Genomic DNA, 71,860 nt, shown 5'->3' with positions numbered 1-71,860 from the left:
GCCGATCAATGATTCCCTCTCATCATTGATGTTTCTGTCTCTCTCTCCCTCTCCCGTCCTCTCTGAAATCAATAAAAATATATCTTAAAAATAAAATAACAAACAAATAAATAAAAAGAAACAGCTGGAAGAAGCTGCCCGTGTGTTGTCCGAGTATAGAAATGAGAAATAAAGCAGGGGCCCTGGGTCCCAGCCGAGTCTTCCTTCTAGTGACTGTTCTGAGCCCAGCAGAAAACTCATGAAGTGACCTACATTCGTTTGGCCGAGCTCCTTCCCCTGCAATTACCGTAGCAAAGCTCAGACACGGAATTCTGATTGATTCTGGAAGATTAAGCAAGAAAATGAAGGCACCATTATATTGTAGCCACAGAGGTAACCTGGCTTTAAATGTGTGCACTGATTCAGAAGGGAAGAGCAGGCTGCCAACATTTCATGCAGGTTACCAAGTTACCTCACATTTCTAATGCTGATGTTGAGCTTTGTCCCACTCAGAAATATATAGCCATGTTTATGATAAAAGACTAGATGGAAGGGGCTTAGTTTTATATTTCTTTCTGTCTTCAAATTGATCACATTTTTCTCCCATGTTCTTTGAGTGTAAGAGGTGGGGCAGGAGGAGAGGGGTTGGGGGAGTAGAAATATTGGACATGTACTGAAGATATTCTCTGTAAAATGTAACAGCTCATTACTGGCACAGGGACATTTGGAAATTTTCTTTCATTAACTCCACAAGCATTTTCAGTGTTTGAGTGTTTGATTGGAAGCTCTGGCCCTGATCACAAGAAACTCACCTGTGGGGACAAGTGGAAACGCATAGTGATCTGCTGTGATGAGAGCCGTGGTGGAATTTGAATAGACGGCCATGTTTGCCATGAATGGTGAGAATCAGAGTTGTCTACACCCACACCGGCCACTCTCACGTGACTTGACCCTTCTGCTGTCCTCACTAACATGACTTTATTATTCTAGGAAATCCTTGCCCAGGAAGATAAATTTGGCAAATAACTAAATGTCTTTGCAAATCCATTTAAATTTGATCTACTTTTCAATAAATGACATCAAGTTGATTGTTTATGAACCAAGTCCCTTCTGATCTTATCTTCAAAACCCTCCCCTCCCTGAGTTTACCAATGGTAACTGGTATCATGATCCTTACCCAACCCTAACCAAGCTTTTGCATTAGAAGGCCCATCTTAAAGGGGACTTCAAAACCTCCTAAGTATCCTGGCTTTGCCCTCCCACCCACCATGACCGTACAAGGACTCTGTCCTCTTAACGTTTCTTTTTACCACAGTAAGCAAGAACCTCAGCTCTGACCTATCAACACGTGCCAGTGTTTGACAATGAGGACAAAGAACAAAAAGAGAAGTGACAACTAGGTCTTGAAAAGTGACTGAGCCCTGGCCGGTGTGGCTCAGTTGGTTGAAGAGTCTTCCCATACACCAAAAGGTTGCAGGTTCAATTCCTGGTCAGGGCACATGCCGGGCGTTGTAAGCTCAATCCCCAATAGGGGGCATGCAGGAGGCAGCCAAATGATGTTTCCTTCTCACATCAATGTTTCTCTCTCCCTCTCCCTTCCTCTCTCTCTAAAATCAATAAAGACATATTTTAAAGGAAAATATATATGTACAGATCTCAGACCATACTGGCCTGGCCTGTGCCTGTACCTTCTGACAAGGGAAGCAATTTGGGGTTTCAGGCTGCATCCTAGGTACCTTGGAAGAAGCTGTGATGTTGATGCACTCACTTTCTTAGGCCACTTTTGCCTATAACAATTCCCCTTCAGTTTCCCACAGACAATCTGCACCTTCCCCAGAAGGCAACTGAGTTACACACATAGAAAGATTTGACCTCTTTAAGCCCTGAGGAGTCCCATGTGGATGGGTGGAAAGAACCAGGAATGTGTAGGCAGACAGACCTGAGCCCAACCTAGCTCTAACCCTGTGACCTCAGATGGCGTCCTCAAACCCTCTTAAATCTACCACATGATTAAAGAGGAGAAATAGTCCTGATGTAACAAGGCTGTAAGTGCCAAAGGAGGGAAAGCGCCTGCCACATCACAGCTGCTCATAAATGTTCATTTTCTCATCTTACCCCAGCTCCTAGCCACAGGCCTGATTCCCATTCACCCCATTATTAATAAGAGCCCTGGCCTTTTAAAGCAAGAAATGAATGATTTAATACCCCCAGCATCTGCCTATGGTAGGAGACCACACACATTCTTTTCACAGCCTTCCCCATTGCGCTCACATGAATAACTGAATACTCTCAGTGGATGCGTGAGGTGTCTTCCAACCACTCTAGAGGTGGAGGTGGCTGCAAAGGTGGAGAGTGGTGGCTAAGTAGTGCCTCCAAGCATACAAAGTGTAAAACCTTCCGCAACTCCGTGTTGCCTATGAAGTTGTTATTATGGCCGGGAGCATGTAAGCCCGACCCCTTGGCAGGAATCCCAAAGGCTTTTTAGCATTCATGACTGCCCAACATTTCCCAGGGTTCTTGTGTGAGCTACAAAGATGTCTCTTAGCTTGCTGTCGAATGAAAAATATATTACTCCCCTGTCTTTCCTGGCTGTCATCGCCACACATGCTCAGCTAATTTAGCCTGGGAAGCACACTTCTCCTTAAACAGGACTTGCGTGCTACCACATTTCTCTACAAACTGCAGAAAATAGGTCTGATTTCAAAGCCGCGTGTTCAAAGAGAAGAGGAAGCTGGGTCTGGGAGAATAGATGGACCTGTCTGCCTTAAAAGCTTTCTTGTTAATTTTAGGTTCAGTCCCTGTCCCCAGGTTTTTGGTGCCGGTGAGAAACAGCTCTTTCCATCATAAGAATGTGAGTACAGTATTTCCCAACAAACCTTGAACCATTGCCCAAACCTCAGATCTCGAGGCTTTCCTAAGGTTATAGTCACCAGAGTAGGTCTTAAAAGTAATGGCCAGATTTTAAAACTGCAATGATCAAAGGATGCTGGGGAAATGTAGGCGATTCACACAGACCAACAGCGCCCTCTGCTGGGCACAGGCCTGCCATAGCACCAAAAATGGTTGTGCAGTAATGGCAATGCGCTTGCCTCCTGCATTTGTTCACACAACTCATACCTGCCCCTCTCAAGCCTTCTTCCCCTCCCTTTCTAGAACCCAACCAGAATTCTTGTGATTCTCAGCTGTTTTCCTCTTATAGCCCCTCAAAGGCCAAAACAGCCAAATGTTTACAGATAACATGGAAACATCACCATTTGTGTATGTTATGAGGGAAAGGTGAAGTCAGGTATACTAAAAGAAACCTTCAAACTTGTAGTGCAGTTCAGCATTAAAACTTAACGCAGTGTGCATACTTCAAAAACTATTTCAGGGAAAGACAAACATACCATCCATACCTATATCCAGATACGGACTGGATGCTACAAATACTGGTAAAGAGTATTAGAGTAATCCATGATTCATAAAAAGAATTGGTTCCCTTCATTTTATTTTTTTAAAAATACTATGTAGATTGGCGTTAATTTTTCTTTATATGTTTGCTGGAATTTTCCAGTAAAATATTCTGGGCCTGGAGATTTCTTTTGGGGGAGTCTTTAAATGATGAACTCAATTTCCCTAACAATTACAAGTCTACTCAAATCATCGATTTCATATTGGGTGAATTGTGGTAATTTGTGTTTTTCTAGGAAATGGTCCATTTCAATGAAGTTGTCACATTTATTTCATTCCGTTATTTCTCTGTTGATATCTGCAGGGTCAGTATTAATATCCCTGTTTTATTTCTGATTTTGAGCATGTCTTTTCTCTTTGTCAGTCTTGTTAGAGGTTTGCCAATTTAAAAAAGTCTTTTCAAAACACCAGCTCTTTGTTTCATTGGTTTTCTCTATTGCTTTTTTCATCTTTATTGTCGAAAAGTATTACATATGTCCCCTTTTTTCTCTCATTGACCTCTTTTAGCCCTTTCCTACCCACATCCTGGCCCCAGGCCTTCACCACTCTATTGTCTGTGTCCATGGGTTATGCATATATGCATACAAGTTCTTTGGTTGATCTCTTCCTACCCACCCACCTTCCCCTCCCTGCCTTCCCTCTGAGGTTCCACAGTCTAGTTTTCTCTATTGTTTTTCTGTTTTCAATTTCCTATGCATCTCCTCTTACCTTTATTATTTCCTTCCTTCCATTTGCTTTGGGTTTATTTTATTCTTTTTCTAGGTTCTTGGGGTGAGAGCTTGTAGTATTGATTTGATACTTTTATTGTTCTGTAATGTATGAAGCTAGTGCCCCTCTCTAATAATAAATTTTCCTCTCAGCAATGCTTTAGCTGCATTCCACAAATCTGATATGTTGTATTTTCATATTCATGCAGTTCAATGTCTGCTTTGATTTCTCTTGAGGCGTTCTCTTTGACCCATAGATTAGTTTCAAGTATGCTGTTGAGTTTCCCAGTGTTTGGAGATTTTCTTGTTATCTTTCTAATTTTTTATTTCTACTTTTATTCCCTTGTAGTCAGAGTACACACTCTGGATGATTTTAATATTTTTTGAAGTTTTTTTACACCTCAAGATATTGTCTATCTTGGAGTGTGTTCCATGGCACTTGTAAAAAAAAGAAAGCTGTGCCTGCTATTGTCATGTTGAGGGTTTTATAAATGTTAGTTAGATCCTGTTGGTTGATGGCGCATATAAGGTTTTCTATATCTTTACTTATTTTCTGTCTTGTTGTCCACCAAATGTTGAAAAGGGGGTTAAAGTCTCAAACTGTAACTGTGGAAATAGCTATTCCCCCTTTTAGTTATAACAGTTTGTGCTTCACGTATTTTGCAGTTCTGTTGTCTGGTACATGCAACAGTGTATTTACTCTTTTGTCTTTATACAATGCCCCTCTCTGTCTCTGAGCATCTTCTGTGCTGTAATGTCTACTGCATCTGATAGGAATATGTCCACTCTTATTTTTCTTCGATTGGTGTTTGCATGATTTTATGTGTTCTTATCCTTTCATTTTTAACCCGCACATAGAATGTGAGTAGACCATAGTTGGATCATGCTTTGAATCCACTCTACCAATCTCTGTTTTTCAATTTCTGTCTTTTCATCTTTTAATGATTTAAAGTGATTGCTGAAATGTTAGTGCTTAGGTCTAAGGTTTTAGTTTTTGTTTTGTGTTTGCTTAGTGTAAGATGCTCAGACAATTTGTTTCCTTCATCACTCGAAAAGTATTATGCCACCTTATTCTGTACTACGTAGTTCCTGATAAATCCACTGTCATTTGAAGCAGCTTTCCCTATAGCCAAAGTGTCGTTTTTCTGTGACTCCTTTCAAGATTTTTCTTCTGTGACTTTAGTTTTCTAATTATGATGTGTCTTGGCATTCACTCAGCTTCTCAAATGGGTATGCTTATGTTTCTTGCCAAGTTTTAGCCATTATTGTGTTGGGTACTTTTTAAAATCCTGCCTTCTTATCTTTTCTTTCTAGAAATCCAATGACATAAAACTTAAGACTTTATTTATAGCCCTACATATCCCTGAATATTCTGTTTTATTTTTTATCTATTTTCTCCCTGGGGTTCAGTTTGGGTGATTTTATCATTCTGTCTTCAAGTTCACTCATTTTACCTTTTTTCATTCATGTTCATAATTGCTCAATGAAGCATGTATAGCAGAGCTGCTTTAAAATCTTTGTCAGATCATTCTAACATGTCCATTATCTATGTGCTGCTTTTTTTTTTTTTAATGAGCTCTTCCTGGTTCTTGGAATAAGTGATTATTTTAAAAATTAAAACCTGGACATATTTGCATTATGTTATAGAAATAGGCCTTAGTTAAACCTTCCATTTTATCTGGTTTTCTCTAATACTGCTCCAGTAAGAAAAGGGGAGTATACCGCCTTGTTACTGCCACGTAGAGGTAGAAGTCCAAGTTCCCCAGTTGGTCTTCATTGATACTTGAGGCAGGGGCCTTCCCATTACCGCTGGGCAGAGGTGGTAGTTCACATTCCTGTGCTATCCATTGATACTACAGTGGTAGCAGCCTCATAGCCCAGGAATGATGACTTTTTAAAGGGCCACCATGACACCACCACAGTGAGAAGAGGGAGGGGTACCACATTCCTGTCAGGTGGGGGTGAAGTCTAGGCTCCCCAAATGCTCTCCATTGATCCCTTGATGGGGATGCCTTATTCCTGGACAGTGGCAGTGCAAGTTTTTGATCACTCTACTTGATCTTCTCTTACATCATCCCAGTAGGGATCACGAGGTGCCGCATTACTTAAACTAATGTATAGTATATACGGTAAAAGGAAATGCATGTAAGAATGGTCACCAAAATATGAATGGTTACTATTTCAGTAGGACCTTTCCTTTTTCTTATTCTTTTATGGACTAGTGGAACCTGTTAAAATAATCATGGATTACTAAACTAACCAGGGTTTAAAAAATATTTTTTTGCACATTACAAAATGCTTACGTCAGAGGCCTACACTGTCAACCTGCCTCAGTGACGATCCTACATCATGTTTTTCCTCATCTATTCCTTGTAAAACAGCACACACAGACACTTGGATCCAGAACGCACTTGTATAACACAAAGGAGTCCAGGAGTAGAGATCATATACAGTTTAGGATTTTGATTAGTGTCATAGTGTAGGTTTAAGTCAACTTAGTATCAGTTTAAAAGAACTTAGTCACCTTACTGCTGAGGCAGACGACAGATCAAGATTAAATACCCCAGCTGAAACATGGAAGACTCAGCTCATAATTTTTTCTGTATGAATCATCAAGGAGAGGAAATTACTCTGTGATTCTAGCCAATTACCAAATATATAGTGAGTGCTACTTCTCTAGGAACTGGCCATTCAGCAGTGGATAAAAGAGGCAAATATTTCTTCCCCCTTGACGATTACAATTCCACTGAAAGAAGACAGACAATAAGCCAAACAAATTAGTCAATTACCTAGCACATTAGAAGGTAGGAAATGCTAAGGAGACAATTTAAAGAAGGCATGAATATAGAGAGAGCCAGAGATGAGCAAGAATTGCGATTTTAAATAGGCTTCAATAAAAAAAAAAAGGAATTTTCATTCAAATCATGAAATGAATTCTGGGAGGGAGCCATGTGAACTTTTACTGAAGAGCATCATAAGCCAAACAAAAGAGGGTACAAAAGCCCCAATGCAGGGACATGCCATCATGTTTTAGGACCGAGGAGGAGACCACCAAAAATTAGTGAGGGGATGGTAGTAGGAGATACATTCTTTGCCCCTGTAAGGTTTTTAGTTTTTCTCTGAGTAATATAAGAGGCCAGTGGAGGGTTTTAAGCTGAGAGGTGGCATTTACAAACAGTTTAACACAGCCTTATGAGGGTCAATCCGGTGGCTGTGTTAGTTGTACACAATAAGTAGAGGTGGAAGATCAAGGGAGGAAACAGAAATACTAGTTTGAAGTCTACAGTAATCTTAGTGGAGGAGGAGGATGGCTTTGACCCAGGTGGTAGTGGTGAAGGGGAATAAAATGGCCCAGATTTTAGATATGGCTTTAAGGTAACTCATTTTTTTTCTCTAATAAATAAAAAGAGTGTGAGAAAAAAATGAAGTAGAGGGGACTGTGAGATTTGAAGTACTAACAAATAGAAAGCTAGTGTTCTTAACTGAGATAAAGAAAACAAAAAAGAGTAGATTCAGAGAGGAGAATAATTGGGAGTTTGTTTTGGAACATGTTATGATTAAACTGTGTCACAGATCTGCAAGTTGAGATGAGTAGCAGCTGGATCAGAGTGGCAAGTTAAATAACAAACCCAGTTAGCTATCTTACTGTGGAATCAATAATATGTAGATGTTATTTAACCACTGGATGGGGTCAATAAGAGAAGAATGCAGATCGAGAGAGGCTATCTTCATTATGAAGGGAGGCTTTAAGGGGAGGAAATGAGGAAAATAAAAAAGGTAATACTAATCATATTTTTTGTAAAGGAAAAAAAAGGTTTAAAGGAAAGGAGGCTGACAAACTGAGAGTGTAGACTATTGGTTCTCAAAAGGGAGCAATTCCTCCCAGGGACATTTGGCAATATCTAGAAATAACTTTGGTGCTCACAGCTGAGGCTGGGAATGGTGGGAGGCTGGGATAGATGAGGACCCAGCACCCTCTTTCTACCAGAGGAGACATGGAGACTATAAGAGGGGCAGAACTCCTTCCTAGCTTGTCCACAGAACTGGCACCATGCATGAGTTTACAAAAGGCAGATTTTAGAATTAGTCCAGGAAGAACTTTCAAATAAGTAGTGCTCTCCAAGAGAAAATAGGCTGTGTTTTTGGTAGAGAGGGCTCTATGAATGGAAGTGTTCAAACAAAAATGGGTAACAAAAACAGATCCAGAGACAGAGAACCATCGATCAGACCATCAAAACTCAGAGGGAAGGTAGGGGAGGGTGGGGGTAAGGGGGAGAGATCAACCAAAGGACTTGTATGCATGCATATAAGCTTAACAAATGGACACAGACATCAGGGGGCTGAGGGCATGAGTGGGGGGTTGGGGGGGCAATAGGGGGATAAGAATACATATGTAATATCTTAATCCATAAAGAAAAAAGTTAAAAGATGGGTGACATATTTTATTATTTTTTAAATATATTTTTATTGATTTTAGAGAAGGAGTGAGAGGGAAAGAGAGATAAAACATCAATGATGAGACAGAATCATTGATCAGCTGCCTCCTGCAAGCCCTACACTGGAAATGAGGCCCGCAACCCAGGCATGTGCCCTGACTAGGAATCGAACTTTGACCTCCTGGTTCATAGGTCGATGCTCAACCACTGAGCCACACCAGCTGGGTGAGAAGTGGGACAGAAGGAGGGAGGGAGAGATGGAAGGAGGAAAGGACAACGGAAGGGAAAAAAGTTCTCTCTCTTTTGAAACAATTTGAGGGAAGTGGCCTCAAATGAAGGTAACAACAAAGAAAAACACGCGGCCAGGAAAGCAGAAACTGTAAAACCAAAGGCAAAGAACCCAATTGGAGAAGAACAGCTGAGTGTTTCAAGAGGAGTCACAGAAGGTACGCCTGGAGAGGCAGGTTGCTAGGCTTGAACGGGGACTATTTTTATCTGTGTTTATCTAAAAAATAAGATATAAGATTTACTGATATTGAACACATGGGAACTGACCCTGGAACTCTGGCTTACAACCGAAGACATTTGGGGTCAATATGGAACAAAAAAATGTTTAAAAAGAACCAAATTCCCTGTCGTTTCTCCTAAAATCTGTCCTAAATCTCTCCTGTCTGCATGCAGCTAGCATCCAAGGGCACTTCCTAGGTGTCTGTGATGTCATTTCCTTTTGTAGCTGTTAGTTCCCTGCAGTGTCTACACTTTATTCAACCCAGGCTTTCTGATAACAGATGTGATTTCCAGCTGTGTCTACATACCAACCGCAGCGGGTTCATTAATAACAATTATTAAGCACTTTGTGTTACAAATTGAGCTTGTAGCAACAGAGAAAACATCCCGTCACTTGTTTTATGGCCTCTTGTCAGAGCTAACTATAAATCCCCATTATCTCAACATTATCAGCCCTACAACATGGGACTAAGCATGAGTCATGAATAAAACTTTCAAACAGCTCCATCATTCTGGAAAGAACAGAGCATAAATGAACCCTTGACAGTGTCATGTTATATGTGAACTTAAATAATAGCTCAGGCCTTCCTGTCAGCTAATTATGCAAATTATTATTTCTAAGACTTCCATTTGTAGTTGCATGGCTGGTTCATTCATTTAGACACGCAATTAGAATTCAATAAGCACCCAGCCCATGCGCTGCCCTCGCGTAACCCAAGAGTTCCTACGAATGATGTATGAAGACCAGTGAGAATGAAGAGAGAAAAGTTTCAACTGAGAGAACGTCTCCTGGGATTATGAGGGGGGTGGGGGGGAAACCACATTTTCTCTGAATACTATATTTTACTGGAGAAATTGTTAAATTGGGGAAGATTAATAGAGGAGGAACCACAAACTGTATTCATTATTGCTTCCTGGGTGGAAGCCCATATGGATTTTCAGTCAATTGTAAATATATTTATTTAGTTATAGCTCTGTGTTGGGTCCAAGCTGTCTTAAATGATGAAGACAGGATAGGAAGATAAACTGAACACGTACATTTAATTTGTAAGAGAAAAATGGCCAATAAGCACATGAAAATTGTCAAAGCTTACAAAGATATGCAAATTTAAACCACTAGACATTATTTTTCGTGTTTTAAACGTTAATTCTAGTATTGGGGAGGAGGCAGTGAAATTGGAAATCTGATCATCTGCTAAAAGGTGTATGAAGGGATCCAAACCTTTGGCAATATCAACCAAGAGTTCTAAAAGTGCCCATTAGTCTTTTTTCAGTTGCGGTATACACTGTGTGTCCAGATTATTATGACCACCTAACGTTTGTAGGCAAATTAGCTATAATTTCGCACTGAAGTTGCTAGAGGGCCTGACCATTATAAATAGGGAAGCAGGTTGTTTAGCACGACAATAGAAGTGATTTTTTCCCTTAAGATATGGGTAAACAACGTGATTTAACACTTTGTACGTGGAATAGACACACACACACACACACACACACACACACACACACACATATATACACACACATACACTGAGTGGCCAGATTATTATGACCACCCCATAAGTACTTCGTTGGGCCACCTTTTGCCTTCAATACTGTGGCGATTCTTCTTGGCATTGACTCCACGAGATGTTGAAAGGTGATGCGAGGAATCTGACACCATGCCTGATGAATAGCACTGTCCAGTTCTGTGAGATTTGATGGTTGTGGAACCAGCTGCCTGATGGCTCTTTTAACTTCGTCCCACAAATGCTCAATTGGATTGAGATCTGGTGATTGTGGGGGCCACCTAAGCATGGAAAAGTCTCCCTCATGTTCTTGAAACCACTCCTGCACAATATGAGCACTGTGGCATGGCGCATTGTCTTGTTGGAAGAAGCCATCTCCACTGGGATATGCCATCAACCTGATAGGATGAACTTGATCAGCAATGATACTTAGGTATGTTGTGCTATTCAGACATTGTTCCACAGGAATTAAAGGGCCCAAATCATGCCAGGAACACATGTCCCAAACCATGACACTGCCCCCACCAACTTGAAGGGTTGTACTCATGCATGAGGGGTGCATGCTTTCATGCTGTTTCCACCAAATTCTCACTCTGCCATCTGCATGATGCAACTGGAAACGTGATTCATTGGACCACATGACTTTTTTCCAATGCTCGACTGTCCAATCCTTGTGTTCCTGTGTGAATTGGAGACGTTTCATCTTGGTAACTGCAGACAGCAGAGGTGTTCGAACAGGCCTTCGGCTTCCATATCCCATACGATGCAGTGTACGGCTAATTTGCCTACAAACGTCAGGTGGTCATAATAATCTGGCCAGTCAGTGTATAAAAAAATAGCTACGGTAACAACCAGAGACCAGAACACCAGGCCCCTAGCCCAGGCTGGCCCCGTCCCCCAGGGAGCTGTTAGGGGCGCCCCTAAGCAACGCGATAGGGTGTGAGTTTGATGGGGGAAAGTCGAGGAAACAGGGGGGGGAGGTCTTAAGGGTCTGCGGGGTTGGCGTGGTCAGCGGGAGTAGGTGTGGAGTGTGCTGGGGAAGGAAGAGGAAAATCCAATTAGAAAACGGCTCAGCACAGTACCTTTCTCATTGCGAACCAGGACAGCGCCAGCCGGGGACTGAAAGGGCGGTTGTCTCATGAGTCCGCTTGGGATCCACATGTTCATGGCAGCGGCTGTGCTCCCGAAACTTCACTGATTCCAAATAGTGAACAGCTATCAACGCCACCCAAAAAAATCCTCTCCAGCCAGAGGCCCTGGACTTGCAACGCGATTGAAGGAAACACCACTTGAGGAGGAGCTAGAAAAACCGGAAGTGTGCGGCCAGAGGATTGTGGGATTGTGGAGGAGCCTGGGCGCCTAGAGGATTGTGGGATTGTGGAGGAGCCTGGGCGCTGACCGCGGAAACGTGAGCCTGTTATTGCGCATGTGCACAGACAGCCCTCTAGTCCTCAGTCTGGCAGTATTGGGACGTGACTTCTGGCGGGAAATTATTTGTTTGTTGCCTTGGTTTGAAGCTGGGACAAGAGCCGGGAGTACGACCAGCTCCACGAGGAGCACACACGCACGTCCCAGGAGCTGCAGATGAAACCGTCAAGATCTTTGAAGAGCAGGGCCAGACTCAAGAGAAGTGCAGCCAGGAGTACCTGGAGCGCTTGGCGTGAGGGCAATGAAAACAAGATGCAGAGGATCCTGCTGAACTCAGAACGGTGCTAGTCTCACATCGCTGAGATCCAGGAGCCGCACGAAGCTGGAACAGGAGCTGCTGACACAGGCCTTGGACAACCGGAGATCGATCAGCGCATGAGCAGCCTGAAGCCAGACCTCATGCAGCTGCGCAAGAATCGAGAGCAGTGCCCGGTATGGCTCAGCCAGAAAGGCGCCCGGCAGGAGAAAATCAACGAGTGGTTGGGAATCAAAAATGAGACTGAAGACCAGTATGCACTGATGGAGGATGCCGATGACCTCCCCCACCATGAGGATCGAACCTGGTATGTGGGCAAGAACAACCGCACTCAGGCTGAGGAAATGCTGAACGGCAAGCGGATGGTACCTTCCTCATCCGTGAGAACAGCCAGCGGGGCTGTGATGCCTGCTCTGTGGTGGTGGACGGCGATACCAAGCCCTGTGTCATCTACCGCAGGGCCACTGGCTTGGGTTTTGCAGAGCCCTACAACCTGTACGGGTCTCTAAAGGAGCTGGTGCTGCATGACCAGCACCCCTCCCTCCTGCAACACAACGATGCACTTACCATCACACTGGCACATCCAGTGCAAGCCCCGGGCCCCCAGCCCACTGATTCATACAGAGCAGGACTCCATCTTTCTGTCTCTCTTCTTTGTGAATCTTTCTCTGTCTCAATCTCTCTCTTGCTTTCTCTGAGTCTCTCTTTTCCTGTCACTCATTCTATCCCCATCTCTGTCCTCTCTGTCTCTCTTAGTCTCTGTACCTCTAAGTCCCTTTTAGAGGAGCATACCTCCTCCACCCCATGCCCCCTTTCCCCATGGGCACTTCCCTCCCCTGGCTCTGGCTGCCCCCACCAGTTCCTACAGTTCCCCCAAGATCCCCCTGCCTGTACCTGCCATGTTTACAAAGGCCCCTGGGGTGCTGGGCCCCAGCCTGGTGCCCTGATTTTTAAGCCATAGACCTGGGGTCAGAGCAGGAAGAAGGCAGGAAGGAACTTTGCTGGGCCACTTCCAAGAACCTCAGCTGTGACATTTGGGTCCAGCAGTTAGGGGGATCAGGCTGGCAGGGGAGAACAGTTAGGGGCAATCAGGCAGGCAAGCAGAGTGGTTAGGAGCCAGTGGTCCCGGATTGTGAGAGGGTGCAGGCCAGGCTCAGGGACACCCCCCGCCACCCCCCCCCCCCCCGTGCATGAATTCCGTGCACCGGGCCTCTAGTTTAACATAAAAGTGTTCACAGAGCACTTTAAATAGGTTATAAATGCTATGAATAGTATAATTTCAAATATGCTATTTTTACACACACATATATCATGCACCTATTCACAAGGCTAAAAGAAATACCCTAAAATATTAATTTAATGATGAACTATGAATATTTTTATCTTAATAATTTTCTATATTTTATAACATTTCTTTCAGTGGAAGAGACAGTCTCTAACAAATCTGGCTCGTAAAGATTTCAAGTCACATTTTTTCCAGACCTTTCCTAACCCGTATTCAGTGGACCTGTCTAACCTTGTCTTTCACGGAGTCCAGCATAACACTGGTCGAATCCTTTTTTTCACAGCTCCCAATTATGCCCTGCTTTCCCACTCAGCCTTTGCGCACATCACCTTTCACAACTATGCCCAAGGAAACGACAGGAGCCGAACAATATTAATAATAATATCTTAATGAATTCAGCCTCTGCCTAGAATCATGTAGAAACAAAAATACCCCAACAGTCCAGAGTAATCAACCCCCAAAAGTCTTTTATTTAATTAATGCCTCACAGCCACACTGCTAAGAGCCCATTGTGCTTCCTCCGTATTGCCCTCACAGCCCAATAACACTAGCTTACTTCATCATGCTCACAGCTGTTCTCACCTGCCTTTAACCTCCCCTCTTTAGCCATGTCCTCTCCCTTTTCTATATCACATGTTTGTCGCTAACCAGTCCCCTATGAAAGAGTGAGCCTCAGTTTTCACATCTGTAAAGAAGGTAGAATAATAAACCCCGCCCTACCAATATCCTAAGATGTGAGGTTTAAATATTTTAAAGCTGTAAGGCCGTGTACATGCTGTGACTGTTGTGCCCCTTTTTCTCATTCATGCAGCAGGTATTATTATTGTGTAATCAGTGCTCTGCCCACACTATTTTACCCACAACTATGAAATTATACTAGACTAGTGGCCCAGTGCATGAGATTCATGGACTAGGGTGGGAGAGTTGGGGGGTGGGGGGGAGGTCCCTCAGCCCGGCCTGTGCCCTCTTGCAGTGCAGGACCCCTTGGGGGATGCCCACCTGCCGGCTTAGGCTTACTCCCCCTGGGGATCAAGCCTAAGCCGGCAGTCAGACATACCTCTTGCAGTCTGGGGCTCTAGCAATCCAGGACCCCTTGCTCCTTACCGCCTGCCTGCAGTGGAGGCAGGAGAGGTTCCCGCCATCACCGCTGCACTTGCCAGCCATGAGCCTGGCTTCTGGCTGAGCGGTGCTCCCCCTGTGGGAAATTATGTACTTCGTCCCACAAGTGCTCACAAATGATGAACACGCGGCCAGGAAAGCAGAAGCCTGTAAAACCAAAGGCAAAGAACCGAAGGGGGAGAGATCAACCAAAGGACTTGTATGCATGCATATAAGCTTAACTAATGGACACAGACATCAGGGGGCTGAGGCCATGATTGGGGGGTTGAGGGGGGCAATAAGGGGATAAGAACACATATGCAATACCTTAATCCATAAAGAAAAAAAGTTAAAAAATGGTTAAAGATGCTCCTACATTGAGCATCTGCCCCTGGTGGTCAGTGCATGTCATAGTGACCGGTCGTTCGCCATTTGGTTGATTTGCATATTACGCTTTTATTATATAGGATTATTCTCTCTGTGTGCCAGTCTGAACCAAGTTCATCATTAATTCTATTTTATTTCCAAAATACATCCCAAACCATTCACAGCTCTTTCTGTCCATCATCAACAACCTAACCTGAATACCCATAATCTCTCCCCTGGACTACTGAAGCGACAGCTGTCTTCCCATCCACTCTGCCCCGTCCACCTCATTACCAATATAAAAAGCCAAATATTTTCTTTAAAAGGTTGATGAAAAGTAATCAACTTCAAGTGTCAGAATGTACAATGGTTTCTTTAACAGACAAGCTAGGTGCAGTACTTTGGGAAACACACAGATAATGAAGCTCCTATGTAATGGTATAAAAGTACAAGAGAAAAACCACACCCCTGAAAGGGATGGTTACTTGCCAGAGAGCTCTGCGTGTCTGTGCAGTTGGCGAGCAGAGAGAAATCCACCGAAAGCTTCTCTGGTATACACGGCTGCATTTTCCTCCTCAGATGTGCGAGGTGCTGGGGATACCTAAGTAATTCATTGACTACATTGAAATTGACAAAGTACTTATTCAACGGTACAAAAATATTTGAACACATTTAAATTGTTTTTTTCCCAGAGATGACTGCACCAGTGAAGTTTGTAAAAACAAATACACACGCTATATGAGCTAAGTATCTTAACAGCTTCTATTATACTTACAGAGAAGTCTTCAATCCTTACCATTAACCTACAAGCCTATGCATGACATGGCCCCTTCCTATCTCTCTAGCCAATCTCTCCATGGCTTTTTATACTTATACTGAATTTTTATTTCTTTACGATGTCAGCTCTTGCCCACATTTGTGTAGTGTCATCCTCTCTGTCTGCCCTACTCTTCAGCTGAATAATTCCCACAGGGGTTCAACTATAGTGAAGCATGTATGTCAAACTGATGTTAGGGTTTGACAGGAATACATTTGCATATGTAGCGGAGGAGCCTCCTGAGACAATACTTCTGTTAGAGTAGGAAGCATCCAGCTACCAAAATGAGCTCAACCCATCAGCACTATTCATTGCAATAAAGAGTGATTCTGAGGATGGCATGGGTCTACTGCTAGCATTTGTTTCACTCAGTCCCATGAACTGTGATTTAAAGATTGTTGTATAAAATCAGTAATTGTTTTTTCCTCTTCCGGGAACCTGGTTCACTACATAAAGAAAAATGAGTTGGATCCTACTGAGTTAGATACGGTTAGTCACATTGTCAATATCCATTTCCCCCTTCTTTGCTGATGGAACTTTGGTTTTATTTGGGGTGTCACGGTGTCTGGTTGAATGGTTGCTTCTGCATCCTCCTTGAAAGCTCACAGTGTTCACGTGATGGACACATTTATGGCTAATGACACGCATGCAGGGCACTCCTGGGGAGGATGGTACTTTGTTGGGAAAAGGAATGATGCACCTGACAGGATCTCTCCCCGTTTCTCATATCTTGCTCCTTGGAATGTGGACATGAAGCCTGGATCTCCAGCAGCCATCTGGTAAAACAAGAAATGGCAAGCATTAAGCAAAGGCCAAGAGATTCACAGAGATGCTGGCCTGACACCAGTCAGCGACTGAACAGCTCTATCAGACATTTATTTCCAATTGCACATGACCCTCCCCCATCTATTTGCAAGAGAATCAAAGTTGTCCATTTCCAAATAAGCAGCAGTTATAGAAAAGGCAGTGTCCATCTTTCCATGGTTGTTCACCCTGGCAGATAAAGTCCTGAACATGAGAATCAAGACACAGTACTGGCAGCCAGATGTCACCTTTCTGTGTCCAGTCCCAAGTGTCATGGGTCTCGAGAGGCATTTGTGGCAGAGACTGGGGCTTTCTGACCCTGGATTGCAGCTCTCGCATTATGCCCTTGAGCTCAATAATTTCAACTCTTGATTCTATTCTTGCAGTAATTCCAATTATTTTGAAGCCCCCCCTTTCCCATATTAAGTCCCTTTCTGTTTAAGATGCCCAAAGTGGTTTCTGTTCTGTGCACTGAGCCCTGACAGCAACCATGAATAGAGAATGCACTGGTATTTGATTTTCTGCTTTGCCCCGATAGACACATCAAATCCCACACCGAGATAGAGTCAAACCTTTCTCATCTGGAACTCCCTGTCATTATGAGCCAAGATAGCTGTGGAGTGGGGAGCCAGGTGGTACCCAACCCAGGCAGCGAGAGCTGCCATGGGCTCAGCTTTTCACTAAAAGCAGCTCTGGGGAAAGATGTTCTTCTCTTGATTAAGTCAGCTCACCCTGGAAACGATTCACTCTGCCCTCATCACCATACCACACATGCTTTCTCAGACCACTAATCTTCAGGCGTCCTTCTTGGCCATATCTCTGATCCTCTCAGGGTCAGCGCTCAACTCTCCCTACTGAGCACCCTACCCTATACTTGACCTTAGCTGACCCCACAGATCTACCTCTTAGGTGTACATAAATCCTTGTGCATTCACTGTTTCTATAACACCCAGCTCTGCACACCCTAGTCTTCATCCTGCCCACCTTCATGTTGAGACAGTAATGCTTCCTATTATTATTTTTGATTTAGGAAGAAAAACATCACCAGAAATTTGTAATAAGTAACAAAGCAGTGATGTTTTCGGCAGGACAATGGCCACCTCTCGGCCAAATAATCTTTGCCCTACAAGGCAGCTTAATCATCACCTTAATGATATCCCCCCACTGTTTAATGTAGTGCTGCTCTCATCTCCCGAGCCAGGCACAGTGTGGACACCTAGACACCGTAGGGCTTCTATGTGTTTGCGTTGTCAAGCTCAGCTCTTGAAAGGCTGTTAATTTCTTCAGAGGTAATTTGACTGCGATTAAGTTAAGCTGCCACCAGGTGAACATTGCAGCCCTAGTTAAGCCGCTGTAATCTCAGTAGCCAGATTCCCCATAGGCACGAGAAAATGAAGAGAGAAGGTAATTTGATTTCCACTTGATTGTGTTTAGAAAAACGAACAAAAAAATAGCAGTTATGCATACTGCTTAAACAAAATTAAAATGGAGTACTCCAAAGATATCTTATTCATGTATTTAACCAAAATTTATTGAGTACCTACTACGTACAAAAGATTTCCCTAGAATCTGGGATAGGGCATAGAACAGGACAAACCAAGGACCTGGCTTCATAGAGCTACATCCTGAGGGTAAAACAAACAACAAGCTAATATAAATATGTTTATCCTATATAACATTATATATTATATGTAATATAATAATTATATGTTATGATGTAGTATGTAATGATATATAGCATGATATAATGTATTATATCCCCAAGCACACCAGCCTATAAAATTACAATAATAATAACCTACATTTTACTGATTCTTCTTGCCCCCCCCCCCAATTTGGCCATGAAATACCTCATTCCTCTGTAGAGGAATGTCCTCAGCCCCGAAGTATTTCTGGACTTTTTTATGAAATATCTCAGATATGCTTAAAGATAAGCCTCGTCAGTAATTTTCATCAGCTACCATGTGATTCACACCAGCAACAATTAATATTTATTCCAAATACCCATTCCCCATCAGGTACCATTGTCTCTGCCACACACAATTGCTTTATCTTTTATCTATTGATCAAACATTTATTAAACCTACTTTGCTTCAGCAGGGAATAAAACTATGCCTCTGTCCTCATAGAACTTATAATATAGCAGTGAAGAAAGACAGGAAATAGAAATATAGCTGTGAATAAGTGCAGAATACCATACCTCATCTAAAAGGGGGAAGTTAGAAAAGAACAGATGGTCATAGGACAAGCTTCTGAACAAAGTTGTATGTGGGCTGAGACTTAAAGGACAATAGGTGTTAATTAGGTGAACATGTGGAACAGTGTTTTCTGCAGAGGGAACAGCATACTATATGATGCTGAGATGCCCTGCACGTCTATCAATACCCCAGAATAGTCAAAATAGAAACACTGTTCTAAGAAGAAGTAACAGGAACCGGATATAAGCTCCCACATAAAACAACTAAAAATCAAGGCATATATATGAGATAATAGCCCTGAAGACAGTAACATTAGGTACCAAGGGACAGTGATAAGTGATGAGAAATAAAATCAGCCCCATTATTGCCCAGTCTGCTGCCTAGAGAGATTCAGAAGGGGGAACTCCCGCAGAGCCCAGCACCATCCTTGAGTGAAGGAGACGAAGGTGGGAGCCCATAGAGGTAAAGGCAGTTAGAGTTTAGTAAGGCAGAGTGCCTATAAGGTGAGAGTTGCACAGAAGGAAAAGTCCAGAGTTCGGCAAAGAATTCCTCTACAGTATTCAACTAAGTGCTGTGGACACATGCATGGGAGGAAGCTATGAAAGATCAGAAAAGAGGCAAACAAAAGCATTATAAAGCCAGAGGGAGGGGGTTAGGGGGAGAAGAGGTCCTAATATGAGGTGACAGGAGAAGATTTGACTTTGGGTGGTGGGCACATGGTGCTATATACAGATTTTATAATTTAGAAATCCACACAAGAAACCTATATGTTCATGTTGACCAATGTCACCCCAATAACATTTAATTTAAAAAAAAGGATTATAACAGACACAAAGCTCCCATAGGGTTGGAAACAATGCCTGTGCTCACTAGCCATAAGGGACAGCTTCATAATTAACAGTCCATTGAAAAGAGTACTCAGAAGGCTTTTGCTAGCATAATGGTGGGGGAAAAAATCAGCTTCCAATTAAATGCTTTTCTAGTCCTGCATATCAGAAATTAAATGTGAGGCTGGAAGAGGTCAAATTGCTAACAAGTAACTTAAATACACCCCAGAACAAAACTCAAGAATATTGACAAAAGTACAAAAGCATCAAACACCACGAAAAGTCATAATGTCTGAAATCTAGCAAAAAATTACTAGGCCCATGGCTCAGTTGGATGGAACGTCATGCCATACACCAAAAAGGTTGCCAGTTCAATTCTCAGTCAGGGCCTATACCTAGGTTTTGGGTTCTTTCCCTGGTCAGGGCACATATGGGAGGGAACCGATAGTTGTTTCTCTCTCATGTCATGTGCAAGGACCTCAAAACCTTTATTTATGAAACTTTAAAATTAACCCACTACTAATGGCTAAGCAGAACATGAAACTGCAAGCTTATCCATGCCTGGGTGTCACAGGCATCCTATATCAGTGGTTCTCAACCTTCTGGCCCTTTAAATACAGTTCCTCATGTTGTGACCCAACCATAAAATTATTTTTGTTGCTACTTCATAACTGTAATGTTGCTACTGTTATGAATCGTCATGTAAATATCCGATATGCAGGATGGTCTTAGGCGACCCCTGTGAAAGGGTCGTTCAACCGCCAAAGGGGTCGCAACCCACAGGTTGAGAACCGCTGTCCTATATAATAAAAGGCTAATATGTAAATCGATTGAATGGTGGAATGACCGGTTGCTATGATGCACAGCTGACCACCAAGGGACATATGCTCAATGCAGGGCTGCCCCCTGGTGGTCAGTGTGTTCCCACAAGGGGAGCACTGCTCAGCCAGAAGCTGGGCTCACGGCTGGGGTGAGCGTAGCGGAGGTGGCAGGAGCCTCTCTCGCCTCCGTGGCAGTCGGACATCTCCCGAGGTCTCCTGGACTGCAAGAGGGCTCAGGCTATGCTGAGGGGCCCTCCTCCCCCCGCCCCCCACCCCCATGCATGAATTTCATGCACTGGGCCTCTAGTTGTCAAATAAGTAGCCTTGACACTTTCTAGTACCATAAAGACCACAGTCCCAAGAGTCTAAACTCTGAATCATGCACTCACAAAAATTCCTTGACAATGTGGATATTGAAAACCTAATAGAATTTTTCTGCAAGACTCCTAGAGCCAAGTTCAAATAATTTACCACCGTCAAATACACAAGGGTCTCAGTGAGGCTCTCTACATCCAGCAACAAACTTTAAATTTGAACCACTGGTCATGGCTTCATAGAATGCCACACTCTTTGAATCTCCCCTTGCAGTGATTTCTGTTGGTAAGGAGGAGAGAGGCATCCAATACTGAGGAAATGTCAAGGAGAAATCCATAATTTTCATATGAACAGTTTTCAAGGCTCTGGCAAATCTGTTCTCCAGATCCCATAAGACCGTCTCACAATCAATCATTCCTCTGTGGAGATGCCCAGCTCCTGGTGGGTTGGTTCAAACTAGCAGGTGCTCCAGCTCAACCCATCAGAATGCTGAGTTCTCAGGCCACCTCCACCACCTACCAGCTCCATTCCTCCTGAGAACTCCACGCTCATGCGATTATAACCAGTTGTCTGATTGGGTTTTATTCTGGTTATAAATTAACATTTTAATTGGTTTTATTTCCAGTCGAATGTGGAGGATGGGGCAAGGGATGGATTCCAATGGGATTTCAGAATAGCATTTTATTTTACTCTCTCACAGCATCTTAGAAGAGTTACAGTAAAAATAAAATGCTGATGCCTCCTCTCTCCCCAGAACCCGCCTGTGTCTCCGTCTAGTCAACTTTCCATTTCAGTGGGGGAATGAAGCTATTTGTCAGTACCAATGTCAAGAATGAATGCAATTCGAATTCCCCAGCCATTTATTTCAACAATTCTCTATTCCACAGCTGAAATAACTTAACATAAGAAATAGCTGTTCACTCAGTGTAAAACTTGCAAACCTGGTTCCACAAGGCATAGTTGTAAAAAAAATAATAATAATGAATCTGGAAGGGCTGCTGGGTAAGATGTTCCATCCATCTTGGTGCAATGGTAATGCCCACATCCACCGGAGCATTTCCCTCCACTGTCCTAGGCTCCCAGAAACATCCCACCGGGCCAATCTCTTCACTTCCCTCTTCATTACCATCATTATAATTGCTGCCATTTCCTCATAAACATTCACGATTCATCATCTTTCCTCTTTAAACTTGATGTGTTGATGACACCCAAATGGCCCTGAATGTGAAACCCTCAATGACTGAGACATCAAGAAAAATGAGAAAGAATGATAAAATTTTTCATTTCACCCCTGACAAGTCCCCGGTGCAGACAGCTACAGAACACACACCTGAGCCGCAGGAACATGGCTTTGTGCGGATGATGGAGTGGCAAGGAGGCTCCCGGGAATCCTGTTGATAGCCTTGTGTGTTCCACATCTGTCATGTTTGGAAGGATTTCTCCTTCTTCACCAAATTTCTCCCCGCCTCTTCCGCCCTAACACGGGAGAGTTTGAAAATGTAGAGGCCCAAGAGCCTTAAAAATGTTGTCCAGTAAAAAAACACGAATTTTTACCTTCTCATTAAAAATAAGAGCCTGGGGTAGGGGGTGGGGGGAGGCTAGATGAGGTCCATGGCGGGGGTGGGGGGGGGGGGGACTTATATACTTTCAACCATAAAGATTAAAAAAAAGAGAAAAGGATAAAAATAAAAATAATAATCAAAATAAGAGCAAACATATATATATATTATACAGCACTTACTATGTACCAGATTCTAAGGTATTTTACATGTATTAACTTGCTTAGCTCTCATTTGAATCCTATGTAGTAAATGCTACCAATATCCCCATATTAGAAAACTGAGGTTTGGTGGCCTAACCAAAGGCTCAGAGTTTTCAGCTGGTGGCACTGAAACTGGACCTTAGGTAAGGCCCTATGCTCTTAGCCTGCACTCTAAGTCTCCTCTCTCAAAACCGCCAGACAGTAGGCTATTATTCAGTGCTAAAGATACATGGGTTATCAAGCCACAACAAGGTCTGGAGGAAACGTAACTATATTCCTAGGTGAACAAAGCCAATCTGAAAAGGCTACATACTGTATGATTTCAACGACGTGACATTCTGGGAATGGCAACACTATGGGGGACAATAAGAAGACCAGTGGTTGCCAGTGGGGATGTGGAGGTTACTGAAACTCTTCTGTATAATACTTTAATGGTGGCTGCATGTCAGGGCACATTTATCAAAACCATTAAAAACGAACACAAAGAGTGAGCCCTAATGTCAACTACAGACTTTCAGTGATGATACTGTATCCATGTAGGTTAATCAATTACAACACATGTACAGGATGTTGGTAGTAGGGAAGGCTGTGCATGTGGGGGTGCAGAGAGCATAAGGGAACTCTCGGTACTTTCTGCTCAATTTTTCTGTGAACCTAAAACTACTCTAAAATATTAAGTCTAGCCCTAGCTGGTTTGGCTCAGTGGATAGAGCGTCGGCCTGTGGACTGAAGGGTCCCAGGTTCGATTCCAGTCAAGGGCACATGCCTGGATTGAGGGCTTGAAACCCAATAGGGGGGTGTGCAGGAGACAGCCGATCAATGATTCTCTTTCATCATTGATGTTTCTATCTCTCTCCCTCTCCCTTCCTCCCTGAAATCAATTTAAAAAAATATCAAGTCGAACCAGAAGCCCCCACAGAGTTGCTGCTGCCAAAGTCCTGGCTCCTGAGTGATGACCTTATGACCAGAAGTGAAGCAGCAAAGGGTCACAATACACCGTAGAAATGTTTTCAACAATCGTTTATCTACCACGTTACTAAACAGTTACTGAGGCACTGGACTAAGCTCTAAGGGTCTAAACTTAATTCAACCCTGACCCTGGCCCTGAGGAGCTCACAGATCTGCAAACAAACAATTGCACTAAGTAGCAGTGCCTCAATGCAGTAAATGTAAATTGCTCTGGGAGCCCAGGGAGAGAGGAAAATTAGCCTGGAGGAGACTTCTGGCTAATACTCGGTGAAACAGAGCTCAGTGAACCATTATTCATTGGTACCTTTACAGGCCTATGCATTAAGTGACAATTCGGCTGGGCATTGGACCAGAAAACAGGAAAACAATAGTGAGCCAGATGACAAAGCTCCAATTAGTGAGGAAGATTACAGTTTAAAAGCCCCTATTTTAATTACTGGAGGACATGATTTTTAAGCTGAACCAGGAAACCCTTTCCAACAAGAGCAATTCATAAGAAAAAAAATATTTTATGTTCAAATCACAGACTACTAACATCAAGGAGAACTTTAACGGTGTTCTGTGACTTACAACGGCCCTCAAATCTAGTTACACATTAGCACCACATGGCAACCTTTGAGTGAACATCAATACCCACATTTTAAGGAAACGGATGAAATCAGAATATCTGGCAATTGGAAGTAGGTATAGGTGGTTTTTAAATCTCCCCCAAGTGATTCTGGTGAATAGTGAGGGTTGAAAATGCCTACTGACCTAATCTTGTCTTTTTATTGATTACGAACCGGTATCACCAGGTTGAGGTCAAGATTACAGAGCTAGTCAACATGACAAAATCCATGATCCACCATATACCTTAAGAACTACATTACCAATAGCTTGTATGTATCTACACAGTCTTCCAAGTCCCGTTCCCCCAACTAATAATCACTACCCCGAATTGTATGATTGCCTTTTTTGTTAGTTTATGCCATAGGTAGGTACTGCTTACCTAAATAACACAGTGATGTAGCTTGGTCTTGAACTCCATAAAGAGGGTATTTACCACAGTTAGTCTTAGGACCTAGATAATCAAAGTTTAATCTTTGGACAGAAGCAAAAGGATCACCCAAAATCTTGTTGGTAGTGCACCATCTGGGGCACTAGCTCAGATTCGCTAAATGAGGATCTTCATTTTAGCAAGAAACCCACGTGTTCAGGTTTCATAAGCACTGTTCTAAAGACTTGGTTTGTCACTTAGACTTATCTAAGTTGTTATACATGTAGGTGTGGTTCTGTGAATGAGCAGGTAGGATGTTTTCAGGGATTTTTTTTTATATTATGAAAAATACGTGAATGTATTTTTGAACAATCTTATATGTCTCCTAGTGCACTGGTGAAAATTTTTGTAGGATACATATCTAAAAGTGGGATTTATGGAAAATAAACTACAGAAAAGTTCAATTTCACAATACCAAATTATTTTCCAAAGTATTTTGAATTTCACATACCCACCAAAGTGTGTAAGAGTAATTCTCTTGATTTCGATTTTTCTGATTACTTATTAGTAATAAGTTTAAAAATAATTTTAAATGCTTTCTCACCATATTTTCTTTTCTGTAGAATGCCTATTTATTTATTTTACCAGTTTGTTCATCAGGTTAGTTGGGTGTTTTCTTATTGTTTGTAGTTTTAAAAAATATTTAGAGATATAAATGTTTTCAATCACAATGTATTGCAAATAACTTCTGTTCATATATAGCTCTCTATTCTCTTCATCATGACTTATGATATACAGAAATCCTAAGTTCTACTGTAATAAATTCATCAATTCTTCTACCTTGATGAGTGGTTTTTGTCTATTTTAAGAAATATTTCTCTACCCTGAGGTCTGAAATATATTCGCCCACATTTTCTTCGAACAGTTTTAAAGTTTTTCTTTTATATTTAAGTCCCTGATCCATTTGGAATTGATTTTTGTGCTTTTTGTACAGTAGATATCTGATGTTATTTTCTTGCTGTGGAAAATCAATGATCCCATAACCATTATTGAATAGTCCCACCTTCCCTCTACTTGATCTGAAAGCTTCTTGGGCCATATGTATTCATCAATCTCTTTCAGGACTCTGTCTTCTTTCATTGGACAATTTGTCTATCCTGGCACCAATAGCACAGAATCTTAATCACCACAAATTTATAGTAATACTTGATATCTGGAAGGGCAAGTCCTTTCACCTTATTCGTCTTCTCTTTTAGTATTGTGGCTATCCTTGACCCTTTTAATTTCAATATAAATTATAGAATCAATCTGTCATGCTCCACTCAAAACACTGTTGGAATTTTTATTGGAATTGCATTACAAATCCATTTGAGGAGAATGGATACCTTTGGAGTATTGAGGATTTCTTCCCACGAGTTGATCTGTACATGTTTATTGGAGTTTGTGCAAATATGTGTTGTTGGATTTTAAAATATATTTTATGTTTATGCGAATGGTATTAAGGCATAAATCAATTTTTCCTTAGCACTCTGTGATAATTCGGGGGCATAAAATGAGAGTATTTTCTCATAGTGCTGTCGTGGCGTCTCCCGAACACCAGGGGGCGCCGAGCAGCGCCGCGCCTCCGGGGGCGCGGCCGCTCTCCCAGCATGCCTTGCTCCCGCTCACAGCGACCCGGAAGCGGTCGCCGGTGGCCGCGGGCCGGCCTCCTTGGAGGGCATCTGGGCTGCGGAGCCCAGTCGCCCGCCCGGGCCGCCCCAGCTCGGCGGAGAGCCTCTGCGCAGCGCGTCTGCGGAGCCGGCGGAGGCGACATCCTTGCGCCCAGTGCACCGGGGCTCGGGCTCGGTCAGGGCGCGCCGCCCGCGGGGTGAGATCCGCCCAGCCCCGGCGTCTGTGAGTTCGGGGAGGGAGCCCCGCGGCCCTGCCCCGCCTCCCGAGGCGGCGAGGAGCCCGACGCGGCAGCATGAGCGCCGTGGTGGTCCCCCGGAGAGCGGCGTGGCCGCCGGAAGCGCCCGGTGCGAGGGCCAGAGGCAGAGCCGCCATCGCTTGGCAGTGCCTGTAGGACGTCGAGGCCCAGGCCCGCGGCCCCATCGCACCCCAGATTCCCCAGCATCCGGGACACAGTTATGCCCCATCCCTGACTGCGAGGTGAAACAGAAAGAGAGCAGCCGTCCTTTCCACCATGAAGGCAGAAACAGCGCCCTCGGTCCCAGGGCCCCCAGCCCTGCCCAGCTGTGGCCTCGGGAACCTGCTGAGCAGCCGGAAGCTGCTGGTGGCGGGGGTCGTGCTGGGCTCGCTCCTGGTCACCCACTTCCTGGTCAGCGTGTGGCTGCTCTGCCTCATGTTTGCGCTGCTGCTGGTGCTGGGAGGGTGGCAGGGCTCTAGTGCCCTGGCGGGGGCCTCCAGGCGGCTGCACCTGGAGCGCTTCTTCCCAGTGGCCGCCTGCTCTCCAGACCCCGAGGCGGAGAGGCAGCTGGAGCAGGAGATCAACCGCACCATCCAGATGATCATCCGGGACTTTGTGTCATCCTGGTACCGCTCCGTGAGCCAGGAGCCAGCGTTCGAGGAAGAAATGGAGGCGGCCATGAGAGGTTTGGCCCGGGAGCTGCGGAAAAGGATGGGCACGGTGGACAGCCCTGCCCTTGCCCAAAGGGTCCTGACGCTCTGCGGTTGTCACCTGCAGAGCTATATGCGGGCGAAGGAGGCGGTGGCAGCAGCAGGGAAGCAGAGCGGTGGGGTGGAGCCCTCCCAACTCTGGGAGGCTTACAGCAGGGCCGCCGCCCCACATCCCGCGGTCCAAAGCGCCGGCGCTGAGGTTGCCTACACACGTCGCATTGTGAGTTCGTTGCTTCAAGGACTAGTGCCAAAGCCCCACTTGGAGACTCGGACAGGACGCCACGTGGTGGTGGAGCTCATTACTTGCAACGTGATCTTGCCACTGATCAGCAAGCTGTCAGACCCCGACTGGATCCACCTTATACTTGTGAGCATCTTTTCCAAGGCCAGGAGTGCTCCAGGAGGAGTGGGGAAGTCACACGGCCCCGCCAGTGCCACAGGGCCCGAGCAGCCCTCGGTGCCCACATCTCTGCCGCTGGTTGTTGAGGTACAGAGTCTGCCCGAGGCGAGAGCCCCCTCTCCAGCTGCAGCCCAGGGGCTCCTCAACTGTGATGAGCCAGAGGGACAGTTACGCTCCTCCCCGGAAGTGGAAGAGGGCCTTGAAGCTATAGAGGGAGATGTGGGTGGAGCGCCAGAGGAGAGAAAAGGAGGAAACAGCTCCTCTCATTTCCTACAGCCAGATATCCGAGGCCCTCTGTTCTTATGTGAAGACGCGGAGCTGGAGTCTCCATTGTCTGAACTCGGCAAAGAAACCATCATGCTCATGACCCCAGGCAGCTACCTGACTGACCGGCTCCAGGATGCCCTGTGTGCCCTCGGGGGTTCCCAGTCTCTGCAGCCGAAGGATGATGAGGGTCCTGAAGGAGTTGAAGGAGCCGAGGCCGAGGAGGGTCCAGGAACAGAAAAAGAGACAGGTCTGGCCTCTACGTTGAATTCCTGCCCAGAGATCCAGATTGACACGGCAGACAAGGAGGTCGAGCAAGATGTCGCCTCTCTTCCAGCTTTGCTGGCCAGTCCGGAAAGGACCTGCCCACCACGACCCTCATGCTTGGAGAAAGACCTTACCAATGGGGTGAGCTCCCTCGATCCTAGTCTGCCACCGGTTCTGCTGTCCTCCTCTCCAGCTGGTCCTCTCAGCTCAGCAACCTTCAGCTTTGAGCCCCTGAGCAGCCCAGATGGCCCAGTTGTCATCCAGAACCTGCGAATCACTGGCACCATTACTGCCCGAGAGCACAGTGGCACGGGATCCCACCCGTACACGCTCTACACGGTGAAGGTAACAGGACTGGAAATGTGGTCACCCACTCTAATCTTGGAATGGGTATGGAAAGCCGTTGGTGAAGCTAAGACTCTAAAGGAGAGAGGCTACTCTTTGTTTGCAATGAGTCTGAAGTTCATTGGTAAAACAGAATAGGTTTCTATGCAATACCCACAAACAATCCTAGAATTTCAGGGTGTTAGGAGACTGAGGGTCATAGTTTTGAGTGGTTCCCAAAGTATAGAGCCTTGTCCAGAAATTCTCTTTCCATACTTTTTCCCTGCTAATTTATTTTTTAAATAATTATAAACTTTTTAAAAAACTTGATTTGAGAGAGAGAAACATCCATGTGAGAGAGAAACATTGATTGGTCGCCTCCCCCGCACCCTGACCGGGATTTGAACCCACCGCCTTTTGGTGTATGGGATGATGCTCCAACCAATGGAGCCACACTGGCCAGGGTGATTTATTTCTTTTTTAAAATACTAGTATCTTCTTGTTTTGGAAGGAAGATCCTTTAGCTATATATTCCTCAGAAGACAGTAAAATCCTCATTTGCAGAAATGATATAAAGGGAGTTTATGTATCAGATGGCTGGTTCAATTAGAGCAACAATTCCCTAAAACAGATTTTAGGATAGGCTTCCTCCAAGTCTCCTGAGAGCTGTATTTTTTTAAAAATCCTAGGACCCCACTTTGGAAATTCTTATTCAGAATATGTGAGAGGCTGTCAGAATATATATATATTTAAAAAGCAGCCCAAGTGATTTTTTTTTTTAATTAAATCTTTATTGTTCATATTATTACATTTGTTCCCTTTTTTTCCCCCCCATAACTCCCCTCCTCCCAGTTCCCGCCCTACCCTCCGCCCTCACTCCCCACCCACTGTCCTCATCCATAGGTGCACGATTTTTGTCCAGTCTCTTCCCACATCTCCCACACCCCTTTCCCCCCCAAGAATAGTCAGTCCATTCCCTTTCTATGTCCCTGATTCTATTATAATCAACAGTTTATTCTGTTCATCAGATTATTTATTCACTTGATTCTTAGATTCACTTGTTGATAGATGCATATTTGTTGTTCATAATTTGTATCTTTACCTTTTTCTTCCTCTTCCTCTTCTTAAAGGATACCTTTCAGCATTTCATATAATCCTGGTTTGGTGGTGATGAACTCCTTTAGCTTTTCCTTATCTGTGAAGCTCTTTATCTGACCTTCAATTCTGAATGATAGCTTTGCTGGATAAAGTAATCTTGGTTGTAGGTTCTTGGTATTCATCACTTTGAATATTTCTTGCCACTCCCTTCTGGCCTGCAAAGTTTCTGTTGAGAAATCAGCTGACAGTCGTATGGGTATTCCCTTGTAGGTAACTGAGTTTCTTTCTCTTGCTGTTTTTAAGATTCTCTCTTTATCTTTTGCTCTTGGCATTTTAATTATGATGTGTCTTGGTGTGGTCCTCTTTGGATTCCTTTTGTTTGGGGTTCTCCGCGCTTCTTGGACCTGTAAGTCCATTTCTTTCACCAGGTGGGGGAAGTTTTCTGTCATTATTTCTTCAAATAGGTTTTCAATATCTTGCTCTCTCTCATCTTCTGGCACCCCTATAATTCTGATGTTGGTACGCTTGAAGCTGTCCCAGAGGCTCCTTACACTATCCTCGCATTTTTGGATTCTTTTTTCATTTTGCTTTTCCGGTTGGATGTTTTTTGCTTCCTCGCATTTCAAATCATTGACTTGATTCTTGCGCTCCTCTGGTCTGCTGTCGGGCGTCTGTATAATATTCGTTATTTCAGTCCGTGTGTGCTTAATTTCTAGTTGGTTCCCCAATATAAGATCGAGGGTCTTATTAGTTTTCGTGTAGAGCTCATTAAGTTTATCGGCAGCTTCTAAACAGTTCTTGAGAGACCTTAAAAGTGTGGTTCTGAACTCTATTTCTTCCATTGACAATTTTGTCCTGTTTCTTTGTCTCCGCATTTTGTTATGCTTCCTTGGTGCACCCCCTAGTGGTCTTTGTTCGCAGTCTTATAGATAAATCTTGATTGCTGTAGCTAATTCCAGGGAGGGTTTGACCTCCAGGCCAAGTGGCTATGAGATTCAGCTGTGTCAGCGGTGAGAGAACTTCTGTCCTCTAGGGAGGTGCTAATCTAGCCTTTGCCTGAGGCTATCTGGCAAAGGCCTCTGTGCAGGGCTTGGGCGGGGCGGGTCGAACAGGATCAACAGGGTGGGCCGGAGAGAGCAGTTATGGCGGCTCTCAGTCCTGTCCCAAGGGGCTCTGCCTCTCTGAGTCCCAGCACCCGCTGCAAAGCTCGGAGAGAAAGCTGCACTCGCTCTGACCGAAGCCAGACAGTCCCGCTTCTTCCGCCTGAGTCTGGGTCCCTAAAGACTCGCCCGGATCTGGAGCTCAGAGTCTGCGACTCCCTCCCGATTGAAAACAACAACCGCGCCCTCCGCCGCCAGCCCGCTCCGCGCACTCCGCACCTCAGAATTTGACTTCAGCACTGCGCCTCCTCTGAGTGTCCGTATGCGTTTCTCTTTCCTCCTAGTTGTAGGACTTCCACTCAGCCAGCGCCCCGGTGGTTCTGGGTGATGTCCCTTCCGTTTTTTGGTTTCACTTTTGAAGTAGTTGTTCAAAGCAGCAAACTCCGGCGTTAACCTATGCCGCCATCTTGGTTCTCCCCAGCCCAAGTGATTTTGAGGTGTAGCCAGGTTTGGGAATGTAAGTATTGATAGTGTCTCTCAAGGAGTAGAATATTCCATGGAAAGCATTATAACTCCAAGGTACTCCCAAGTTTGAAAGTTCTACCTGGAATTCCACCTGTTTCTTACCTAAGCATTTTCCTAGACTGATGGACTGCTTTGCTCATGTCAGTTCATAATGAATACCTCTCTTTCTCCATGGCTCTAGAAATTTTTAAAACACCAGCCTCAGATCCCACCAACAAGAGAGATTGTTTCTTATATCACTTGCCCACAGTATAGTACCTCAACCAAACAACAGTAACCTACCTCTACTGTAGCGGTTCTCGAATGACCCTTTCACAGGGGTCACCTAAATACATCCTGCATATCAGATATTTACATTACGATTCATAACAGCAAAATTTCAGTTATGAAGTAGCAACGAAAATAATTTTATGGTTGGGGGTCACCACAACATTAGGAACTGTATTAAAGGGTCGCGGCATTAGGAAGGTTGAGAACCACTGCACAAGCACATAGGTTGTTCTTCCATAGCATTTCACTGTAATTTAACTACTGGGTCCAAAAGTCTTCCCCTATACTAAGTTGCACCTTTCATGCTGTGCAAGGTGTTGGCTCTGGGGAGCATACAGTAAAGTTCTTTTTTCCCATATACTGGCCCTACAAACTTATGAAGGCGACAAACTTTAACCCCTTCCAACATCTCCAATTTTCACATAACATCTATTACAGATGACGTGTACTTAGGAAAAAAAATATTGTTTAGCTCTAAGAATAATAATTCATCTGCCCTGAACAGCAACAACAAAAAAACAAACACTTGTCCCTTTAATGCATTCCAGACAAACAAATGATTTTTGTTCATCAGTTGTTATGAATTATTTCCCCCCAAACTAATATACATAATCACTGATTGAATATAATGGCAAAATGGTAATCTCCTTATAACACCCAACCCCATAATTGAGGGGTGGAAGAGGTAGTATTTTTTTTTTTTTTTATCAGTGTTGTACCTTCGGTTTTACACTCTGTCTGGGATTTGTAAAGTAGCTATGTAGCCATTTTTATAAGTGAAACTGTTTGCAGGAGGGAGCTTTGAGATGGAAGGAGTAGAGAGCAATAAAACTCATTTTTCACTTTCTAGGCCATACTGTGTTGGAAAAAATATCTCATTCTTTAATTCAGCCCCCCGTGGACCTTGAGTTGTTCATTACAACTTAGAGCAGCAATCAGATCTGGTAGGTTTGGGAACAGAATAAGAATAGATCCCTTCCTTACCCCTACTCTCCTTTTACGATGTGGCTATTGAGCTGATGCAGTAAACACATTTATTCATTCAACAGTATGAGACGGCCCTTGACAGCGAGAACAGCAGCAACCTGCAGCAGTTGGCATACCACACTGTTAATCGCCGCTACCGCGAGTTCCTGAATCTACAGACCCGTCTGGAGGAGAAATCAGATCTCCGAAAGTTCATCAAAAGTCAGGAGTTTCCCCAGGCCTGGACAGCCTGCTTGCTTTCACATCTAGTCACCTTGATCTGAGAGGCTGGGGGCTTGTTGGTTTGTGGCGAGGGTGGAGGGAGAGAATGTAGCATTAAGGGTCCTTTACTCTGCCACCCCTCCTCCCAATTTGCATTCAGATGATTTGGGGTTTAGTACTGGACAGCAATGGTCACATTGTTTCTAAGATATCCCTTTGCCACCGAATTCTTTGTTCTGGAGTCTATTTAGTTTAAGCTTAATAAAGAAACTTTCAGCCCTAGCTGGTTTGGCTCAGTGGATACATTTCCACTTATGCCTATGAGATAGCATGAGGAAGTAACTTTTCCAGATCCATACAATAATTGCTTTTAAATATTAAAATATCCAGAAATTCTTGCCAGCTATGCTTTAACAACCAGGTTTTTTAGATATGCCATGAGACACAAGGACAATAAGAAAATGTAATAAAATTTAACTCTGAAAATATGCTAATAAGCAGCGAGTTTATTTTTTAAATAAACAAAATGTGTTTATTTTCAAAAGCTAACGATCACCCAAATAAACATTTTAATAAGTTTAGGCATAAATTGTGGATTTCAGTTATGCATTTTCTTTCTTAATAATAGCTATGACTGAGCCAAACTTGAAAATATATGCCAGGTTCTCATCTAAGCACGTTACACATATTTAGCTCATTGAATTCTCATAACAGCTTATAAGATAAATACTATCATTATCTCCACTTTACAAAAAAGTCAAAGAAAGATTAAGCAATTTGCCTAAGGTTATTATAGGAGGAATTGGAGCCTAAATTTAAACTTGGGCAATTGGATTTCAGGGCCCTCATTTGTAACCATTGTAGTGTATGGTCTCTTCTATCTTAATATTAACATTAATAATGGGAATAGATTGTATGTATTATATCCCTGGGGTATATTTGGAACTTCTGAAATAAACAATCTCAGGGAAATATATTCAACAGTTCTGCTTTGTTGTTTTTAGTTAAGTTCTGTTAAGTGACTACACTTTTTTTTTTTTTTTTTTAAGATGTGAAGGGTCCCAAAAAGCTCTTTCCAGATCTCCCATTTGGTAACATGGACAGTGACAGAGTAGAAGCCCGTAAGAGCCTCCTGGAATCATTCCTAAAGGTCAGCATCCTTCTGTTTTGGCTCTATGCCCTTTTTACCCACCAGACACCCAAGCCAGGGTGGGGAGATGGAGGGAACTAGAATTTCTCTTTGAAGTCCTTCTCGTGTCTTTTGCAGCAACTCTGTGCCATTCCTGAGATCGCTAACAGTGAGGAGATGCAGGAGTTCCTTGCTCTGAACACAGATGCTCGTATTGCCTTTGTCAAGAAACCGTTCATGGTCTCCAGAATAGACAAGGTACTATATGCCCAGCCTTAGTTCTTATAAGCGTGGAGGCAGTGCTTTAAAAATAAGGGAGGTGGAGGATGGGGAGAGGCAGCACAGAGGAGTTAGTAGAACATGGACTAGGATTTTCAAGACCTATTCCCAAATATTGGTTGGATACCAACTTGTTGAATTACAGTGAGCAACTTGGAGGGTACATAATCCCTGACGGTGTAAATGTACACATATCTGCTAGGGACATAGTTATTTTAGCGGCAGGTTGTACGAATAGATCTATACCTCATAGATAGGTGGGGGCAGGAAAGTCCTTCCTGGAGGTGAAAGTCATTCCCAATGTTGGTCACTCAGGAAACAACCCCTAAGTAGGACACTAAGCTGGATTTAGATGGTGTAGTCATTCTCTGCTGGAGAACAGAGTGTGGGTAGACTTGTACCTTCTTCAGTAGGGTATCTCAGTAGGGTACCTTTGAAGATGGTAGCAGAAGGACATTTGTGTAAACACATTGGAGCCTGCAAGCAGTGATTACCAACTGATTTTACAGTCCCCAAGGCAAAAGTCCGAGGTTTATGTTTATCCAAGGATGTCTTATATTTTTTTAAAAAGTTAGAAAACACCTACTTGTTGGCAGAAGAGGGGCCTCTCTCTTCTCATCTAGACTTCACGGGAAAAAATGATAAAGTGGAATTTCACATGGTTGGAGTTGGGAGACATTGACTGCTATGATGAAAGAACTGCAAACTAGAGAGGGTTGCACAAGGTTAAATCCTCAAAGTTCATTCATTGCTTCTTTGAGCATCTACTTACTGCTTGTGTACTGTACTAGCTATTCATGATACAACAGTGAACAACACAGATAAGGACCTTTCCCACAGACTACAATTTTATGAGCCCAGAGAACAAGTTATATTGTCTAAGCTATGTTAAGCACATTCATGCTACCCTCTGTGTTCTTTCCTTGGATTGTTATGCCCTAGTCTTTACTGTGCTCTTACTCAACCATTACAGCCTTGTCTTAGCTGTGCTAGTTCCTTGTTGAGGATTAACCAAGAATGAGTTAAAGTTCCGGTGTTGCTCTGAGCCAGCAGTATCAACTGATGAGAGGCACCAAAGGGAAAGTAAATGTTTCTTCAATATTTAGGGTCTCATTTGTTTGTGCATTTTTCTAGCAAATATCTATATGTCATTTTCTCATTCTGAAAAATAGAATTCTTTTCATTGAAGATTGTTTTATTTGTCTTTCTGAGTAGAGAAGTTTATATCAATTTCAGACTTCTTAATTTGGACCTGAGTGATTTTTGTTATTCTTTCTGTCCAAAAGAAGAAAAATTGAATTAACTGGAAAAGCCAGCTCTTTACTCTGTGTGAATTACACTGAACATGTTTATATTTTACATGTCTCTAGACATATTTTGTATTTTGATAATCTTCATTCTTTCTGTTCTTCATATATTTTCACCTATATTACTTCTGCTTTTTCACATCTTGGTGAAAGAATCAATTTGGAAACTAAAAATCATTCTTTTATATACAAAGAAAGAAATTGAAAATGGAAAATATTTCACCAGCCTTCAGAACTCTCAGCTTTTTATTTATCCCATTGTTTGTTTCAGCCTCTTTCCCCAAGCCATTGTTTATCTTACTCTGTGAGAAAGAAGCTTTTTATGGCCATAGAGAAAGGGGAGAACAGTTGCCACTAAGTTACTAGCTGGCATCTGACTATGCTGATGGCTAGGGCTCCACTGGATAGCCTAGCTGTCTCCCCATCCTGATTGCATAAAGCACCGTGAGAAAACTGCTCATTCGGTGATTTCTGTCTGACTCTGCTCCTCTGACCCCTGCAGATGGTGGTGAATGCTATCGTGGACACCTTGAAGACAGCATTTCCTCGCTCTGAACCCCAGAGCCCCACAGAGGAGCTGAGTGAGGCCGAGACAGAAAGCAAGCCCCAGACAGAAGGCAAGAAGGCTGGCAAGTGAGAAGCCCTTCAGTCGCCCAGGGACTCTTGCCCAGTTCTCAGGTTGATCCCCAATCCTCAGCCAAAGCCCATCCCCAACTCTCAAGCTCTAGAAGAGAAGAGGTGGGCCATACATACTAGTTTTTATGCACAGCTAGACCTTGAACTCTTCAGTGCTCAAATCAAAGGAGCCTGAGATCCTGCATAGGCAGCTCCGCGGAATGTTTGTCTTGCCGTGAGAACCCAGGACCCAACTGATGAGGGATTTGTGACTAGAAGGAAAACTCTAGAATCTGGATCTTCTCCTTTTGTGTTTTCCTGGAAAATTGAGAGGTTCTTTCCTATTAAGAGCTAAGGCTTATAACTGATCTCTGTTTACCATCTTTTCTGGAAATCTTGGCTCAGAAGTTGCATATGCTAGCAATAAACAGGGAAGGGCCTGAATGGCCACCTGCAGCGCTCATTTTAGTAACTGGTTATGGCTGCTGCTCTCCTGCACCAGGTCTCAGATGTTCCCTGGCAGTACTCAGAGCCAGCATGTGGAAAGGAAGAGCACCACACCTACCCTTACTGGAAACTTCCTATCTGTACATGGGCCATGATGGAGAGAGAGAAAATGGGGGGCGTGGAGTGTTTGTGTGTGTGTCTGCTTGTCTGGCTGACTGTCTACCTTTGTCTCTGTTCATGTTTCATGGGCCGGTAATAACACAAGTCTTAGCCTTTTTTTCCTGGGCCTATACTTTGACCGGTGCTTATGAGAATCTTGTCCCTTGAAACACTGGGGTTTGCACTTGGAGTCCCTTCCCCGGTTTTATTTGGAACACGAGAGGAATAAGATAAGTGGAGGGGCATAAAGGTACTGACAGCAGCAACAAATGCCACTTGTCTGACCTTCAGCAAATATTTAATGAGCGTGTAGTGTGTGCTAGCACTCCTCTATCCTCTGGGAGTACGACATGGCAGACTGGTCCCTCGTTAGCATTAGCTAAACCCCCTTTCTGGATGCACTGTAGACAGCTTAGTGCAAGAATTGCACTGTATATTAAGACTTTCCAAAATATATGTTGTTTGGTAGAGTTCAGGGCCAGGGCTGTTCTGGCAGCCCTGAGCCCTATAAACTCCCAGAATAAGTATAGGCATATTCGTTTTGAGTATTAATACTTGTAAGCCCTTCATATGCTAGGGCAAGATCACGAATTACATCGTGTTTCTGCTCTTTGTTTCTATACCAGGTCCAGATTGAGGTTCTCATCCAGTAAGATCGCTCCAGCGCTGAACTTGGCCAACGCACAAGAGAAGGTCCTCTATGGTCTCCAGGAAGGCACTGTGGTGAGAAGCTCCTAGAGGGCTCCTGGCATCTGCATCCAGGATGTGGATCCTGCAGTTATAGGCACTTGAGACCTTCTCCAAAGTCAGAAAAGACTTAGGTGCCTGCTAAAGGACTTACCGGCATCTGGGTCTCTATTTAGTATAAAAGTATTTTCTGCAAGGTTGGCTTCTCAAGAGCCCTGGGTGTGGGATAATGTATGACAGGATGAGAAAGAAAACCCATTCCTGGGAGAGATCAGAGAACCCGAAAGTGTTTGTGGCAAATGCGAATACAAGGCATTGGTTTACTTGCAGCTTTGCTGAGGTGGTCACAACATCAGTTGGGTTCTCTGCTCAAGATACGTCTTCAGGGAAGAAACAGGGAAAACCTAAAGTGCTTTGGTTGCTCCTCTGCTTTCTGCATTCTATGTGATGTGCTGCTGGCTCTTTCTGCAGGAGTCGGAGGTCCTATCCATGTCTGGGATGGAAGCCTTTATTGAAAAACAGACAAAATTACTAGAAATGCAGTCAGCAGATGCCCCAGAAAAGGATCCTGACCATACGCCCAAAGGATGTGTGGATGGTGATGTGTCAGATGCAGCCGTGCCAGCCCAAGACCTCAGCAACAGTGACCCGGGTGAGTGACAAGATCGCACCACAGAGAAGGGAACCAGAGCACTGTTCACTTGGGACTTCTGACAGTTGGGATTCATCACTTTTAATTTATCTTCTGTTCAGCTAAGTAAGCCATGTGTTTGAGGTTCTGTGCTGAGTGCTGGGATGCAAAAAAGAATATGACACAGTCCCCAGAGCTGAGCCAAGCAGAGGAACAGGGCAAAAAGGCAGGGAGTTCCAATCTAGCAAAATAAGACCCATGTTTGCAGTCTCATTACCTTGTTGAAGTTCTGTTTAGCGTGCTTCAGCTACATTTGAACTGCTCCCTTTACCTATTCCCTTAGTACCTGTGGTACCACTTTCCTGGTTGGTCCCTTCTCAGTCACTTTTGTTAGCTCCCTTATTAGCCTTCCACAGCGTTATTGTTGGCTCTCAGGGTATTATTACTGTGCACACTCTGCCTGATGATCCCATTAGTACTATTGGCGTTAATTCTACCGCGTGTACTATGATGCCTAATATCAGATATATTTCCACCCACTTGCCTATGGAAATCTGCCCTGAGATATTCCATAGGGCAGTGACATACAAACATGTGCAAAACGGAATTCATCTTTTCCCTGGATCTATCCCTTTCATTTTATTTATTGCCATGGCAACTGACACCACCCAGTTACCAGAGAAAGAGCAGGGAGGGAGAAGAGGTGAGGACACTATTCTCTCCTTATAAGCATTTGAAGCAGGGCAGGTTTGCTTCCCAGAGGAATGAAGAAGAAAAATTGGGAGTCCTGGAGATTAATATGTTTGCTAAACTAGAATTTATAAGAAGAAAAATGTTTAATTGCATCAAGATAAAGGCTCCCATTGAAAAAAAGATCACAAAATCTTATGTTCAGAAGGAAAATAAAAGTTTGATTTCATCATTGTTTCTCTTAACTTAGCTATGTGGAAAATGGAATTTACAACCCCATCTCTTCACATATATCTCACTTGTTAAGTAAACCAAGTATTTTGACACCAAAAGCATTAGAAAACTGTAAGAAATTATAAATAAGAGGGAATGGGTAAAACACTAATAATCCAGCCCAAATCAAGACTGTAAATTTTGAACAACATATCTCTAAAGGAATAGTTTATTGCTTCCGGTCTTTTTGCCTAAGATCAAGTCTAAAGGAGTAGTGAATGCCTGAGTAGCCCTTTTTCTAGCCCTAAATGCTCATTGATAGAAATTTTATCATTTGTTTTCAAGAGCACCTGATGCCTTGTTTTGCTTTCTCTTATTTCTTACTGTTATGACTAATTGTCACCACATGATGGCAGCTCTGTGTAAATACTAACCCTGAGAAAGTAATAGAATTCAGGAGGATGACTAAGACTCAGAATGATGCTACTTTCCAAGGAACTCAATAGCCCATCTTTGAGCAAATGACTAGAAAGCAAACACATCAGCTCCCAGGCCCCCTTGAAATACAGTGCAGAAGAAAGAAAATATTTTTTGGATGGGATTAAGAAGGTAGGTTTTATTTCTAATAGATTCATCCAGATCTGAAGTCATTTGTGTTCTAAAGAACCCTTAAGGGAGGCGAACTTGGGCAAGCTAAGAGAATACCCATTGGTCCTAGACTAACAAAATTATTGTTGACGATTAATTATAGTAATATTAGTCACAGCAATAGCATCAGATAGCTAAGATTCATTCTGGAATATTATGTGCTCCTGAGAAAGTCTCCAGGGAACCAAATCAGAGGTGACATGGGACCCCCTGAACAGGGTTAGAGAACAGATACTTCCATCCATACCTATCTCTATTCAGGAGACTTCAGTTTAGCATGGGTGTGAGCGCCTTTGTGGCCAGTCTTTGGAATAGGGAAGAAATCAGTCACTGTCCTGGCATTTTCCCAAAGGTGTAGTGCTTTTCCTAGAACCACATGTCATCTCAAAATCAAACTGCAGCTTCCTGGATCCCAACCCAACAGCTCTGTGTAATGGAGTTGCTTTCAAAGCACTTTTTAACAGGAGAAGAATCCAAAGTCTTTTCCCAAATCTGCTGCCCACACATTTCTCTGATGCCTTGTGGAGGCGAGTGGAATATAAGTGTGGAAGAGACTGGGCCTTGCCAGTTCTAGTCAGTCACCAGTTGTGAGCACTTGCCTGCAACAAAATATATCTACTCCCTGGGGGAAATACAAAAGAAACAGACCTAGGCAAAATAATGGTATACAAAATATTTTTAAAAAGATCAAAATGTTTTACTAAGTGACTAACACAAAAGAATTGTAAAGAAATACTGAGCCTGTCACTGAACTTTTTAGATATGAAATATCTCTTGATATGATGTAAGAACTGATGGATTACAAAAATACAGGATAAGATAAAGTGCATTGAAAGATGTCCTCCAGTATGGGTCTCTTCTGAGTTACTTTTGATGCCTTTTTATTCTCCAGGATCAGAGACGGAGTTAGCTGACACAGCCCTCGATCTGCTGCTCTTGCTAATGATGGAACAGTGGAGGTGGCTGTGCACCAAAAACGTGCAGAAAGTTCTTCAACTTACCTTTGGGACCCTCATTCAGAGGTAAGACTGGTGAGTTCCTCACATTGGACCGGGTGGCCATAATACTGCATTCTCCACCAGGAAGGGAAAGGGGAGAGTCCAGGAAACTTGTGGTCATGAAGGAAGGGAGAGTCTCTGCTACTGAGGTACAGAAATGAAGACTGCCGGGAGAGTACCAGAAAGCTTGGGTTCATCACCTGGTTGTCTTACGTTTGAATTGACTCTGCTTCTGTAAGGCTTCTGACCTGATCCACTGAGTCACAGACACTGCCTATGATTTTAATATACTTCATCCAAACTCTTCCTACTCCAGGATCGGTTCTCCACCCAGTTATACTCCTAAGCCCTGTATCTTTCACCTTTTTTCAGTGGACATTTCTTTTTAGTGATAATACGTAGTCAGTGACAATCAAAATAAGAAAGATGAGGAGAAAACAGATCGGTGCTCTCAAAGATTATTTTCTCGGAAAGGGGTGTAAATGTTCACAATTAAAGAAGCACTTACTGCCACAGGATGGTAAGGGACAGGATACTTGGATTTAAAACTTGGATTTTATAATTTAGGTTTTATAATCCTAATATCATTTGAAACTCCAGAAAGATTTATACACAGAGTGCAAAGTCTTTGGCTGCTGACTTCCTCACCATGAAACATGCAAGCTTTGCTAAACTGAAGAAGACAGACACTGTCTCTGAACCAGACACACCGAGGGCTTGAGGTTTAGCCACTTGTTTTGATTTCTCTCTCATGAGACGTCCTGGCACATCACGAAGTAAGAAGCCAAATCCTGACCTCTTCTGTTAGCATGTGGCTCATGCTAATAGGCACTCCAAAAATAAAAACTTCTTTTAAAAGAACAAGTATGGCTCCATCCTACAACATGTAGAAAATCCATCACCAGCAAGTAGTTAAATCCCCCTTTCTTTTCTTTTATTTACTCATTTATTTATTTTTGGTTTTATTGCTTAAAGTATTACAAAGGGTATTACATATGTCTCCTTTTTTCCCCCGCCCTTGACAATCCCCTTGAAATCTCCCTTTTCACACTCAAAGTTGCATGGGATCAGGGAGGCTTCATAAGCTTTCATCAGAAAGAGACTAAGCGGAAGAAGGGTGCACATTTATATTTGCTGAGTGTTTCTCATATGCTAGCATCTGACTCTTGTTTGCATATATTTTCTTATAGCATCCAAGTGAGGTAGGTAGTTCATTTACGAAATAAGAAAATAGAGCTTGGCAAGGTCCATTTTGGTTAATTTAGTAGGAACCGAAAAATATAGATGAGTCAGGAAAATTTCAAAGGATTGAAATTCATATATAGAAAAGATAGGAAGACATTCCCTGAAATTTAACTCAATATTAAAGGGCTTGGGTCAGTACCAAACAGAGAGAAATATATATTTGGGGATTACAGGCAGATCATTGAAGAAGTGGTATGATATGCAGCTAGGGTTCGTGGAGATCTAAAACAGGAACCTTAAATGCAAGGGAATCGCAGGTTGTGAGCATTGCAGGCCAGGTCACATTGCTTCAGTGGGTGATGATTATACATTTTCTAGTGATAGGGAAAAGACGAGAATCAAGTGGAGTGGCTGGTGTGTAAAAAAGAAAATACAACATGCATATGCACTCTAGTCTAAGCTGTTTCTTGGTCTCAGTGATAGAAATTTGTCCAGGCTATTTTGTAGCACTCAACTCACTTTATCTTAAAATACTCATAATTCTGTCCAACTGGGGAATTGTTTTGGTCTTATTCCTTATTCATTGAAAAAATAGTAAGGGCTCATCGTGAACAAAGCAGATGCAGTCCCTACTTCTCACATAATTTTTCAAGTTAGTGGGGGTGAGAACTGAGGGCCATATCCATGACCACAAAGCTAATGTGTGGTGGAGCCAGAAATGAAACCCAGTAGTCCACATCCCATATTCTTATCCTCTGCAACACCCTGGTATCTGCTATGTGTAAACTCCCTGAGCTTTGGTTTCCTCATCTGGAAAACAGGAATAATAATGCTATCCTATGTCTTCAGGTGCATGGAGCATGCCCAATAAATGTTAGGGTTTAATGTTTGCTCTTCAGGAAAAGGAAAGAAGGGTAAAAAGTATTTTCTTTGTCTGATTCCTCCAGCTAGTGCCCCAAATTTGTTCCGCTTTTTATGTCTTCAGAATGCCTGCCCCCCATGCCAGCTCCTCCTTCAGCTACCACTCTCCCTGTTGTCCCTGTCCCTCTGAGTAATACAGAATATGCTTGGCCCTCTTCTCAGATTTCTTATCCTGGGTTCACAGTGTTCTAGAAGCTTCCTTATAACAGGGGTTAAGAAGTCATGGATCATGGAGGAGAAATCCCAGCTCCCCCTCCAGAGGCTCGAAGGGTCTGATGCATCTGGCCTGTGGTCTCAGACCAGCAAGTTCCCATGAACGCGGTACACATGGAATGATGGGGCTTATTTCAGGATTTGTGTGTAGACACTGATGATATTCTTATCAGCTTCATGGTATTTACCATCGAGCAAGCATTTGTTGAGAGTTTGCTTTGTGCAGACACTGCTGAACACTACAGGCATAGTACATTATTTAGTCCCCTCAAAAGCCCTGTGAAAGAGGAATGAAGATCCCCAATTCAAAGATGAGGGAACTGAGATATACAAAGAAAGATGGTTACTTAGACAAGATCACAGAGCTTATGAGTACACCACAGGCTGATTTTGAACCCAGGTTTGTTTGATTTTCAGCTCTAATGGCTGTCTCTCAGGATCAGACTGTTACCCCCTAATTTGAAGGGATAAAAGTCAGTCTAAAAATCTTTGACTCAGGGAGTATACATTCCCCAAGAGGATATTACACGCAGTTTGTAAAATCCAAACTGCATTTCCACATATGCACACTCACAACACAAAAGGCACCGCACTAGCCTGAAGTCAGCCTATGTTACTTGTTCCTGACAGCTTGCATGTTTTTATTTTTAAAAAGAGGTTCATGCAGTGCCGCATTCTTTGGCTTTGCCTTGGTAAGCAAATAAAATGGAATTTGAGATCTCCTCAAAGCTGTAGCACCCCCACCCCTAAACTCCTCCTCCTCCTCCTCCTACCAGAAGAGGTGTGGTGTGGCCCCAGCAGTTCAGTGTTGACCTCCCTGAGATGGTCCCCGTGACTGCTGCCCCGGAGACAGCGTGCTTCTTCTCTCTGAAACCACAAGCCTCTGAGTCAGGTCCTTGTGCAGAGGGTTCGGGTTCTCTGCCCTGGGCTCTGCACTTCAAAGAGAAGCAGAGTGGGTATTAATGCCACAGGCGGCTACTGCCACTTCTTGTCCTGAAGACACTGCGTTATCGGGGACGGTACAGCCATCTGGATTTAGATGCATCGCCCCCTTAAATGTTACCAGTTTCTAACCTCCAGCATTATCATCTCCAAGGAGATGAGTTAATTTCTTCTGCTTCCAGCTTTGTTTACTCCCCTCGCTTCCTTAAAAGACCTCTGTACATTATTTAGTCCCCTCAAAAGCCCTATGAAAGAGGGAACTGAACATATAGTAACTTAAACAAGACCTATGTACATAACTCCCTTGGACACCAGGGACTTGTGCCAGATCTTAAGCGTTTATTCTCTCTCTCCCTCTCTGTCCCTCTCTCTCTCTCTCTCTCTCCCTCTCCCTTTCTCCATTCCTTGTTCCCTCCCTCCCTCTTCATTTCTCCTGTCCTTCTTCACTCTCTCTCCTCCCCTCCCTTTTCCCTCCCCTGCAAGGAAAAAATAAAATAAAAAAGAGTAACTTCAACCTCATGACCCCTCCTTCTAAGCCAAGGTTGAAAGAGTTCTGATCTGAGCCAAGCTTCATAAATCTCCCTTGATTGTTGATGGTTTGGAGAAAGTGGGGGAGGGGAGCTGAAGAGAAGTTAGATGCCCAAAAAAGGCATTGTTAAGTCAAAGGGGAGTCTTGCACACATGCGCGCCTGACCTCTTATGTCAGCTTCTGTGCTGGGAACATCCAATTATGTAAGAAGGAGCACTCCTTATTCGGATTTAGAGACGGAATGAGGGGAAGAGGAGTGGGGGTAGCAGTCTACGCCAAGGAGTAAATCCAGCTTGTGTGAACTGCTCATGTCTGCAAACAGAAGGAACTTGACAATATTTCTGCAAACATCAGCATCAGGTTCAGGAAACTGGACAAGTATGTAGACATTCAGACTAGGTTGGAGGGAAAGGAGAGGTACCGTGCTTCATTGATGCTGGAAGGTTTGGGCAAGAAGATCCAGCCAAGGTAAGAAGGGAGATTATTATGGAGTACTGATGTGGAGTGAAGGAATGAGAAGCAGCTGGACCCGTTCCCTGCCTGGATGCCCAGAGTAGTGCCATGATAAAAATACGAGCCAGGCTAGCAGTAGAGTACTCGAACGCCACGTCCTGTGGCTCTGCCCTTCCCGTGGCCCCAAGATGGCATCAGACTCTGTGTCAAAAGGGCAGCAGACACATTCCTGGCATCTGCGTCAGGATTTCGTAGTGAGAGAGAGAGACTGTGGGTGTGGGAGTGTGTGTGTGGGTGTTGGGGACACGTGGGAATGGAATAGCGTGGCAAAAAAAGAGTAGGGAGAAAAGAGAAGATTCCGTGACCTGTGAGCAAAGGAGAGTAGAAAAGTAAGTATGTCAAGTCAGGAAGTAAATAGAGAGGAAGAAGAAAAGAAAAATTGCAGTAGGTGTAAAGGTCCAGCAAGCAGTGGACCCCAGAGAAAATCAAATGACAAGCTCTGGACCTTATGCTATGCCATGGAATCATTTTCTTACAGGAGAGGTCTCTCCCACCATCTCCCAGGCAAGGTCAGGAGAAGGTTTGTTGGCAGAGAGTATGGGACCATTAGAGAGCACTGTACTTCCAGGTGGAGCATTCAACCTCCGCAAGGACAGTTATGAGTACATGATCATGAACTCTTTTGCCTCCACTGTTAGCTTTTCTCTAAGTATAGTCCATTCGGGAGCCTTTTCTCTGTGGACATGGCTGTGTAGCAGGTGGATAAAGGGTCTCTCTGACAGTGGTTATAGCTTAAGGCAGGGGTGGGGAACGTCTGGCCCGCCAGCCATATATGGCCCACAAAATCATTTGGTCTGGCCCTGCCAAGGTATTAGTGGTGAGTTCATTAAATGTTTGATCAAATAGAGCAGGCTAATTTTTAAGTTGATCATTTTGTATGGCCCGAGGATGATGTTATACTAAATATCCAAGTGGCCCTCGGCAGAAAAAAGGTCCCTCACCCCTGTCTTAAGGGAAACTCCTGGCCTGCTACCAAAAAAACACAAGCAATTGCAATAAGACAGGAACTGACATTCAATACCAACTGTACCAGGTTAAGCTGCTGTGTTCTTTAGGTACTAATGTGCAGCGCATGTCTAGGAGAGGGACATATGTTTCCACATTTTACAGGTAAGGAACAGGATATCTAGGTTAAATAAGCACCTCAGAATCATCCCACTTCAGGCATCCTGGCCTTAAAACCCATACACTTTCTACTACTCCATACTGTCTCCCCCTGAGCAAGCTTTCTGACCAAAGCAGTGGCCACTAAAACCAGCCTCACTTGAAAGTCCCTGTGCCTTATTCCCGTGTAATCTCTTGCTTTCTATCTGACTGCCCACTTACATATGATGGTAGCATATGAGTCCGTTTCTGTCTGCATATTCTGATTCTGTTCTTAAAGCACTCCTGGATCAGAGACTATATATAGTCTCCCTTGGGCATCTAGTCTACATCCTTTTGCACTCAGAGTTTATCCGAGTCAAGATGAATAGTTTCTCAGGAAACACTCCTTTTTTCCTTTGCTACATAAACTTTCAGTTCAGCTCTGGTGCCTTGTGCAAACTTATTGCTGATCTCTTTCTATGCACAGCTTCTGCAGAAAACTGCAGACTTCTGCAAGAGCCCCAGATACAGAATTATCTCAAACTGTGTGTTCAGATGTTCCCATCAGGTTATTTCCTGGCCCTCCACGTCTTTTCTGCACCCTTCAAATCTCTTTCTTCATATTATCTGTCTATGCATACCTACATACATGCTTCCCCGGTCATGTCCAGAGCAGAAACTCTGAGTTTCTTCACAACCAGGGAACTACTTACTTCTTAACCCAGGTACTCCCACCCCTCTGCCTTTGCCTTCCAGGACACTAACTTTATTTAGCTCTTGTTATGGTGGCCTTTTTACAAGTAATTTTTGAAAAGTATAAGATTTGCTGCCTATGTGTACTTATTAAGTACTTGCGGTGTACTAGCTCTTCAGACCTAGGGTGGCAGTTTCTACTTTAAGGTCCTTTCAGCCTCTTTGAAGGGATAACCCATAGAAGCAGAAATGTTAAACAATATGAGGTCAGATGACCCGATACTTGTCCCATGCAGCATGGGGTAAATGCTAGGTAGGCTTTATAGGAGAAAGTAAGTGTTTAAAGCTTATAAAATAGGTATCATTTAGACTGGTTTAGGATAAAGCATATGCCAGGCACTGAAACATTTTTAAAGAGGGGAATGAGGCATTTTCTACTTTTAAATAAAAAGAACCTTTAAATAGATTTTGAATATTTTCAGCCAGCCCCTTTCTGAAAGTGTGTGCCCTTACACACAAGACAGAGAGATCCTTTTGTCTTGTTAAATGCATTCTGGAAAGCCTATCAGGCTATTGCTGCTTGGGAGAGTTAAGACAAGAATTCTCCCTCTGGGCACCAGGGGGCGCTGCAGCTTAAATAATACCCATTCACCTTGGAGGGAGCTGCATTTTGGAATTATGGGTCCTTGCCTTGGAGTGATAGTAACCAAAATCCTTCCTGTTTTGCTCCATGATTCAGAAGTTACTTATCTGTCCTCTCCTTGGTACCACTGAGTTTTAGAAGTGTTATTTTTCACCTTTCGCCCTTCTCCCCCCTGATGTGATCGGTCTTCAACATTCGCTTGCTTCTCTGAGCAGAGTGCACTCCCAGAAGTCATCCCTTAGGGCGCGTTCCATTCGTCAAGGATTCAGTGCTCAAGCTGATTCAGTGAGAACAGTTCTGCCTCAGGAACCAGAGTGAACCAGAGAGTCTACAGTAATAAAACCACCTGGACATCCAAAGGTGAAAAATGTTGTCCGTACTCTCTACACACTAGTTTGTCCTGTACTCGAGGCCCTTTGGGATACCAAAGTCTTAGATATACATCTCACTGGGGGAGAGTTTGCCAGTCAGTCTTCTAATTACCCATAACTCCACAGGGTCGGTCCTCTCCAATCTTCTTAAACGTCATTCAAAAAAAAATGGTTCACTGTGCTAATATTTACCTCCCTGAATCTGCTAGGAGAATGTTTCACAAAAGGAAAAAATGAGGCATGAAGTACAAAGCTTGCTCGGGATCCTGCCATTGTTTTAGTTCCTTGGATCTGGTAGGATTTGTCAAGTGGATCCAAAGGAATGTTTTTCTGACACATGCACAAACACACAAGACTCGGAACGTTGCCTTCATTGTTCGCCCTTGATCTTGATCATTTGTGAAGAAGATAAGGCAAGAACTAGCCTGTTTCATTAGGAAGCAAGCCAGAATGCAGAGTCCCTTCAGCATTTAAGTGGTCAAACCAGGTTCAAAACTGTTTGTGTCTTTTTCAGTGTTATTTTCACTTAGTACTACACACTGCTGGTGCAAATTCTTTGTAGCTCTTCGGGCTGTGGAGTTGGTAGTTTCCCCAGAGAGGTATGAACCTGTTGTGTGCTCACTCTTGGGGTGACAAATGGCTAGCCTCTCCTGACAGAGACATCGGTTGGACTTGGAGCAGAGACGTTGGCTGTTCCAGAGACCCTAAGGGATTTGTTGATTGTGAGTGAGATGTCCAGCTGCTGCTTTTACTTGGATCAAATGACTAGTAGGCAGTCATCCAAAAAGTATGACTGTGATTTTGCCTAGCTTCAAAGTCTCTCAGCCCTGATTTTTTAGAGCTGGATTATGATGCATTGATAGCGACATGGTATGGTACTGAGAAAAGTTGATCTGAAGGTCTTTAGAGCTACGCTCTATATCTGCATAATAGACTTTCAAATTGGAATCCTAAGGGTATCACACGACTCAAATCTAGAACAAATTTCTAGAGATCTCCCTTTGCAGTCTCATTTGTCCCATGAACATAGAACCCCCAAGCGTGTCCCTCCATTCTGTAGTTGATGGAAAGGTAGCCTGACCTTTCCTTTGGCCATTTTCCCCCCAACATCTTGCTACCTCCTTTCCTTTTCTTCTTAATAGTTGTAAGTAATGGGCTGGAGTCAGTTTGATGCAGTTCCATTCATCAGGGGCACTTCCCAAAATACAAGTGTGACTCATGGTCCTTATAACCCCTTTGCTTTTGTTTGACTTTCAGTCTCTTCTGTCCTGTGGGCGTACTTACCCGGAAAACTGACAAAAACATAGCTGCTGACAGTCTTCCCGAGGATTTATAGAGTCAGAGATGAAGCATGGCTGACCCACTCCCTGGCCTTCCACCTTTTTTCCCTTCTCGGGGGATGCATAACCAGGTGGCATTGCATGGGTTATTCATGCTGAATTCTTAATTCTAGCTCAGCTGACTTAGTGCCCAGGGTACTTCTTACAGCATCCACCCTGCAGCTGGTGTATTGGCACACAGCTTAGCCTAAACAAATGATTAGGAAAATCAACCTGCCAAATGTTTACGTAAGTACTTATAAAACGCCTGATTCAAAGAATTTCTAGATAGCCCACTATTTCTTTAATCTATTGTTATCTTCCATAAGCATGAATAATTAAGCTCACTGTGCTGCTGCTTTAAGTATTGTGATGATCACCTTCTGCAGAGCTTATTTTGAGCCATGCGCCATGCTTTCAGACCAGTGTTTGTCCCGCATACAGCATTAATTCCCTCAGTAACTAATATCTATTGATTACTTACCCTGTGCCAGACACTATGTTAAGGGATCAAAATACAAAAAGACTCCAAATTCTTACTCTAGGAAGTTTAATATCTTCTTGGAGATGCAATCTTCTAAATAAAGACATGTAGTATAAAGTTAGGACTTTAAAAAGAATTCTATATGTGATTCAGAGAAAGGACTCAGTCATCAGTTATGAGAGCAAACTGGGGCAGGCTTACAGAGGAGAGGACATCTGAGATAGGAGTTAAAGGATGAAGGGAAGTTGAAAATAAACATTGAAGAATAGAGCACTAAAGGTAAAATAGATGGCATATTTGTGTTACTCAAATAAGTCAGATTTGACTTGGAATTTAATTAAATGATGTGTAACACGAGTGGCTAAAGGTTACACTGAAAATTGCCATATGGAGATGTGTTGGTTTGGAGATGGACAAGTATCAGGCCTTTTCAAAAGTGGATACAGGTTGTTGAACCTGACGTTTGTCTCTGGGAATTTCTGAAGCACTTTGTTAAACAGATGTTTTGTGAACACTTGGGGAAAAAGTGGCAAGCTCTTGAAACCAGTGCGCATTCAATGGGAGCCTGTCCTGCTTGTAAATATAGTTTTTATTTCTTTAGCAGGATTATTAGACTTTAAACAAAAAGAGTGCATTGGTTGTTACATTGTGTATGAATTTCAACAAGTTTTTACCATCTTTTTGTAATATCCCTATGAACGAAATAGATATATGTGGCCTAGTCTGTAGTACTTTTAAAGATTTGTAGCAAGTTGAATATCTTTATTCCAAAAATATCTAATAAGTTGATGTCAACCTGAAGGGCAATTTCTAGTGATAGAGCGTTGCAAGTAACTCCAACCTTAGAGGTATAATTAATACTCTGGATAATAAAAATTAAGATTTCAAAAGATTTAGAAAGGCTAGAATGATAGTCTAAAACCAATAAGATGGAATTTAATAGAAATAGATTACATAAATCAGAATTTAGATAGTTTTTAGTAGGCTTAACAGGGGGATGTGATGTTTTGTTAGAGTGCATATGTAGACTTAGAGTTCTAGTTGACAGCAAACGCAGTATGAGTCGGGGCTTTGATGTATGTGCCCAAAAAGCCAACATAGTCTTCAGCTATATTAATAGACGCGTAGTATCTGGATTAAGGAAGGCACTAACCCTCTGCATTCTTCGCTGGTCGGGCACATCTGGAGGTCGTGTTTGGTCCTGGGCACTCCATTTTAAGAGAATAGCAAAGCAGCATCCACTCAGGATGATGCGTGGTTCATCTCTCTCCTTCATTCATCAGACATTTATTGAGTGTCTTCTGTGTGCTCAACTGTGAAGTTGGTGGAGTCAAGGATGTATAATTGGTAGAAAAAAGTTAGAGAGCATTAGTAGATATATTTAAAAATGCAAAGTGTCTGTAGGAAAGATTTGACATGGTAACTTCAGTATCTCCTATTAACTTCGGGGGTACAGGTAGGAGCAATGACTAGAAGTTGCAAGGAGGCGGACTTTGGTTGCCATTATTTAAGAAGCATCTCTAATGAACTGAAATTATACTTTTCAGGAATTAAGCAACTTCCCCAAAGTCACATTCCTAATTGGTGGTGAAGCTAAAATAAAAGCTCAACTTTCTGGATTCACAGGCTAGAACCCTTGGCTATGCCATGATATTACTTTGTGAGGAGGTTAGATGGGGGTAACCTCTACATTTTCTTCCAGCTCTGCAGTAGCCTATTGCCATGAAATACTCATAGGTTCTCAGTGTTTTTATGGGAATGGATGAAATTGGAATGGATAACCTTTAAGATTCAACACATGATTTCTTTAACTTCCTTTCTTGATTAATAATGATTCAATTCTTAATATATATTTTATAGCCATAACTTGTACATTGCTAATCAAAACCAAAAAACTCTGTGGCTAGATATAAAAGTATGGAACTCAGATTCTTAAATTGTAGTGTTTAGGCAGTATTTAGTCTACTCTTGAAGCACATGTTTTACAGATGTGGATCTGTGATTTAAAACATAAAAGCAAAAATCAAAGAAGAAATTACGTAGACTCCATGAGCCATGTTAGATTTAATTTTACAACAGTCATTGGGAGAAAGAAATAGGAGTTTCTTGCCCTTGAAGCTCCTTTCGCCCTCATTCTTCTCCCAACAGGAAAGGATGGTGACCTAGATACATAGTCGGAGGGTCCCAGTGCTGAACCTCCTCAGACACAGCTGAGGAGCCTGTGCCTGGGTAGTTACAGGGCCGAGAAGCCCAGAGCTGGGAGCCGCCAGGGAGAAACTGACTAAACAAAAGAAGGGGCTATGGCAGGAAGGCAAGAGGCCTGCGAAAGGAATCAGAGGGAAGAGAGGTGTTACTTTTATCAGGTGTGATCTTGGCAAAAATAACTTGTTTAATGGGAAATGCGATGGATCCACACCGTCACCCTCAAGATCTCCTTGTTTCTACCCTGTAGATTGGTGCTACTGACTTCATGATCAAATGCTCATAGTGCTGTGCTAGGACTGTGGACACAGAACACAGTGTTCATGGGTTGTGCCATTATAAATATTCTACAGGGTTCAGGGGTGGTGGAGGTGGGGAGTGTTTGCAGGAGGCCAAAAAGGTGGTTTGTGCCCCCCCACCCCCCTTTTCGTGGAATTTCTAATTTCTTATACCTATATCAGTGTTTTTCAAACTTTTCTAAAACTTTAGACCACAATGAGAAATATGTTTTACATCATGACCCACTATGAACACACGCCCACACATACATGCACATCTGATATATCCATGTAGTGGTTATATACATATATGAAACAAAAGGGTCTCAAAATATGAGATGCACTTTTATGATTCATGTTCTAATCTATTTCTATTGAGATGTAGTTAAATATCACAAACCACAAAGTTGATTACATGGCCTCTGCTGCTATTCATCCCACAATTTGAAAATGTCCTGCTACAACTACCAGTTTCAAGTGACTTAAAAAATGGCCTGATATGTTATATGCAAAGGGTCCTACGGCTAAGGCAGGATTCTCAACTGAGAGTAGTTTATCCCCCAGAGGGAGCATTGTCACACAACTAGTACTGGGGTGGGGGTTTGCTGCTAAACCTTTCACAGCGCACAGGACAGCCCTTCACACAAAGAATTAGGAGTGTCAAGGTTGGAAAAGCTGCCTAAGGGTAGTACGATGAGTTGACAGTTCTAACCTGTACAACTATTTAGAATGAGAGAAGCTTTGACTTGCTCTTTTCTCTCTTTTTCTTCAAACAAACAGTATTTGGTACATTAAGATGAGGTTGGAGTGTAATTACCCTTGGGTTGTCTACAGAGTTACAACCCAGTGAATAAAAAGGGTACAAGGAATGAGTCTATTTTCTTTTATTGAGATTGCACCAGGCATTTTTGTTAGAATATTGTTATTGCTCTTAGGAATATTTTCTGTGTTTTGATTTCACTACCCTCCCCTCGTCCCTCCACCGTCCCCATGAAGCCATATTTACTTAGGACCCTGCCTCACTCAGCCATAGCAACTCTTAGAAAAGAAGTGAAGGGAATTTGGCTAATGAGATTAGACATGGTCCCTAAAGCTTTCTCCCCTACTTGTGACATTTGATTCTGCTGTTTTGATGGGAAATGACCTTCGGCTAACCTTGAAGTGCCATCTTAAGCCTAGTATTAAACTGTTTCATTTTTTAGCCACTGCTTCATTCCTCTATCTGTAGCTATTTTAGAGCAGGGTCCTTTGAACATGGACGAGGCAAGCACTCCCTAATCCCTACATCCTTTCTCCTTCCACACCTGGCATCAAAGAAGCTCTTGAATGTCTCAATGTCAATCTGTTGTTGCTTTTTCTCATTTTATTGGCTATTTCTGGGCCCACTGGTAAGGCTTCCATTTGCCCTGAACCATTCAGATGGCCTGACAGAACAGACCTGGTTTGGCTTTTTTCTTCTTTTGTTTGGGAAAATATGTAGGATGGTGGAAGGAGGTATCTTGATGTCAAATATCAGAACTGGAAGAGTAGTTGGAAATAAAACCAATTCTGTCTGAAGCTTTTCTCTACCATAGTTGCCGCTTGCATTTTGTATTTAGTAAATTATTTTTTATAAGTAATTCATTGTCAGAGGCGTGTGTGTGTGTGTGTGTGTGTGTGTGTGTGTGTATCTACCTTGAAACTTTAGATTTCTGTTAGCATAATAGTGGTACCAACAGATTCCAGAAATTTCAGCACATAAATTTCATTCCTTTTTCTTCCAGAGAAAAATAAGGACACAGATTTCTTTTTAACCTTCTCAGTCCCAGGTCAAGTATAGAAAGACAACATGTGAAATAGAGAGCTGAAGAAAACTAATGAAAAGGAGTTAAGCCCTTGGCCGGGTGGCTCAGTTGATTGGAGCATCGTCCTGTGCACCAAAATGTTGTGGATTCACTTCCAGGTCAGGGCACATACCTAGGTTAATAAGTGTTTGCTCCCTAGTCAGGTGCGTACAGGAGGGAACTAACTGATCAAAATTTCTCTCTCTCATCATTTTCTCTCTCCCCTCCTTCCTCTTTCTAAACTCAATAAAAACATATCTTTGGGTGATGATTAATACAAAGAGTTAAGACATCAGTCTCTCCTTCAGTCCTCCAGCTCCTCATCTCTCTGCTTTTTCTGCTCTAGCTCAGCTTCAGAATAATCTGAGCAGGACGAAGGGAATGAATAAGGTCAGACCCAGTACTGGTGGCGTCTGGATCTTCACTCTAGAGAAGGATGTAGAATAAAAGGAAGGGAAATGGGAGCGGAGAGGAGAGAAGAGATGATTGAAGAAACGCCTATCTTCTTCGTGCTTATCAGTCGGTTCTGTGCTTGGTGATAGGCACAGCAGATGAGCCAGAAGGCCTGATTGGGCCACGGACAGCTGAGGAAAGGCACTGTGTGTAATAACAAAGCCTGCCTTGGAGCCTGGTCTGCAGCTCACCCAGTTTTTGTATTGTCTGAAGGGCAGGGCAGTACTGACAGATGGGGTGGTGGTGGTGATTTCCTTGGTTTGGGTTTGATCATTTTTTCCTTCCAGATTGGGATATTCATCATTCGTGACAAGATACCATATCTCAGAAGTTCTGTGAACAAGAGAGATTTATTGCCCTGGTTTCCTCCGTGGGCTGCCTGCAGCTAGGAAATGAAAGGCAGTAATTCCAGGCTCCTGTCCGGGAGAAGCCTCTGTTCCGGGAGGGGCGGGGAAGAACCCGGGCAGGAGGAGCCACCTGAGGAATGAATGTTTAAGTCTCTGGCAGAAGTGCCTGTGGTGTGTAGCTTTCACCTTCAGGGCATGAGGGAGAATAAGGAGAAAGAACTGCAGCAGCTAGCAAACAGAAGCCATTTTCTAAACTCCTCCTCCTCTTAGACATGAAGTCTGTTACTTCTGCCAGTTTGCACACGTATTTCTTATATTCCTGGGCCTGACTCTTCTAGGGCCTCTGTTGATCGGTTCTGGCCTCAGGGCTTACAGAACTTGACACAGTGCCTTTGTTGCATGAGCAGTTGACATTTTACTTGGAGGTTTCCATCGCCTCTGTCAGTTCTGCATATTATCTTAGTTAAATCCCACAGTTTGACTTGACTCACTGACTCACCTCATTATCAAGGGCTTATTTTGACTTTTTCATAATTTGATTCTTCTTCCAAACATTCCCATGTGGAGTTTGATAAGTTGGAGCCTCGAAGATTTGTATAAATGGATATATTCATATTTCCCACACGTTAAAATTTGCTTTGCACTTGTGTGCTTGAGTCACTAAGTTACCGTGAAAGAACAAAGAGGATGCGAGAAGTCCTGTTCCTATCAGAGGAATTGACATTGAATTCAAAGTAATCAGGCTCATACATTGAGACATGCCACATGCCCAGAGGTGACCAAGGCACCCAGAGTTGCCGGTGGGTATTATGCTAAGTCTCAGGAGGGTTGAGTGGGTGCTGAGATACTTTTGAAGAGTTGAGTCAAAGGCATTATTGGCCCCAGAGCACAAAAATAAGGGCAGACTGACTTACTCTATGTGTATGTGAGTGAGAAATGAGCTAGCACTAATTCCAGCGCAAAGTTTCTTGTTTAGGATTCTGGCTCTCTGAAGGACTTACACATTTTCGTTTCATAGTGCTAGCCCTTCTCCCTCCTATCAGTTAAAGGAGACCCTAGTGCAGAATTCGCTCTTGTGGCTTGAGGTGAGGAAGAGAACCTGGGGTGACAGTTGGGTCACTTGCTTCCTTGCAGAGAACCCGATCAGGTCATTGTATCCACCCTTTTGGTGGCTCTCTTCTATAAACAGGAACAGGAATTCTTGCTACTGGATCCCTTTCATCGGGCGTCTTAGGCTCGCTGAATGAAAGCCCTATAAAAAGGAGATGCAGCCCTAATAATAACAAATACGATCGTGATGGCTATTTTGGGCAAGCGCAGCTTTGTGCCGCTCTTGATCTCCATCGACGTGTGCCATTCTTGCCCTGCCATTACCTTTCAGACTTCCTATTCTTAGAATTATTTGTGAGCCCTGGACTTGGGGGATTGCAGCCCCCGAGGCTGGAATGCCTAGCTTGAGTGGAATGCAGACTGTCTGGTAGAGTGGAGGTTAAATAAAGTTTGCCTTGGCAGCCCCCTCTGCTCTTGGATAGGTGACAGTAACTTGGGTATAGGAGCGGTGGCATGGGCTGTCATGTGGTGCTGTATCAAGCCTTCGTGCATGAGTAGCAGTGGTTGATGGTCCATCCATTACAATCATAGCCATGCCAGTCTCAACCATACATACTGAGGTCTTGAACTTCAGCTAGTGACCACACTGCTCTGAAAAAAATGCAGGGACAAAGAACAAGGTGGGAGGGCCTTACAAGAACTTCAGACTTGGTATTTCTGCCCCTCAGCGTTATTGATTTTTGAAATTTAGACAAGGGAATTTTCATTATAAGAACAGTTACACCATCAATCAACATTTCTTGAGCACAGTTGGAAATATTTTACATGTATAAAACATAGAACTCCTGTGGTGCTTATAATTTCATTGGAAAAGTAAAGCTGTAAACACATGAGAAAATAATATCTATTCCAAAGTAAATTATTAGTTTCAACCCTGTGCAGAACTAAGTGCTGGTGGAGGTCTAAGGGAGGTCTATCTGGAGTGGTCAAGGATTTCGTGGAGGGGAGGGAGACGTTTAAACAGGTCTTGCCAGAGGAGTGGTCTTGCCACTGGAGAGGAGAGGGGCTTGTCAGCGAGAGAATATTATGAGCAAAGGGCAGATGTCCCACAACAGGTCATGGGGCTTGAAGACCAACTGGGTGTTGACAAGGTCACAGGGGCGAGGGATCTGGGTAAAGCCATCTAAGCTATAACTATAAAGCCTGTGTGTGCTCGTTACTGAGAAGTTACAATGCTCTGCACTAGAACTGAGTTGGAGAGGTGCAGCCTGGCCCAGAGACAGGGGCCCTTGGTTGTGTTCTGTGAAACCCCGTTGAGGTGTGGCTCATAGTAGAGACTCAGTAAATAATGTCATCATTATTATTACTTATCTTCAAATTCCGTGAGCCAAGTTGTTGCATTGGCTTGGTTTCTTTTGGGAGAGTTGGTGCTAACTTTGCTTTGCCCTATTCTGATTGTCACATAATTGATACCTACTATGCCCTTTCCTTCAGGTTTATCTGACCTTTCTCTTCTCTTCCTCCTCAGGTGGCTAGAGGTGCAGGTAGCTAATCTAACATGTCCACAGTGCTGGGTGCGGTACCTCCGACTTCTCCGGGAGTCCATCTGGCCGGGTGGGGTTTTGCCTAAGTACCCACGGCCTGTAAGGACCCAGGAGCAGAAGGTGGCAGCTGAGAAACAGGCTTTGCAGAGCCTTATGGGAATCCTGCCAGGTAATTGGACAACGAGATTGACTATCCTAATAACTGTTCCCTTCCAATCAAGCTTTGCTACTGTTATCCCACACCCTTCCCCATTTTTCAAAGGACCTGATATATGGCCAGACTCAAAACCTGTTGACCCACCGAGTCTCAGGCTAATGGGAACATGATCAGGGCTGCGATTCTTTTACTCCTCACCCAAGTGATGCTGAGGGGATGGAAAGGATCACTGTGACCACACCACAAACAGTCGGTGCGAATCCCACAGCTATCGGAGTAATAACTGTGAGCAGGTTAATAAAAATACATATTTAAAAATAAAATATGCTTTTATTGATTTCAGAGAGTGGAAGGGAGAGAGAGATAGAAAGATCAATGATAAGAGAGAATCACTGATGGACTGCCTCCTGCACATGCTACACTGGGGATTGAGCCTGCAACCTGGGCATGTGCCCTGACCAGGAATCGAACTGTGACATCCTAGTTCATAGGTCAATGCTCAACCACTGAACCATGCCAGCTGGGCAATAAAAGCATATTTTACATAAATATTTTTTCCTTAGCTTTTCTGTTTCGTGAGGATTTTTAGTTTGGCTCTGTAGTTCAGTGTTATGCCAGAAATTACCATTTGAATAAAGATAGTAGGTTTATCTGACCTTGCTTTTCTCTCCCCCCACAAGTGGCTAGAGGTACAAGATATAATGAGAAGATGTTACTGGAACACTAAAGCCGTATCTGTGTTTTCTTCTTTAGATACTGTAGTGCAGATCTTTGGGGTGGACAAATGCCAGCTGAGCTGGAGTCTAGTCTTGGAGTCACTGCAGCAACCCCTCATCAACAGGTAGGCTGAAAAGTGTGCCCCAGCTTCAGCATAACTGAAGCCATCTCTGGTCTCAGAGGTGCCCACGCTGAGAAGAGCGGGTCGCAGTCTCTCCTTGCCCTTGGCCTGACTGCAGACTAATGTCCAGGTCCACACACACTAAGTAAAGCCCACGCTGTCGGCTCCTGAGCAGGTTGTCCTGTGTAGTGAGCTAGTGCTGGACCAGCCTCTGTGTTTGCATTCGAAAGGCCCCCCATGAGCTACTAAAAACGCCTGGTCACCCTCCAGCCTGTTCAGTGTGTTTGGTGGTTCTTTCTGCCACCCATGAACACTAAGAGTATCCCCTGGTCTGGGCATTACAGGCCATATAATGATTATCAGCCATGGGTTCTTGGCCTCACTGCAAAGCTATGATTACTATTAGGATCAGGAATAGTTTTTGTTTACTATGAGGTAGATCAGATAATGAGATTGGGGTTTGGTAAAGCGACCAGAAAAACTGGGTGAATGCTCTAGAATAATTCAAAAGAGGTAGGTATTTCCTGGCTGGTGCCTTGGGATAGAATGCTTCTGAAAAGTATTGAGTATTTCCACTCTCTCTCAAACCCTGTCCCGAAGGAGAGAGCATTTACCAAGTCCCATTCCTCAGGGCCCTGGCCTTTGCCTCATTGCCGGTAAGGTGACCAGTGACTCTGTAGTGAATGAGTTATGAGAAACAGCAGTAGTCGGTGGCTCTGAAATTCTTAGAAAGTTGCTGTCCCTCCCTCACAACAACAGTGCTGCCATGCTAACAGCTATGTAAATAAGTATGGAATTTCCTAAAATCGAGTCTCAAATTCTGTTTCTATCTTTACTGAGGCCACAGCCTTTTTTAGTTCAACAAATTGGTTCCATGGCAGAGGATTGGTCCAGCTACTGAAGTTTAGAGTCCACTCAGGATATCAGTAATGGGGGTGAGGGGAGGGCAAATAAGTGTCATAAATAAGACCTGGTGTCTCCTGACAGAGCCAGCCCTTCCTCTAAGTTGTTTTGTCCATTTGTTTCAGGCATTTGATTTACTGCCTCTGGGACATCATCCTGGAATTCTTGGATCTCAGTGCCTCCGTTGAGGAGTCTACCATAAGCACCTCTGCCTCAGATACCCCCGACAACCCCAAGAGGATGGGTGTCTCCCCGTAGCCATCGGTCATTACCCATTCTTCGAAGGTTGGGAAGGAGGGTCACCCTGCCACCAGGGACCAGGAGGAGGCCTTGCCCTCTGGGCTGTGGCTCAGAAGACATGGGGCTCACTAGCACAGCGTTCCCTTAGTTCTACTCCATCTGCAGCAAGTGATGGAGGGATATATGTACCAATTGTATGCATGTCCAAGTGTCATACGTTTTTTGTGGTGTTTGGGGCATTGCTGGTGGGTAGATTCTGTTTTCTTTGAATAAGGAACCTGTGAGCCCTTTTTGCCCTCCTCTATAAGATTGTTTGCCGGTAGCCTGGCCCTGTGCAGACATGTACCAAATCCACCAACATACAAATCTATATAAACCAAGAAAAAAAAATAGATTTCTTTGGAGGCGAATATAATCTTCTGAGCTCTCTGTTCCCACCAGGAAACTGGAAGTTCAGTCAGGACCATTCTGGAAAGCCAGACCCCTAGTTTCCCAACAATCTAGAGGAGGGAGGGCAAGCATTTCTCAAGGGACTACTTGCTGATTGGCTCTTTTCCGGCACATCAGCCCTATGGAGGGTATCATTGAAGGCTGCTTCCCTGGGGGGGTATACTTCTCCTATGAAGACTTCAGAGCAGACTGCCAGCCCACCGTCCACACCCTTTCCTGAAAGAAAGTTGGGTCACAGATTTTGCTGATTTTATTTCCTCCTAGTCTCCTCCCCAGGAGCAGTTGAGTTTGGGCCTTTGTGACCTGTCTGTCTTCCTTCCGCAAAATCACATGGCAATTTGCATATTCAGCTCAGTGCTTCCAAAGGAAAGGGAAACCCTTGCTCCAGGGCTGAGAATGCCCAGAGAGTAGGAACCCCAGGAAAGGGCAGGTTCTCCTCACAAATCTCACAGGGAACTTTCCATCAGAACCAGTAATGTTAGCAAACCTACAGGGAATTGGTTGCCCATAGAAAGATGTTAACTTCCTGTTCTTAAGGACCTAGTTAGGTTTTAAGAACACCAATGATGAAGGCAAAGGGGCTGTGTCAGGCTGCAGTGTCTTTAGAAACATGCAACAATTAGGCCATGGAGGTAGCTCAGTTGTTTAGAGCATCATCCCGGTACACCAAGGTTGCGTTTTCAAGCCTGTCAGAGCACACACATGAATCAACCAATGAATGTGTAAATAAGTGAAACAAATGGATCTTTCTCTCATTCTGTCTCTCCTCTCTCAAATCATTAAAAATAAAAATGGAACAATTAGGAAAAAGTGTTGGTAGATAAGGGAGCAGAGGGGTTACAAGGAAAGTGGTGCACATTAAATGCAGGTGAGTAGCTGACAAAAACGTTTGAAAGGTGTCACTGAGACCTTTGCTCACCCTTCATTCTTCAGTACCGGCCTGCTAGAGGCCTGCTTTCCCTGAATTATGGATCCTCCCATTTGGGGGCAGGTCTTGGGGTTAGACCAGCCCGTGGGCAAACTAAGGCCCGCGGGCCGGATCCGGCCCATTTGAAATGAATAAAACTAAAAAAAAAAAAGACCGTGCCCTTTTATGTAATGATGTTTACTTTGAATTTATATTAGTTCACACAAACACTCCATCCATGCTTTTGTTCCGGCCCTCCGGTCCAGTTTAAGAACCCATTGTGGCCCTCCAGTCAAAAAGTTTGCCCACCCCTGGGTTAGACTGATGAGAATGGGTAGGTCTAGATCTAGAACAAGAGTCAAGATTCTATTCAACTCTGAAGTAGGTGATGTGCACACAATGGTTTATGGGAAAGTTGTGAAATCTTTTTACTCCTTCCACCCGCCCTCCAGGCTTTTAAACATAAAACTTGTGCTACTGTAATTGAAAGGCTTCAGGTATGTTACTGCCTACAGGCAAGGAGATAAGTGAGATAGTGTCTCCTGGAGCCTTCTAGCCTTAACAGTTGATCATTACAGTGATTTCAGTGGCTTCAGAGTTACCTGAGACCCTCACTGGCGGGTCTGTCTTTGGTGAGTACTGGGAGGGCATGGCACTGCAGCGAGTCCGGCTGACTTCCTGGAGCTGGTCCTTCACCTCTTTCCTCTAGGACCAAGGTGCTCTTCGTGACAGCTGGGAGCCCTCGTTCCTGTTACCGTCTCCCCATACTTGACCCTGATATGTATTTCGTTTTGAATCTACACTGCTTCGAATCTCTGTTACTAGTCCTGGCTCAGAAGTGCTACAAAGCCAGTATAGACGCTGACACACCAGAAAAACCCTGTGGCTGTAAATTCTAAGGAATCTTTGGCACTTCCAACCCAAAGAAAACTTCCATATATTTCATGTTATATAAGAGACCCCACCTATACTTCCTCTGCCCCAAAAAGATAAGCTGTCCTCATACCCTCCTTCCGCCCAGAGGGGAAATCGTGGATATCGCCAAAGAAATCATCAAAACCCATCTGGCCTTGAAACAGCCTGCCAACTTGTTACTTGGGTAACAAGTTCAGACAACGAGGGAGATTGATTGGCATTTGGGAGAGAGCCACAGGTTTCAGGAGAATATACTCCCAGCTGAGAGTGATAAAAGCCAGTGAAGAACTGGGCCTGCACTAAGCCAGAACATTTTTTATCCTTTTTTTCCCTACCCAGCACATTCATTTTCCAACTACCTCATCGCACCCAACGACAGTTGTTAGGTCCTGGGTGGAGTGAAAATATGTGTAAACATGGCCCCTGGCGATAGGAGTTAGAATGCTGTGGACTGAAACGACTAGGAAAATGTATTTTCCTCCATAAAACTAGTACCTGAGTAGGTGAGCCCCGGGGGTTAATGGTTTCAGCAGCTCTGACCTCAGAAATGGCCAGATTCTTTCCATCTTTCTGCTCTGCCATTGTAAACATGCAAGTCTGTCCCTCATGGTGGTTACAGTTGAGGGCATCACATTCTTACCAAAACAATATCTGAAAGAATCAAGGCATCACCTTCATTTTTTTCTTTTAAAGAGGAAACTGGAGAACCAAGATGGCGACATAGGTTAACGCCGGAGTTTGCTGCTTTGAACAACTACTTCAAAAGTGAAACTAAAACACGGAACGGACATCACCCAGAACCACAGGAACGCTGGCTGAGTGGAAGTCCTACAACTAGGAGGAAAGAGAAACGCATACGGACACTCAGAGGAGGCGCAGTGGTGAAGTCAAATTCTGAGGTGCGGAGTGCACGGAGCGGGCTGGCGGCGGAGGGCGCGGTTGTTGTTCTCAATCGGGAGGGAGTCGCAGACTCTGAGCACCAGATCCGGGCGAGTCTTTAGGGACCCAGACTCAAACGGGAGAAGCGGGACTGTCTGGCTTTGGTCAGAGCGAGTGCAGCTTTCTCTCCGAGCTTTGCAGCGGGTGCTGGGACTCAGAGAGGCAGAGCCCCTGGGGACAGGACTGAGAGCCGCCATAACTGCTCTCTCAGGCCCACCCTGTTGATCCTGTGCGACCCGCCCCGCCCAAGCCCTGCACAGAGGCATTTGCCGGATAGCCTCAGGCAAAGGCTAGATTAGCACCTCCCTAGAGGACAGAAGTTCTCTCACTGCTGACACAGCTGATTCTCATAGCCACTTGGCCTGGAGGTCAAACCCTCCCTGGAATTAGCTACAACAATCAAGATTTAACTATAAGACTTCGAACAAAGACCACTAGGGGGTACACCAAGGAAGCATAACAAAATGCGGAGACAAAGAAACAGGACAAAATTGTCAATGGAAGATATAGAGTTCAGAACCACACTTTTAAGGTCTCTCAAGAACTGTTTAGAAGCTGTCGATAAACTTAATGAGATCTACACGAAAACTAATAAGACCCTCGATCTTATATTGGGGAACCAACGAGAAATTAAGCATACACGGACTGAAATAACGAATATTATACAGACGCCCGACAGCAGACCAGAGGAGCGCAAGAATCAAGTCAATGATTTGAAATGCGAGGAAGCAAAAAACATCCAACCGGAAAAGCAAAATGAAAAAAGAATCCAAAAATGCGAGGATAGTGTAAGGAGCCTCTGGGACAGCTTCAAGCGTACCAACATCAGAATTATAGGGGTGCCAGAAGATGAGAGAGAGCAAGATATTGAAAACCTATTTGAAGAAATAATGACAGAAAACTTCCCCCACCTGGTGAAAGAAATGGACTTACAGGTCCAAGAAGCGCGGAGAACCCCAAACAAAAGGAATCCAAAGAGGACCACACCAAGACACATCATAATTAAAATGCCAAGAGCAAAAGATAAAGAGAGAATCTTAAAAACAGCAAGAGAAAGAAACTCAGTTACCTACAAGGGAATACCCATACGACTGTCAGCTGATTTCTCAACAGAAACTTTGCAGGCCAGAAGGGAGTGGCAAGAAATATTCAAAGTGATGAATACCAAGAACCTACAACCAAGATTACTTTATCCAGCAAAGCTATCATTCAGAATTGAAGGTCAGATAAAGAGCTTCACAGATAAGGAAAAGCTAAAGGAGTTCATCACCACCAAACCAGGATTATATGAAATGCTGAAAGGTATCCTTTAAGAAGAGGAAGAGGAAGAAAAAGGTAAAGATACACATTATGAACAACAAATATGCATCTATCAACAAGTGAATCTAAGAATCAAGTGAATTAATAATCTGATGAACAGAATGAACTGTTGATTATAATAGAATCAGGGACATAGAAAGGGAATGGACTGACTATTCTTGCGGGGGAAAGGGGTGTGGGAGATGTGGGAAGAGACTGGACAAAAATCGTGCACCTATGGATGAGGACAGTGGGTGGGGAGTGAGGGCGGAGGGTGGGGCGGGAACTGGGAGGAGGGGAGTTATGGGGGGGGAAAAAAAGAGGAACAAATGTAATAATCTGAACAATAAACATTTAATTAAAAAAAATAAATAAATAAAACCAGTGATTACAAAAAAAAAAAGAGGAAACTATTTATCAGAAGCCCTTCAAGAACTTCCCACCCATAAACCAATCCACTGACATTGAGAATGGCATTATCAGGATTGACTAGCACAAGTATTTACTTCCCCCCCTCCCCCCCAAGAGGATGTCACCCTCCAGGAAGGTTAGATTCCTAAGAAATACCGTTATATGTTAGCAAGGAGGCAGCAGAGAATGAGTGTTGATAGTGTCTGTCAGGGTCATTCTGCCAACATCAACAGATCCCCATGATACTCTAAAAATGCCTGTACTGCTAAGAGTTAACATCAGCTGAAGGTGACACTTGAACCACTTCACATACATTAACTTATTTAACCCACACAGCAACCTTGTATGGGAGGTTTTATTATATACTAGAGGCCCGGTACACCAATTCGTGCACCGATGGAGTCCCTGGGCCTGGCCTGTGCCCTCTTGCAATCCAGGACCCCTCGGGAGATGTCAGAGAGCCAGTTTCGGCCTGATCCCCGCAGGCCAGGCTGAGGGACCATGCTTCGGGCCTCTAGTATGCATATAAGATCTTTAGTTAATCTCTTCCCGCCCTCCCCTTTTCCCCCTTCCCTCTGAGATTCATCAGTCTGTTCCATGTTTCCATGCCTGTGCACTGAACATCTTCCCCCTGGTGGTTATTGCACGTCATAGCTACTGGACGGTCAGCAAGGTCGACCGGTCACTTAGGCTTTTATATATGTAGATCCCGTGTATGAAAGAGAAACATGGCACAGAATTTGTGGTTTGCCCATAGTCACTTGCAAGGAAAAGGCAGAAGCAGCTGTAAATCATGTAAGTCTACCCACAAGTCTACATCATAACCATTATACTGAGCTGCTTTTCTTCTTTCAAAGCAAAATAAGACCAGCTCTCACAGAGCCTGTAATCTAGTAGAGGAGCCAGCACATTTTTTTTGGTAAGAGGCCAGAGAAAAAATATTTTAGGCTTTGTGGCAGCCTCTGTTGCAACTACTCAGCCCTTCCATTGTTGCATAAAAGCATAGACAATACATACACAAATGACTCTGGCTGTGCTCCAGTAAAACTATTTACAAAAGCAGGCAAGTGGCCAGATTTGGCTCGTGAGTGGTGTGCAGACCCCTTGTCTAGTGCATTAGAATCAAACGTGAATGTGTGAGTGAGTGAGTGTGTGTGTGTGTGTGTGTGTGTGTGTGTGTGAGATTTACCCGGATCTTCTTAAAGGCCTGGTGTGCTGTGTGTGTAACAAGCTCCCAGATGTATGCCAAGGAGGATGCTGCTCTTTCTCCACACTGAGTATCTAGGGGTTAGAACAGACAAGCCCAATTGGGTGTGATTCTGGAAGGGCACTTAATGAGTTTGTGGGACCATGGAAAGCCTGAGTTGATACTCTCTAAATGGACTCCTGGAGGATGAATCAAAATTAGCCAGTGGAAGCATGGGGAGGGTGTCCCTGATGGAGGCAGCAATGAACAATGTAAGAGAAGTCACGAGAAGACAGGCGTGATTTCACTGAGGCACTAGGGCAATCAAACTCAGAAACAGGTAGAATGCTGGTTGTGGGAGGATCCAGGGAGGGGAGAGAGGCACTGGGGTGCAGTTTCAATTTTGCAAGAAAAACAGTTTTGGAGATCTTCCTTACAGCAGTGTAGGCATACATAGCCCTGCTGAACTGTACACAGAATGGTTAAGGTGGTAAGTTTCATGTGATGCATATTCCACTCCAATCAAGAAATTACTAAACAAAAGACAGAAAGCTGCATGTGGTGCGGTACAGTACGCAGGAACAGAGCAGTCAGAGGCGGGAAAGGACGTGGAGTCGGACGAGCTGCCTGGCCTGGCGTGCTCAGGAACCTGGGACGGTTCCCTTTACACCGTGGGAATATTGGAAGACTTCCCGAGGAGTATTCCTCATGGCTGACAAGTCCTCAGAGTTCATGGGAAACAGGTTTGCTCTTCATCCTGTCCCTATTGTCTTGACTGCTGTCTTAGTCATATTCTGACCCCCTTTCACGTATTCAAGTCTGCCCCTGCTTCCTGTATGTGAGGTAGTGTCAGGGCCTTATGGAGTAAAATGAACTTGAGAGATCATAGAGAACTGATTGACACCCTAGATCTGCACTTAACCAGCTGTGAGGACGTGGTCAGCCAGCTTCACGTGTCTTAGAAAAGGGGACAAATACATTACGGCCTTTTTGAGAAATGAATGAGATAACGTATACAAACACGCTTCATACAGTGCAAGTGCTATTCTCTGAAATGCAGTGGCATCATTATCCCAGGCCTCTGCTGTCGGGGAGAGGTTGCCGAGGCCTTGCTGCTACAAAGCCCCTCAGACGGCTGTGGATTCTAGGCTTCCTTTGTGCTGGAGCAAGAAGTGCTTTCCCGGGAAGGAAAGGGAGGTGAGCCAACCTGCTGGGTACAAGTGCGAATGGGAACCAGGGAAGGAGTGGTATTTGGGGAGGGAGGCAACATGATGTGTTTGCAGTTGAAGGTCATTTCCTTTCCAACTGGGAGCGCCAGAAATCACAGGCAGCAGATGCTTGCTCTGCATCTGCGGGCCAGAGGATGAAACCAGGGCTGGGTACGTTTCAGCTAGCACACCTCCATCACTCCTTTGTGGTAGACGATGAGAGCCGCCGCTACACTCGTGTTTCTCAGGAGAGAGCGAGGGAGGGAGACGGCCCCAAACAATATTTTCTCAGCCGAAGACTCCCCTGCTCGTTACTACACAGACAACACTGGCTGGTTTAGACAGAAGACATAAAGCCAGAAAAATGTGTCAAGCAAGAAGCAAGTGAAAACAGAACTCTTTTCCGGCTGTGACCCAGTAGCAACAGGGATGGAAAGCAGGCAGCTCTGAGGTGGTGGAGGCAACTTGGGTGCCTGCAGTCTATTCTCACATTTGCCGAGCGAGCATTCTTGCCGCCTCCCTGTCACTTTGCACCTGTCTCTGGCCCGAATGTGCACTTGAACTCCACTTCCTCGGAAGTGAGAACAAGCAGGTGGTGAAATACCGAAAACCACTCCTGGGAAACAATGGTTTGCTCGCACATTTGTCACGTTGATGTTTCTTCACCAGCGTGGCAAAATCTGGTGTCCCTACGTATCTCGATCCTTCAAGCCTTCCCTACAGACCCTACTGTGTGGAAAGTTGGAAGGGGAAAATGACAGAAAAAAAGGAATAGTATCAAGATCCAGACTGAGAAAACATTTCTTGGAGTGACATTATCTACTCATTTTAACCCCAAGTAATCAGTCGCTAGTCAGTGTTTGGGAAACGGCAAACGAATTTTGAGATGAGGGTGTTACAATGATGAAGTCTGGGGCTCGTATAGAAACCCACACTGGGGCTTTGTTTTCCTTCCCCTAATGGTCCATGTCACTGTTGCACCCTGTTGTTATGAGCAGCGGAGGGCTGGCTCTAATTACTTCCAGACACTTGGATGAGTCCATGAGGGTCAAGACCAAGCTCGATGAACACAGAGCTGCACAATAGAGGCACGATCTGCAGACGCTGTGGCCTCTCTGAATTGGATTTGGTGATCTGCGAACCCCGGTAAAGAGCCCCTTACCTGTGCCCTTGGTAAGGAACCACTCTGCCCCTGTACCTTCTGAAAGGTTAACTGTGATGCAGCAAAAAGTCTACATTCCGTATCTTGCCATTAGGGAGGATAGACCTTATTAACAAAAGCAGAAAACTCTTGTGGTGTTTATAGCCTTTGCAAATACTCACATGGAGTCCAAATTCAACAAAGTGATGGCAAGCCAGTACCTTTCCAGCTTCAAGTGGCTGTGTCCAAAGTTCGCCTTCTGTTATCCATAACCACAAAGGGTTCTTTCAAGATAGCAAGGGCGCCTTTCCTGAAGGCTTCATATGTTTCTAGAAGCATCTCGTGGGCTTGGTTGGCAGTAGGACTCTCACCTGGGGATACACGTATTAGGGAGATGGTTTCGCAGACATCCAGGGGCTTCGTCTAGCTGCTCTTCCTGCTTCTGTATTTGGGCCCATGCTCCTCTTTCCACCGGGTAGATTACCTGCCTTCAGCTGGGCATCGGTGGGCACCCTCTATCTGTAAGGGCCAATTCAAGTTCCACCTTCTCCATGGAGCTTTAGCTGATTGTGCCAGTCAAAATGCTCCCTTTCCTCAGAATTACTTACACTGCCTCTCAGATAAGTATGTGTGTGTAGGTAGATAGATACATAGATATATGGATGGATGGATGGATAAATGGATGGATGGATTGATAATAGATAGACAAATAAATGATAGATAATAGATATAGTCTTCAGTAAGAGTCTACTTCTTCAAGGGCAAGGAATATATCCTGTATCTCTGGTTCTCATTATATCCCTATGTCTCCTCAACTTTCCCATATACAGGGCGGGGCAAAAGTAGATTTACAGTTGTTTGTATGGAGACTAATACAATAATTAATAAATAAAATAAGAATAAACTGTGTTTCTGATACAACTGTAAAGCTACTTTTCCCCCTACCTGTATATGCCTAGTGCATAGTAGGTACAAAATAAATAGTGAAGCTCATCTAAGTAAAGATTTTTAACTTTCAGGAGGTAAAATGTGTGAATAAATTCAGTAAAAAGAATTGCTGGAAATAAGATGTAGAGAGGGACAAGGGGGAGACAAATTTTCTTTTTAGGACCTTATGTCTTTATTCAACACCAAATGTCAACTGAAAGAAGTTTGTTTTTATATTTCCTATGCCAAAATCCACACGGTTTTGTAACAGTACCGTTTGCAGGCTAAGTACGTGGGCTATAAGGTTCTAAAGCTGTGCACTTTTAAAGAAAATCAGTCCTGATTTGAAAAGAGTTTTTAAAAATTATTCAGTCACAAAAATACCTAACATACACTGTCTACTCCCCAGTTTTCAACCTTCATTTATTCTACCTCACTGGGATCAGGAAACAGATGAAGGATGGAAGGAAGGAAGGAAGGAAGGAAGGAAGGAAGGAAGGAAGGAAGGAAGGAAGGGAGGGAGGGAGGGAGGGAGGGAGGGAGGGAGGGAAAGAGGGAGGGAGGGAAAGGAAAAAAGAAAAAAATCTGCCTGCAAGAAATACTCTCAACTCTTTCCCTGCCTCAGACACAAATTTGAAAGGAATACAATTACCATGAAGAAAAAGATAAATTTATCCTCCACTTGCTCTCTGAGTTATCTTGGAAATCCTTTGGTTTTAGGTTTAAAATTCTTCATTTCACACCTCTAACAGCTCATCTAACCCACGTCTAGGACACTACAGGGAAAGCTTTTCAAAGGCGAAGTAATAACCTCAAAGAAAAGAAAATAACACGCATTCCTCTTCCCTCTTACAGACGTTTGCTGGCTTTCCAACCACATTTGCTGCAGCAACTATTTGCCCGAACACAACAGATCAAAACTATAAGGAAAAAACCAAAAACACGAATGAATCGAAGACGTCTGGATCAGTGTAGGCCAAGGCGTTGGCCCTGTGGGAGTGAAATCACCGGCTGTCTGTGGGCCCCAGAATAAGCCTCCAGACCAGGATTTGAATGAGGGCAAGAGCTGGTAGAGGAGCAAAGGAGGAAGTTCAGGGAGAATGAAGACGGTGCATTTCAGGAGAAGAAGGAACTAGATGACTTAGTGCTTGGGTCAGGCCTGCTCGAGAAGCCCGCCTGCTGTGGACCGGAGTCCCTTCCTTCTGCCAGGGCACATTTGCACAGCACATGGTGTGGAATAGCTCTGCAGCCAAGACTTGAGTCTGCAGTCTCCAGTGTGAACCTCCTTGGAATTAACCACGGACTCCAGTGGGGAGCGCTGGGCAATTAGCACCAGATCTGTGGCAGACAGCCTTATGCGTCCTGCATAGGGGTGAGGACCCAAAAAGTTTCCTTCTCCATGATCTGTTTGGATGAGATAGAGAAAGCGGGTGCTCTGATGTTTGAAAGGGGAGTCGCCCCATGTACAGGTGTGTTCCTGGCTTAGATGTGGGCTTGTGAGTGGCATATGGCGTTCACAGTAGCCTCCCTTCTCTGTGTTTATTTCTGAAACCCTTTCCTTCAAAACAAAACTAAGTAACAACAGAAAAGAAAACCTTTTAAAAAAATTCATTTCTCTGCCATTTCTTGTGCCCCTCCAAAACGACCTCCTCTTTATCCCAAAATTGTTCTCCCGTGTCAGGTAACCAGTCTTTGTGGGTTAACTTGGCTGCCTAACTAGGCTAATTGTCGTTTGGATAAATGAATATGGAAGTTGACTTAAGGTTACATGTCAATGGTAAATATAATAATATTTCTTGTCCTTGACTCCACATTTTATATTCTCTGAGGAAGATTGCCCTAGTATTCCCTTCTATGAAATCAGAATATCCTCCAACCCAAGATTAAACAGTTTGTGCCACCCTCCCCCCCACCCTGCCACACACACTCAGACACACACAATTGTTATGTTGAAGTCCTGGTCCTCATGTGACTGTATTAGGAGGTGGGAATTAGATGTAGATGAGGTCACGAGGGTGGAGCCCCCATGAAGGAATTAGTGCCCTTATACGAAGAGGAAGATGCACCATGGCTTCCTCGTTCCTCACTCGCATGAAGAAAACATCATGGGAGGATATGAGGAGGAGGTGGGCACCTCACACCAAGAGAAGGGGCCTTGGAATGAAACCTACCCCACCAGCATCCTGACCTTGGACTTGTCAGCCTCCAGAACTGTGAGAAATGAATTTCTGTCATCTCACAGTTCCTCTCCACCTAGGCTCCTAACAGACTTTGCCTGCGCCCAGTTGCCTTTTCCAGAAATGAAGTTGGCAGCCCTCTTGTGTCCGTGAGTAATGTTTTTCTTTCCTTCTGATAGGCTTGGAATCCTTGTTGCCATCTGGCAGTTTTCTTTCCATCTTCCTACACACACCATAGAGCCCACACCCTGCGAAATCCCCTTAACTACTAGTAAACCAGATGACAGAACACAAGTTCCATGAGAGCGAGGGAAGCCCCGGGCCCATCTCCTCTGTTGCCCCTTGGTTGTGAAAATACACCCACTTCCCAGTTGCACATTAAGTGTGTTCATGGGTGGGGCAGCCTTGCTGAGACTGGGGAAGCTCTGGGGGACCCGTTGCCACACTAACAGCAGCTCCTGAAACTTGCAGAGGTAGAAATGTCCCCAGAAAGTCTTCACGGTGACCCAGCTGTGAGCACACACCCAGCTGGAGCCACTTGGAAGCTAGACGGAAAGGGCCCTTTACCACGAAAGAATCTGATGACTTCTGGGCTCAAAACATGATGGTGTTCATTTCCCCCTGAGAGACATACTCTCCAACCTCCAACCCAACCCGGGTAAAAGGTCCTTTCCTCCGCTTTAGGTTACACTGAAGTGGGGGGAGCAGTAACATCAAAGCGCTTGAATTGCCTTCCTGTCCATGGGGAGGGGAAGAGGTGAAGAGAGAAGGCAGGGCGGGAGGGGAACAGAAAGTCTGCTTCCTTGGGATTTGCTGACATTGAATGACGGTGATTGATTGTTTCAGCTCACAGGAACACACAACACCCTAAATGGGTGCAGATTTCAGTCCTAAAGGGGAAAACTCTTTGCCACAGGAAATCAGGGGATTAACAGTAAACATGAACCCCAAATAGATTGTGCCGACTTAGTTCTTCAGGCACATAAAGGCCGAAAAGGAACCATTTCAAAGGTGAGTTTTTTTTTTTTTAAAATCCCCTGACATTGTTTGGAATTGTCGCAGGGACACAGTAAGTATTCTTGAACAAATTCCCACTCACCCCAAACTCATCCAGAAGGGAAGCAACGAAATGGGTGGAACACCTTGGCCTGGGCATCTGCAGAGCTGGCTTCTAGTCATGGGCCATGGTGAACTTGGACGAA

General features: G+C 43.9%; 1 protein-coding gene, 1 long non-coding RNA gene and 1 pseudogene across 5 annotated transcripts; 2 read left to right on the top strand and 1 right to left on the bottom strand.

The window, feature by feature from the left end:
• Positions 1 to 7,443: 7,443 nt before the first annotated feature.
• On the top strand, positions 7,444 to 13,307 carry LOC132222214 (phosphatidylinositol 3-kinase regulatory subunit beta-like; annotated as a pseudogene).
• A 12,867-nt stretch (positions 13,308 to 26,174) lies between these two features.
• On the top strand, positions 26,175 to 59,314 carry SNX19 (sorting nexin 19). 4 transcript variants are annotated; one of them, XM_059676645.1, is made up of 11 exons: positions 26,175 to 28,401; positions 32,423 to 32,561; positions 33,611 to 33,711; positions 33,829 to 33,948; positions 35,779 to 35,909; positions 37,124 to 37,220; positions 37,656 to 37,836; positions 40,259 to 40,388; positions 56,945 to 57,129; positions 57,871 to 57,958; positions 58,984 to 59,314. In XM_059676645.1, the coding sequence occupies exons 1-11, from the start codon at positions 26,692 to 26,694 to the stop codon at positions 59,114 to 59,116; spliced, it is 3,015 nt and encodes a 1,004-aa protein (XP_059532628.1). In that variant the 5' UTR covers positions 26,175 to 26,691; the 3' UTR covers positions 59,117 to 59,314. The 4 variants fall into 4 exon arrangements, with proteins under 4 accessions (XP_059532628.1, XP_059532631.1, XP_059532630.1 ...); XM_059676646.1 differs by having other exon boundaries at positions 26,177 to 28,197; XM_059676648.1 differs by lacking the exon at positions 56,945 to 57,129.
• Positions 59,315 to 59,843: 529 nt separating this feature from the next.
• Positions 59,844 to 60,902, bottom strand: LOC132221965 (uncharacterized). The gene is made up of 2 exons (XR_009450116.1): positions 60,765 to 60,902; positions 59,844 to 60,541 (listed from the first exon to the last, which is right to left on the bottom strand). It is a non-coding gene; the product is annotated as an uncharacterized LOC132221965 (long non-coding RNA).
• Positions 60,903 to 71,860: the final 10,958 nt, after the last annotated feature.

Source organism: Myotis daubentonii, chromosome 19 (assembly GCF_963259705.1).
Source record: "Myotis daubentonii chromosome 19, mMyoDau2.1, whole genome shotgun sequence".
In the NCBI taxonomy this organism is placed as follows: Eukaryota; Metazoa; Chordata; class Mammalia; order Chiroptera; family Vespertilionidae; genus Myotis; species Myotis daubentonii.
Note: the sequence above shows the minus strand (reverse complement) of the source record. Positions and strands in the feature narration are given on the sequence as shown.

Excerpts from the sequence above, each read along its gene's own strand:
- SNX19 (XM_059676645.1), top strand. The coding sequence starts at position 26,692 with ATGAAGGCAGAAACAGCGCCCTCGGTCCCAGGGCCCCCAGCCCTGCCC. Across the intron at positions 32,562-33,610 it reads TCTCCGAAAGTTCATCAAAA|ATGTGAAGGGTCCCAAAAAG; the intron begins GTCAGGAGTTTC and ends TTTTTTTTTAAG. Across the intron at positions 57,130-57,870 it reads CCTTATGGGAATCCTGCCAG|ATACTGTAGTGCAGATCTTT; the intron begins GTAATTGGACAA and ends TTTCTTCTTTAG.